Source organism: Loxodonta africana, chromosome 11 (assembly GCF_030014295.1).
Source record: "Loxodonta africana isolate mLoxAfr1 chromosome 11, mLoxAfr1.hap2, whole genome shotgun sequence".
NCBI lineage: Eukaryota > Metazoa > Chordata > Mammalia > Proboscidea > Elephantidae > Loxodonta > Loxodonta africana.
Genome location: NC_087352.1, coordinates 6,387,455 through 6,459,543, shown reverse-complemented (window position 1 = coordinate 6,459,543; position 72,089 = coordinate 6,387,455). Strand labels below are relative to the sequence as shown.

Genomic DNA, 72,089 nt, shown 5'->3' with positions numbered 1-72,089 from the left:
TGAGGGTCTTCCTCTTTTTCACTGACCCTCTACCAAGCATGATGTCCTTCTCCAGGGACTGGTCCCTCCTGATAACATGTCCAAAATATATAAGACAAAGTCTTGCCATCCTCACTTCTGAGGAGCACTCTGGCTGTAATTCTTCCAAGACAGATTTGGTTGTTCTTCTGGTAGTCCATGGTATATTCAATGTTCTTAACCAACATCAAATTCAAAAGCATCAAGTCTCCTTCAGGCTTCGTTATTCATTGTCTAGGTTTTGCATGGATATGAAGCAATTGAAAATATCATGGCTTGGGTCAGGCACACCTTAGTCCTCAAAGTGACATCTTTGCTTTTCAACACTTTAAAGAGGCCTTTTGCAGCAGATTGGCCCAGTGCAATGCTCGTTTGGTTTCTTGATTGCTGCTTCCATGGGCGTTGACAACAAAATCCTTAACAACTTCGATATTTTCTCTTTTTACCATGATCTTGCTTATTGGTCCAGTTATGAGGATTTTTGTTTTCTTTATGTTGAGGTGTAATTCATACTGAAGGCTGTGTTCTTTGATCTTCATCAGTAAATGCTTCAAGTCCTCTTCACTTTCAGCACACAAGGCTGTGTCATCTGCATAGCACAGGTTGTTAATTAGTCTTATTTTTACTGTTTTATATATTATGAAGACTTTTTTTGTGGGCCTTGAATTTTTTTTTTATGTATTGTGGTAAAACATATAACTCCATTCCGACTCACAACAACCCTATAGGACAGAGTAGAACTGTCCCATGGGGTTTCCAAGGAGCACCTGGTGGATTCAAACTGCTGACCTTTTGGTTAGCAGCCGAACTCTTAACCACCACGCCATCAGGGTTTTCATAACATACATAACATAATGTTTGCCATTTTAACCATTTCCTCCCCACCGCTCTGGCCTCCATCCTCTGTTATCCACTAATCTTTTCATTCAAGGAATTTGCCTATTCTAGATATTTCATAAAAGTGGAAGCATAAATTATTTGTTCTTTGGTGTCTGGCTTACTCCATTTAGCATAGTGTTTTCAAGCTTCATCCATGTGGTGATATGCATCAGAACTTCATTTCTCTTGATAGCTGAATAACAAACATTTCATCATATGTGTATAAACCTCATTGCTGTGGAGTCAATTCTGACTGATAACAACCCTATAGGACAGGGTACAACTGCTCCATAGGGCTTCCAAGACTGTAATCTTTATAGAAGCAGGCTGTCACATCTTTCTTCCTCAGAGAGGCTGGTGGGTTCAAATCATTGACCTTTTGCTTAGCAGTTGAGTGCTCAACCAATGCACCACCAGGGCTTCTCACTGTATGTGCATACCACATTTTATTTATCCGTTCATCTGTTGAGGGTCATTTGGGTTGCTCCCACCTTTTGATTATTGTGAATAATGCTGCAGTGAACATTGGTATACAGGTTTCTGTTTGACTTGCTGCTTTCAACTGTGCTGAGTACATACCCAAGAGTGAAATTACTGGGTTGTATGGTATATTTATGTTTGGCTTTTTTAGGAGCCACCATATTTGGTGTAGGGACGCTCACAGGTTTCTCACATGTACTGGGCTCTGTCTCTCATTCAGGCTTGGGTCCACTAATTTTTCCCTAGATTTATTTGGTTCGGAAATGGAAAACACAGGAGACTCCAGCTGTGTCTTAAGGTCTTTTAAAGCTCCTTCTCCTGGTTATATCAGACCCTTTTGGCAAGTTGGAAGGAAGAAGGATACTGTTGCTGGGAAGATTTGATGGTATCTTAGTTCTTGCTAAAGGCTAGGCACAGGGTTTCTCACCCTGGACACTACTGGCATTTCAAGCTGAATAATTCTTTCTTGTGGGAGCACTATCCTGTGTATTGTAAGATATTTAACAACATCCTTGGCTTTTACCCACTAGATATGAGTAGCAGCACCCCCCTCTAGTTGGAACAACCAAAAAATGTTTCCAGACCTAAAACCAAACCAGTTGCTATAGAGTTGATTCCAACTCATGGCAACCCTATGTGTTTCAGAGAGTAGAATGTTTTCCACAACAGCTGTACCATCTTACATTTTCACCAGCACTGCACAAGGGTTCTGATTTCTCCACATGGTTTGTGCTTCACAGATTCATACAACAAGCGAAAGGTGATGCCTACCGAATTCAGGGTATACTGATTCCAGGAGTATTTAAAAAAAAAAAAAAAAAATCCAGGATTCTGCCATTTTCCCATGGGCTCCAGTTAGTTAAAAGGAAGATCATGCAGTGAGTGATCAAACCCAAATTTGACGGTTGCCATGTTTATATTAGGATAGTTGATTCTCAAAAACAAACAAACACAAACAAGCAAAAAACAATCATCATCCCCTTTTCCTTTTTATTCCCGGGTGGATCAATAGATTGCGCACTTGCGTGTCAAACCATACGCTAATAATACATAAATCTAAATATGACTCAGTCTCTGAAATTTTATGCTTCTGGTTGAGAAAAACAAGAAATCAGTTGTGAATAATAGTGTAGGGAGGAGGACGTGCAACGTTCTATGAACACATGTGGGAAGGGCACCTCATTAAGTTTAAGGGACAGGTGAAAGTCCTACAACAGCAGGTGATGGCTACCTATTATCTTAAAGACCAGTGGCATCTAGCCAAAGAGGTTGGAGTAGACGTGTGATTTAGGGAGAGAGAATAATCTGTATATGAAGACTTGTTATTGTTAGTTGCTCTTGAGTCAGCTCTGACTCATGGCTACCTCATGCATAATGAAATGAAACTTTGCCCAGTCTTGTGCCACCCTCACAATTGTTGGCATGCTTGATTTTGAGTGCCTTCCAACATAGGGAGCTCATCTTCCAGCACTATATCTGACAGTGTTCTGTTGTTGTCCACAAAGTCTTTGTATTATTTTTTAGTTTCGCATTCAAAAATTTATACATAAGTTGTTTTGTGACATTGGTTGCAATCCCCATAATGTGTCAGCACTCTTCTCCTTTCCACCCAGGGTTCTCTATTTCCATTCGTCCAGTTTTCCTGTCCCTTCCTGCTTTCTTGTCTTTGCTTTTGGGCAGATGTTGCCCATTTGGTCTCAGATACTTGGTTGAACTAAGAAGCACGTTACTCATGTGGGTTATTGCTTGTTTTATAGGTCTGTTTAATCTTCGGCTGAAAGATGAACTTTGGGAGTGGCTTCAGTTCTGAGTTTGAAGGGTATCCAGTGGCCAGAGTCCTGGGGGTTCTTCTAGTCTCTGTAAGACCAGTAAGTCTGGTCTCTTTTGGAATTTGAATTTTGTTCTACATTTTTCTCCTGCTCTGTCTGGGGCCTTCTACTGTGATACCTGTCAGAGATGTCGGTGGTGGTAACCAGGCACCATCTTTTTATTTCTTCTGGGCTCAGGATGGTGGAGGCTGTGGCTCATGTGGTCTATTAGTCTTTTGGACTAATATTTTCCTTATGTCTTTGATTTTCTTCATTCTTTTTTGAACTCGACTGGACGGAACCAATAGATGTATCTTAGATGGCCACTCGAAAGCTTTTAAGACCTCAGACGCTACTCACCAAAGTAGAACGTTATATTTATGAACTATGTTATGCCATTTGACCTAGATGTCCCTTGAGACCATAGTCCCTAGCCATCAGCCCCAGTAACTTAGTCCCTTAATGTATTTGGATGTGTCTAGGAAGCTTCTATGACTGTGCCCACTTCATGCTGTATTATTTACATGAATATACATGTTGTACATACAAATATGTATGTGAAAAGGTCCACAGCCTAACCTATATATGTACATGGATGTACTCTTATACAGCCTCCTTCCCCTATTCAGCGTACCTATCTGCCATTATATCTGCTTATAAGTTTTTATTTGTTTTTGCTGTAGTTGTAGGATTATGCATGCTGTAATATTTACTGTGGTTGCTTCTTTTTTTATTTTTTTCTTGTGTTCCTCTAAGTGTCTTCTTTTGCCTTGGCCAAGTTGTTCTGACGTTCCCTATATTGTGTATTGTGTTTCCCTTTAACAAAGTTAGCGCTTGTCTAGCACTATCTAGCTACCGAATTCCCCTCCTCACTCCTCCCCTCCCTTGTAACCATCAAAGATTGTTTTTTCTGCGTGTAAATCTGTTCTTGAGTTTTTATAATAGTGGTCTCATACATTATTTGTCCTTTTGTGATTGACTTATTTCACTCAGCATAATGCCCTCCATATTCATCCATGTTGTGAGATGTCTCACGAATTCATCATTGTTCTTTATTGTTTCATAGTATTCCATTACATGTATGCAACATAATTTGTTTATCCATTTATCTGTTGATGGGTACTTAGGTTGTTTTCATCTTTTTGCTATTGTGAATAATGCTGCAGTGAACATGGGTGTGCATAGGTCTATTCATGGGATGGCTCTTACTTCTCTCACATATATTCCTAGGAGTGGGATTGCTGGATTGTATGCTATTTCTATTTCTAGCTTTTTAAGGAGGCACCATAACATTTTCCATAGTGGTTGTACCATTTTACATTTCCACCAGCAGCATGTAAGAGTTCCAATCTCCCCGCAGCCTCTTCAACATTTATTATTTTCTGTTTTTTTTGATTAGTGCCAGTAATGTTGGGGTGAGATGGTATCTCAGTGTAGTTTTGATCTGCATCTCTTTAATGGCTAATGATCGTGAATGTCTTTTCATGTATTTGTTGGCTGCCCAAATATCTTCTTTGGTGAAGTGTCTGTTAATGTCCTCTGCCAATTTTGTGATAGGGCTGCTTGTCTTTTTATTGTTGAGTTGTTGGAATTTTCTGTATTTTTTAGAGATTACACCTTTATTGAATATGTCGTTGCCAAAGATTGTTTTTCCCAGTCTCTAGGTTCTCTTTTCACTCTCTTAGAAAGGCTTTTGATGAGCATAATTATTTAAATTTTAGGAGGTCCCAGTTATCTAGTTTATCTTCTGGAGTTTGTGCATTTTTAGTTACGCTCGATATTCACTTTATGCCATAAATTAGGGCCTCTAGTGTTGTCCCTATATTTTCCTTCAAGAACTTCATAGTTTTAGGTTTTACATTTAGGTCTTTTATTCACTTTGAGTTAGTTTTTGTGTATGGGGTGAGATATGGATCTTGTTTAATTTTTCTGCTAATGGATATCTAGTTTTTAGCATCATTTGTTGAAGAGGTTATCTTTTCCCCATCTAATGGATTTTGACCCTTTTTCCAAAATCAAGAATCCATAGGTGGATGAGTTTATTTCTGGATTCTCAATTCTGTTCCATTGGTCTATATGTCTGTTGCTGTACCAGCACCAGGCTATTTTGACTACCATAGCTGTATAGTAGGTTCTAAGATTGGGTAGTGTGAGACCTTCTACTTTGTTCTTCTTTTCCAATAATGTTTTACTTATTCAGGGCCTCTTTCCATTTCATGTAAAGTTGGTGATTAGTTTTTCCATCTCATTTAAGAATGTTGTTTTGGAATTTGGATCGGGATTGCATCATATCTATAAATCCCTTGGAGTAGCATAGACATTTTCACAATTTTAAGTCTTCTTATCCATGAACACCTCCACATGCCTGTCAGTTTGTCACACCGTGGGGGCTTTCATGTTGCTGCAATGCTGGAAGCTATGCCACTGGTATTCGAATAGCAGCAGGGCCACCCATAGCAGCCAGGTTTTAGCTGAGCTTCCAGACTAAGACAGACTAGGAAGAAGGTAGTTTACTTCTGAAAAGAATTAGCCAGTGAAAACCTTATGAATAGCAGCAGAACATTGTCCGATATAGTGCTGGAAGATGAGCTCCCCAGGTTGGAAGGCATTCAAAATATGACTAAGGAAGAGCTGGCTCCTCAAAGTGGAGTTGACCTTAATGATGTGGATGGAGTCCAGCTTTTGGGACCTTCATTTGCTGATGTGGCACAACTCTAAATGAGAAGAAACAGCTGCAAACATCCATTGATGTGGAATGTATGAAGTATGAATCTAGGAAAACTGGAAATTGTCAAAAATGAAATGGAATGCATAGACATCATTATCCTAGGCATTAGTGAGCTGAAATGGATTGATATTGGCCATTCTGAATCCAACAATCATATGGTCTACTATTCTGGGAATGACAAATTGAAGAGGAATGGTGTTGGATTCATCATCAAAAAGAACATTTCAAAATTTATCCTGAAGTACAATGCTGTCAATGATAGGATAATATCCATATGCCTACAAGGAAAACCAGTTAATACAACTATTATTCAAATTTACACACCAGTCACTAAGGCCAAAGATGAAGAAACTGAAGATTTTCCAACTTCTGCAGTCTGAAATTGAGCAAACTTGCAGTCAGGATGCATTGATAATTACTGGTGATTGGAATGAGAAAGCTGGAAATGAAGAAGAAGAATCAGTAGTTGGAAAATATGGCCTTGGTGATAGAAATGATGCTTGAGATTGCATGATAGAATTTTCCAAGACCAAAGACTTCTTCATTGTGAATATTTTTTGCACCAACATAAATGGCAACTATACACTTGGACCTCACCAGATGGAATACACAGGAATCAAATTCTCTACATCTGTGGAAAAAGACGATAGAAAAGCTCGATATCATCAGTCAGAACAAGGCCAGGGACCGACTGTGGAATAGACCATCAACTTCTCATACGCAAATTCATGTTGACACTGAAGAAAATTAGAACAAGCTCACAAAGCTGAAGTATGACCTTGAGTATACCCCACCTGAATTTACAGACCATCTCAAGAATAGATTTAACACGTTGAACACCAATGACTGAACATTCCACAATTGGATGAGTCATGGAATGACATCAAGGACATCATACATGAAGAAAGCAAGAGTTCATTTAAAAGACAGGAAAGCAAGAAAAGGCCAAAATGGATGTCAGAAGAGATTCTGAAACTTGTTCTTGAACCTCAAATAGGTAAAGCAAAATAAAGAAATGATGAAGTAAAAGAATTGAACAGAAGATTTCAAATGGTGGTTCAAGAAGACAAAGTGAAGTATTATAATGACATGTGCAAAGACCTGGAGATGGAAAACCAAAAAGGAAGAACATGCTCTGTATTTCTCAAGCTGAAAGAACTGAAGAAAAAATTCAAACCTTGAATTGCAATGGTGAAGAATTCTATGGGGAAAATATTAAACGACACAGGAAGCATTAAGATGGAAGGAATACACAGAGTCATTATACCAATAAGAATTAGTCAACGTTAAAACATTTCAGGAGGTAGCATATCATTAGGAACCATGGTATGGAATGAAGAAGTCCAAGCTTCACTGAAGGCATTGGCAAAAAACGAGGCTCCAGGAATTGATGGAATACCAGTTGAGATGTTTCGACAAATGAATGCAGCTCTGGAAGTGCTCGCTCATCTGTGCCAAGAAATTCGGAAGACAGCTTCCTGGCTAACTGACTGGAAGAGATCCATATTTATTCCTATTCCCAAGAAAGGTGATCCAACCAAATTCAGAAATTATTGAACAATATCATTAATACACACGCAAGTAAAATTTTGCTGAAGATCATTCAAAAATGGCTGCAGCATTATACTGACAGGGAATTGACAGAAAATCAAGCTGAATTCAGAAGTGAACGTGGCACCAGGGGTATCATTGCCGATGTCAGACGGACCCTGGCTGAATGCAGAGAATACCAGAATGGTGTTTACCTGTGTTTCATTGACTATGCAAAGGCATTTGACTGCCTGGTTCATAACAAATTGTGGAAATATTGCAAAGAACAGGAGTTTCGGAACCTTAATTGTGTATCTGAAGAGCCTGTACATAGACTAAGAGGCAATTGTTCAAACAGAACAAGTGAATACTGTGTGGTTTAAAGTCAGGAAAGGTGTGAGTCAGGTTTGCATCCTTTCACCATACTTACTCAATCTGTATACTGAACAAATAATCCTAGAAGCTTGACTATATGAAAAAGAATGGGGCATCAGGACTGAAAGAAGATTCATTAACAACCTGTGTTATGTAGATGACACAACCTTGCTTGCTGAAAGTGAAGAGGACTTGAAGCACTTACTGATGAATTTAAAAGACTGCAGCCTTCAATATGGATTGCACCTCAACATAAAGGAAACAAAAATCCTTACAACTGGACCAGTAAGCAACATTATGATAAATGGAGAAAAGATTGAAGTTGTCAAGGATGTCATTTTACTTGGATCCACAATCAACACCCATGGAAGCAGCAGTCAAGAAATCAAAAGATGCATTGCGTGGGCAAATCTGCTGCAAAATATCTCTTTAAAGTGTTGAAAAGCAAAGATGTCAGCTTGAAGACTAAGGTGCGCCTGACCCAAGCCATGGTATTTTCAATCGCCTCATATGCATGTGGAAGCTGGGTGATCAATAAGAAAGCTAGGAGAAGAATGATGCCTCCAAATTGTGATATTGACAAAGTCTATTGAATATACTGTGGACTGCCAAAAGAATGAAAAAAAGTGTCTTGGAAGAAGTACAACCAGAATGCTCCTCAGAAGCAAGGATGGCAGACTATGTCTCACGTATTTTGGACATGTTATTAGCAGTGATCAGTCTCTGGAGAAGGACTCCATACTTGGTAAAGTAGAGGGCCAGTGAAAAAGAGAAAGACCCTCAATGAGATGAATTGACACAGTGGCTGCAACAATGGGCTTAAGCATAACAATGATTATGAGGATTCTGCAAACTGGGCAGTGTTTCATTCTGTTGTGTATAGGGTCGCTATGAGTCAGAACCAACTCAATAGCACATAACAACAACAAAAACATTCGTGAGCATGGTATGTTTTTCCATTTATGAGGGTCTCTTTTGGTTTCTTGCAGTAGTGTTTTGTAGTTTTCTTTGTATAGGTCTTTTATGTCTCTAGATAGGTTTATTCCTAAGTATTTTATCTTTTGGGGGGTATTGTAAATAATGTTGTTTTCCTGATTTCCTTTTTGGAGTTCCCTTTGTTAGCATAGAGGAATCCAACTAATTTTTATTTTCATCTTGTACCCTGCCACTTTGCTAAATCCTTCTTTTAGTTCCAGTAGCTTTCTTGTGGATTCTGTAGGATTTTCTATGCATAGGATCGTATTATCTGCAAATAGAGATAGTTTTACTTCTTCCTTACCAATTTGGATGCCCTTTATTTCCCTTTTTGCCTTATTGCTCTAGTTAGTACTTCCAGTACAATGTCGAATAAGAGTGGTGATAAAGGGCATCCTTGTCTGGTTTCCATTCTCAAGGGGAATGCTTTCAGTCTCTCTCCATTGAGAATAATGTTGGCTGTTGGTTTTATGTATATGCCATTAATTATGTTGAGGAATTTATCTTCTATTTCTATTTTGGTGAGAGTTTTTATCAGAAATAGGTGCTGGACTTTATCAAATGCTTTTTCTGCATTGGTTGAGATGATCATGTGATTTTTTTCCCCTTTGTTTTATTTATGTAGTAGATTATGTTGATTGATTTTCTAATATTGAACCATCCTTGCATACCTAGTATGAATCCCAGTTGGTCACAATGCATTTTTTTGATGTACTGTTGGATTCTATTGGCTAGAATTTTGTTGAGAATTTTTGCAGTGCAGTATACATTCTTCTCCAGTGCACATGGATTATTCTCTAGAATAGACCATATCCTAGGTCACAAAGCCATCCTCAACAAATTAAAAAACATCAAATAATACAAAGCATCTTCTCAGATCACAAGTCTATAAAATTAGAAATGAATAAGAGGGAGAACAAAGAAAAAAATCAAATACTTTGAAGCTGAACAACACCATGCTTAAAAGTCACTGGGTAATGGAAGAAATTAACAATGAAATAAAAGCATTCCTAGAATCAAATATTTCTAGAAAACACAACATACCAAAACCTTTGGGACCCAGCAAAAGCATTGTTCAGAGGCCAAAGTATAGTAATTTTATTAAATTATATTAATTACATTAAAAAGGAAAAAAGGACCAAAATCGATACTTTACCCCTACAACTGGAACAAATAGAAATACAGCACCGAAAGAAGCTTGCAGCTGCCAGAAGAAATAACACAGGTTAAAACAGAAATGAATGGAACAGAAAAACAATTGAAACAGTCAACAAGACTAGAAACTGGTTCTTTGAAAGGTTCAATAAAATCAACAAACTAATGGCCAAATTGACAAAAGAAAAAAAGTATAAGATGCAAATAACCCAAAGAAGAAATGAGATGGGCGACATCACAACAGAACCAACTAAAAATAAAAAGAATTATAACAGAATACTATGAAAAATTCTACTCCAACCAATTTGAAAACCTAGAGGAAATGGACAAATTCCTAGAAACACAGTACTTACCTGACTAACACAAACTGAGGTAGAAAATCTGAACAGACCTGTAATAAAAGAAGAAATTGAAGAGGTCATTAAAAAAAAACAAAACTACGAACAACAACAACAAAAAAGCCCTAGCCTGGATGGTTTCACTGGAGAAATCTACCAAACATACAGGCAAGAGTTGATACCAATACTACTCAAAGTATTCCAGAACATAAAAAAGGAAGGAATACTCCCAAATTCATTCTATGAAGCCAGCATAACCCTAATATCAAAGTTAGGCAAAGACACCACTAAAAAAGAGAGCTAAGAGCTCTTTTAACAGTAGTTAAGAGCTATGGCTGCTAACCAAATTGTTGGCAGTTCAAATCCATCAGCAGCTCCTTGGAAACCCTATGGGGTCACTATGAATTAGAATCAACTTGATGGCAATGGGTTTGGTTTTTTGACTTTGGTAAATTTCTTTTGGGGTCTCTGCTGTATTGGGTTTGTTGAGCTTCTTGGATGGAAATTTTCTTATCTTTCATAATATTGAAGAAGTTTTCTTCCAGCAAATCTTCAAAAGTTCTCTCTGTGCTTTTGTGTTTTTTTTTTTTTTTTTGGTCTCCTCTTGTTCTGGGATTCCCGTAACACGTAAATTATTCCTTTTCAGAGTGTCCCACGTAACTCCTAGGCTTTCTTCATTTTTTTTTTTTTTTGCATTCTTTTTTCTGATTTTTCCTTAAACAAGTTGGTATCAAGTGATTTGTCCTTTATTTTGCTAATTCTTTTTTCCATTATTCCACTTGTACTTCTGTGTCCTTCCATTGAGTTATCTGTTTCTGATATTTTGCTGTTAATCTTCTGGATTTCTAGTTGCTGTTTTTGTATGATTTCTAATTGTCTATGTAATCTTTCATTTTGTTCTTACATTGTTTTCCTGAATTCTTCTAGGGTTTTGTTTATGTGATGCTGGTTTGTTGGTGTTTTTCTGAATCTCTTTGAGGACCCTATGTATAAGCCTTTTGAATTCCTTATCAGGCAGTTCAGTTGCCGTCTCTTCCTCAGGCAGAATTTCTGCCCTGTTGTTTTGGTTATCCGGTTGAGCCACCTCGTCTTTTTTCTTTATATGCTTTGATGTTGCCTGCTGTCTCTGAGGTATTAAGGTGTTGTTTTATTTATTTATGATTTTTTGTTTTGTTTTGATACATCAGTGCAGGCATATCAGGCATGCTTTGGTGATCACTTGTCTGATGTCACAGGGGCATTCACTTCTTGCCTTAGGTTGGACGGGGCAACGGCAGGCAGGATGAGCCCTTGTCACTGTTCACTGTACATGTGAGACAGCTGAGGCTGTGCTGGGCAGGTACTATCTGGTGTTGTGGGAATGCTCCCAGTCACTCACTGAGTGCACAGGCAATGAGCAAGGAGTGGATGAGTGTTGGGGTGGAGGAGGCGTGGGTGCAGTTCTTCCATCAGATGGGCAAGGCAGTCAGCTGTGGGGTGCACAGGCACTCTCCCTGGCAGGGAAGGGGTCGGGTGGGCAGCTGGGGAGGCAGGGAGAGGAATTAAAAAAGGAGGAGGCCTGTCTATTACTCCATGCTCACCACCTGCCCTACTGGTCAGGCACCACCGCTCGAGAGTCATGGTGTCTCTGGATATCCTGACTCCGTCCCTGCTTTGTGTACGTCAAGTCCCTGGGAGTCTCGTCCTCCTTCCTGTACTTTCCCTCCTTAGCTCCAGTTTATGTCCTGCTTACCTTGTTTCACTCTAGGTATGTCGACACAGTTTCTTTGTCTTCTGTTGGGAGGTCCATGATGTCTTCCTGTGCTCCTTACACAGGGTAGCTGATGGCTTTGTCTTAAAATGGCCCCACTGTGCTGGTCTGTCTAGCAGGGCGCCTTCACTCTGTACCTCTCACAGTTCACTGCTGTCATTCAGTTTCTTTTTCCATTTGGTGTTTGATCTAATTCTATACCCTTTCATTTGATGCTCAGGGTTCCAGGGTTGTCATCTGTACCTGTTTCACTTTGTTTCTCTGGTCTTTGTTGTACAGGGATGACATGGTGTGTCTGCCTAGGCCACTATCTTGAATCTACTCTCCCACCACAGACTTTCCTGGCCCTAGGGCCTTGTTCTGCTGTGTGGTGTAATCTGGGATGGCCTTGGGACCTCATTCCAGCCCAGGAATTGGTGCTGTGGGAGGCATGAAGTGCTTTACTTCATTCTCACCCTTTGAGGTAGGAATCACTGTCATTCACACTTTAGAGATGGGGACAGTGAAGCACAGAGATGTTGAGAGTTTACCCAAGGTTACACAGCAAGGTAGAGCTGTGTTGTCCAATATGATAGTTGCTTGCCACCTGTGACTAGTAAGCACTTGAAATATCGTTAGTGCAACTAATTAAAATTGGAATTTTAATAAAAAAGTCGATGTTTGATTCAGATATGGGAAAATTTTTGAGTGTGTTTGGAACAACTTGGGTATGTGAATCTACTTTTTCAGTGGTAAATTTTATGAAATCTAAATACAGAGCAAATTTTCCTAAGAAAATTTAGTACCCCGGTTTAGACATGCTATAAGTGTAAATGATGATGTCCTTGATGTCATTCCACAACTCGTCTGGTCTTCGGTCACTAGTGTTCAATGCATCAAATCTGTTCTTCAGATGGTCTCTAAATTAAGGTGGGATATACTCAAGGTCATATTTTGGCTCTCGTGGACTTGCTCTGATTTTCTTCAGTTTCAGCTTGAACTTGCATATGAGCAATTGATGGTCTGTTCCACAGTCAGCTCCTGGCCTTGTTCTGACTGATGATATTGAGCTTTTCCACCGTCTCTTTCCACAGATGTAGTCAATTTGATTTCTGTGTGTTCCATCTGGCGAGGTCCATGTGTATAGTCGCCGTTTATGTTGGTGAAAGAAGGTATTTGCAATGACGAACTTTTTGGTCTTGCAAAATTCTATCATTCAATCTCTGGCATTGTTTCTATCACCAAGACCATATTTTCCAACTACTGATCCTTCTTTGTTTCCAACTTTTGCATTCCAATTGCCAGTAATTATCAATGCATCTTGATTGCGTGTTCTATCCATTTCAGACTGCAGCAGCTGATAAAAATCTTCTATTTCTTCATCTTTGGCCCTAGTGGTTGGTGTGTAAATTTGAATAATAGTCGTATTAACTGGTCTTCCTTGTAGGCTTATGGATATTATCCTATCACTGACAGCGTTGTACTTCAGGGTAGATCTTGAAGCGTTCTTTTTGACGATGAATGCAACACCATTCCTCTTCGAGTTGTCATTCCCAGCATAGTAGACTATATGAAGGTCACTGAAAAGACAAGAAAGAAAGAAAAGACCAAGATGGATGTCAGAGAAGACTCTGAAACTTGATCTTGAGCGTCGAGCAGCTAAAGCAAAAAGAAGAATTGATGAAGTAAAAGAACTGAAAAGAAGATTTCAAAGGGCCTCTCGAGAAGACAAATTAAAGTATTATAATGACATGAGCAAAGAGCTGGAGATGAAAAACCAAAAGGGAAGAACACCCTCGGCGTTTCTCAAGCTGAAAGAACTGAAGAAAAATTCAAGACTTGAGTTGAAATAGTGATGGATTCCATGGGGGAAAGTATTAAATGATGCAGAAAGCATCAAAAGAAGATGGAAGGAATACACAGAGTCATTATACCAAAAAGAATTAGTCGATATTCAACCATTTCAAGAGGTGGCATATGATCAGGAACCAATGGTACTGAAGCAAGAAATCCAAGCTGCTCTGAAGGCATTGGCAAAAAGGAAGGCTCCAGGAATTGATGGAATATCAATTGAGATGTTTCAACAAACAGATGCAGCGCTGGAGGTGCTCACTTGTCTATGCCAAGAAATATGCAAGACAGCTTCCTGGTCAACTGACTTGAAGAGATCCACATTTATGCCTATTCCCAAGAAAGGTGATCCAACTGAATGTGGAAATTATAGAACAATATCATTAATATCACAAGCAAGCAAAATTTTGCCAAAGATCATTCAAAAATGGCTGCAGCAGTATATCGACAGGGAACTACCAGAAATTCAGGCTGGTTTCAGAAGAGGATGTGGAACCAGGGATGTCATTACTGATATCAGATGGATCCTGGCTGAAAGCAGAGAATACGAGAAGGATGTTTACCTGTGTTTTATTGACTACGCAAAGGAGTTCAACTGTGTGAATCATAACAAACTATGGATAACACTGAGAAGAATGGGAGTTCCAGAACACTTAATTGTGCTCATGAGGAACCTTTACATAAATCAAGAGGCAGTTGTTCAGACAGAACAAGGGGATACTGATTGGTTTAAAGTCAGGAAAGGTGTGTGTCCGGGTTGTATCCTTCACCATACTTATTCAGTCTGTATGCTGAGCAAATAATCTGAGAAGCTGGACTATATGAAGAAGAATGGGGCATCAGGATTGGAGGAAGACTCATTAACAACCTGTGTTATGGAGACGACACAACCTTTCTTGCTGAAAGTGAAGAAGACCTGAAGCACTTACTAATGAAGATCAAAGACCACAGCCTTCAGTATGGATTACACCTCAACATAAAGAAAACTAAAATCCTCATAACTGGACCAATGAGCAATATTGTGACAAACGGAGAAAAGATTGAAGCTGTCAAGGATTTCATTTTACTTGGATCCACAATCAACAGCCATGGAAGCAGCAGTCAAGAAATCAAAAGACGCATTGCATTGGGCAAATCTGCTGCAAAGGACCTCTTTAAAGTGTTGAAGACCAAAGATGTCACCCTGACGACCAAGGTGCACCTGACCCAAGCCATGGTATTTTCAATCACATCATATGCATGTGAAAGCTGGACAATGAATAAGGAAGACCGAAGAAGAGTTGGAGGTTTTGAATTGTGGTGTTGGCGAAGAATATTGAAAATACGATGGACTGTCAAAAGAACGAACAAATCTGTCTTAGAAGAAGTGCGGCCAGAATGCTCCTTAGAGGCAAGGATGGTGAGACTGCGTCTTACATACTTTGGACATGTTGTCAGGAGGGATCAGTCCCTGGAGAAGGACATCATGCTTGGCAGAGTACAGGGTCAGCGGAAAAGAGGAAGACCCTCAACGAGGTGGACTGACACAGTGGCTGCAACAATGAGCTCGAGCATAACAACGATTGTAAGGATGGAGCAGGACCGGGCAGTGTTTCGTTCTGTTGTGCGTAGGGTTGCTATGAGTCAGAACCGCCTCGATGGCACCTAACAACAACAACAGTAAGTGTAAAAGCCTGGTGAGCTGCTTCCGTTTAGGTTACAGTCAAGAAAACCCTATGGAACAGCTCTACTCTGTAACACATGAGGTCGCCATGAGTCGAAGTTGACTTGATGACAACTAACAACAACAATATAAGTGTAAAACGAAGTCCATGGATGGTACAAATAGTTAACTCATTCAGCTACTGACCAAAAGGTTTGTGATTCCAGTCCACCCAGAGGCACTTCAGAAGAAAGGTCTGCAACCTATTTCTGAAAAACCAGCTGCTGAAAACCCTGTGGAGCAAAGTTCTAGTTTGACACACATGGAGTTGCCCTGAGTTGAAATTGACTCAATGGCAACTGGTTTTCAATTGGTGTGAGAGTAAAATACACACCAGATTTTAAAGACTTAGAATGAAAAAAAGAAATGATGAGAGGCAGAGGAGGAAATATGAAAAAAACAGGAGAGAAGAAAAACCAAGAGACAGATAAGGGGACAAAGTGTAGAGAGGGAGGCAGAGAAGGGAAGGGGCAAGAGTCATAGAGAGGGAGTGAACAGGAGAGCAAGAGGGTGAGGCAGAGACACAAACACACTAGACAGAAGGGCCTGCAGTGGCTCGAGCTGCACCCTCTCCCTTCAGTTGAGCGACCAGTAAAGGCGTAGTCCCATAGTCCTGTGATGCTGCTAAAAGGAAATGCTAGAGATGCATATGGGGCTGGCATCCATGAAACTGATGGTTTTTATATGCGAAAGTGCACTTGCATTATTCTTGTTTTTATTGTTTAAATTGTCATAAAATATACACAACAAGACATAGGCCATTTTAACCATTATTAACTGTATAATCCAGTGACATTCATCACAATTACCATGATGCACAACCATCACAACTATCCATTTTAAATATTTTTCATTCCTCTAAACAGGAACTCTGCACCTCTTATGCAATATCTGCCCATTCCTCCCTCCCCTGACATGAAACTTTTTTTGTATAATCCTCCTACCTGGGGAGGAGTCTCCACTATTCAGGTCCTTGAAACAGGAGAAAGAAACCATTGTAGCAGAGAGCAAAGAAACCTAGGAAGATAAAAAATAGCAATAAAAAAAAAAAATATATATATATATCCCCCATGTGTCTGTCGGTTTATTGTACTGTGGGGGCTTGGGTGTTGCTGTGATGCTGGAAGCTGGGCCACTGGTATTCAAATACCAGCAGAGTCACCCACAGCAGACAGATTTCAGCTGAGCTTCCGGGCTAAGATATGATGTTTCTCATGACGTTGCTTATTGGTTCAGTTGTGAGTATTTTTGTTTTCTTTATGTTGAAGTGCAATCCATACTGAGGGCTGCGGTCTTAGATCTTCATCAGTAAGTGCTTCAGGTCCTCTTCACTTTCGCAAGCAAGGTTCTGTCATCTCCATAACGCAGGTTGTTAATGAGCCTTCCTCCAATCTTGATGCCCCATTCTTCTTCATATAGTCCAGCTTCTCAGATTATTTGCTCAGCATACAGATGGAATAACTGTGGTGAAGGATACAACCCTGACGCACACATTTCCTGACTTTAAACCACGCAGGAGCCCCTCGTTCTGTTTGAATGACTGCCTCTTGATCTATGTAGAGGTTCCTTATGAGCACAATTAAGTGCTCTGAAATTCCCATTCTTTGCCATGGTGTCCATAATTCGTTATGATCCACACAGCCCAATGCCTTTGCATACTCAATAAACCATAGGTAAACATCTTTCCAGTATTCTCTGCTTTCAGCCGGAATCCATCTGACATCAGCAATAATATCCTTTGTTCGATGTCCTCTTCTGAAACCAGCTTGAATTCCTGGCAGTTCTATGTCAATGTACTGCTGCACCTGGTTTTGAATGATCTTCAGCAAAATTTTACTTGTGTAACTTGTGTGTGATATTAATGATATTGTTTGTTAATGTAATTGTGATCTTTAGTTTCTAAATATTCGAGGATTTTCCAGAGATCCATTTTTGATTTCTAATGTAACTCCATTGTAATCAGAAAATATCCTTTGTATGACTTGAATCCTTTAAAATTTATCAGAATATGCTCTAACTTTGTAAATGCTTTCTCAGTACTTGAAAAGAATGTGTGCTCTGTTGTTGTTGGGTAGATTGTGCTATAAGTGTCAATCAGGTCAAGCTGGTTGAGCGTGTTGTTCACATCTACTATATCCTTGCTGATTTTGTACCTACTCCTTCTGGTGCAGTGGTTAAAAGCTCAGCTGCTAACCAAAAGTTGGCAGTTCAAGCCCATTATCTGTTCTGTTTGAATGACTGCCACTCCCGAAAACCCTATCAGGACAGTTCTACTCTGTGCTACAGGGTCACTATGAATTGGAACCGACTTGATGGCAATGGTTTTTTTTTTTGTTGTTGTTGTTCTATCAGCTATTGAGGGAAAGATATTCAAATCTCTGTGTATAATTGAGATTTGTATATTTCTTCTTGCAGTTCCATCAGTTTTTGCTAAAATATATTTTGAAGCTTTTTCATCAGGTGCATAAACTTTTGGAATTGTTAAATTCTCTTGACGAAGTGACCCTTTTTCATTATGAAATTACCTTCTTTATCCCTGGTAATTTTCTTTTCTCTGAAGTCATATTCAGTCTAGGCTATGTATGATTAATATTAAGGTAAACAAACAAACAAAAAAACCTGTTACCATTGAGTCAATTTCGACTCATAGTGACCTTGTAGGACAGAGTAGAACTGCCCTATAGGGTTTCCAAGGAGTGCCTGGTGGATTTGAGCTGCCGAACTTTTGGCTAGCAGCCGTAGCTCTCAATCACTATGCCACCAGGGTGTATCTTTTTCCTTGCTTTTACTTTTAACTCATTTGTGTCTTTGTATTTAAAGTGTGTTTCTTGTAGGCAACGTATAGTTGGGTCTTGTTTGTTTGTTTTTAAATCCAATCTGTTTTAATTTGGATGTGTAGACAACTTACATTTAATGTGATTATTGGTGTTATTAGGTTTAAGTCTAGCAACTTTTGTCCCATCTGTTCTTCATTCCCTTTTTCCTCCTTCTTTTGGATTAATGAAATACTTTTTATAATTCCATTTTATCACCTTTGCCAGATTACAACGAATTACTCTTTGTTATTTTTGTGGTTGCCTTAGGGTTCATAGTACACATCCTTCACTTACCATAGTTTACTTTCAAGTGATATTATACCACTTTACATCTAGTATAAAAACCTTAGTATAGTATATTCCTGACCTTTGGACTATTATTGCCATATGTTTTATTTTTAAATATGCTATAAACCCACACTACATTGTTATTATTTTGTTTAAACTGTCAATAATTATTTTTTAAAAATACTTAAGTAATAGGGAAAAACCTACTTATCCATGTAGTTAGCACAATTCCTGGCACTCCTCATTCCTTTGTGTATGTCTATGTTTTCATCTGGTATCATTTTTCTTGATCACCTAAAGGATTTCCTTTAATATTTCTTATAGTCACCAGTCTGCTAGTGATGAATTCTTTAGACTTTTGCATATCTGAAAATGTCTATATTTTGTCTTTGATTTTTAAATTTTTCTTTTCTGGCATTAAATTCTAGGTTGATAAATTTGACATTTCAGTACTTCAAATATGTTAGTCCACTACCTTCTCACTTGTATTGTTTCTTATGAGAAATTGGCTATCATCTTTATTTCTCTGTACATAATGTGTCTTTTTTTCCTTCTGCTTTTAGATTTTCTTTTTAATACTGGTTTTAAGCAATTTGATTATGATGTCTTGGTGCAGATTTTTCTTGTGCTTGTGGTATCTTAAGATTCTTGGATTTATGAGTTAATAGCTTTATCTAATTTATACATTTTTTTTCAGCCATTATTTCTTCAATTTTTTTTTCTGCCCCACCTCTCTTTCCTTTTCTTAATGACTCCTGTTACACATGTGTTAGGTCACTTGATGTTGTCTCACAGCTCACTATTGCTCTGTTCATTTTTTAACTCCCTTTTTAGTGTGCTTCATTTCGAATAGTTTCTACTGCTATAACTTCAAATATTTGCTTCTGCAAGGCCTTATCTGCCATTAATTCCATCCAGTGTATATTTCATCTACATTTTGTAGTTTTTATCTCTAGAAGTTTGATTTTGGTCTTTTTTATGTATTCCGTATCTTAACTTTTTGAACATATGGAATATAGTTATAATAACAATTGTAGAGTCCTTATTTGCTAATTCTAACACCTGGGTCAGTTTTGGGTTGATTTATATTGATCGATTTTTTCCCCCACCTCATTATGGGTCATATTTTCCTACTTCTTTACATGTAATTCCAGACATTGTTATTTTCACCATGTTGGGTGTTGGATATTTGTATTTCTCTAAATATTCTTGAGTTTTGTTGTGGGACATAATTAACTGGACACCATTTTATCCTTTCAGGTCTTGTTTTTAAGCTTTGTTTAGCGGCTCCAGAGCAGTGCTCATTCTAGAGCTAATTATTCCAATTACTGAGGCAAGACCTTCCTGAGTCCCAATGCCCAGGAATTATGAATTTTCTTTAGTCTGACTGTTGCAAACTGAGACTATTTCTGGCCCTGTATGAGTGACTGTACTGTTTCTTCTAATATTTTTAAATGGTCTTTCCCCATCCCCAGGTGGTTTCCTACATGCATGCACTTGATCAGTGCTCTGCTGAATACTCAAGAGGGACCTTCTGAAGATCTCCAGTATTCCCTCTCTGTGTACTCTCTCCTAGCCTGCACTCCATCTACAAATTCTATCTGGTCCTGGTAGACTCTCAGTCCCCTCTCCTCAATTCAGGGTGACCACTGGGCTCTGTCAGGGCTCCTCTTCCTGCACTGCAGCATGGAAATCTCACAAGCCCATAACCTAGGGGAGTTATAGAGCGCTCCTCTTTTGTTTCCCATCTCTCAGGAATCACTATCCTTCATTGCCTTATGTCCCATGGCTTGAAAACTGTTTTTTCATATACATTCTCCATTTTGTGGTCGTTTCCAAGGCGGGGGGAGGTGTTGATCTGGTCCATGTTACTTCACCTTGGCCATCAGTGGAAGTTGTGTATTTGTATTTGCGGGGTGGTGTTGGTGTACGTTCCTGTGAATAAGTCTGCATGCGCTTGTATGTGCGTGTGCATATCCTCATCCTTGCCTTTGTATGATGCTCAGTGTCATCTCTCTCTAGGCCTCCTCTTTCACCTCTTCCTTTCTGTGACAGCCACGGAGACAGAGATCATGAGAGGGGAAGACAGAAAGACTGAGGGGGTGAGAAAGACAAAATTGGTGTAACCCAGAGGCAGAGGTAAAACAGGAGAAAAGCAGAGAAACTGAGACCTGGGGCACCAAGACGTAGGCAGCCTGCCTCTCTTGGACTCTTTGGCATCGAATTGAGCTGAGCTGTTCTCTCCCTGTCTTTCTCTCTATCTCTCACTGTGCGAACATCTTTCTATGACCTTCATGATCTCTGTGTTTAACTCTCTCACCCACTATCTCTTTCTTTCTGGGTGTCTCCGTTTTTTTTTCTCTGATTCTGACCTCCAGGAATGCAGGGACTGGGTTCAGTTTGCTTGATGTTCACTGGGCTCAGGTCTGTCCCATCATCGCTGTGACATGCACCCACTCAGCCCCTGGCAGGGGTCAGCCCATATTTGCCAAATATGTGAATGAGTTTATTCATGTTTACCTCTCTCTTCCTGGCTACCAGTCTCTCCCTTTCCCTCTCCTTTAAACAGGAGGCCAATGTCTTGCTTGCAAAACTAAGCAAACCACTTTCTATCACCAAAGACTCTGACCTAGGGGATAGGAGTGGCTGAGTGTTTCCATATGAGGAGGGGTAAGGCAAATGTCTGAAAGTCAAAGTTGTCAGGCCCAGCCTCACTCCGTACTCCTCTGACCCAGGAGATGCTTGACAATTCTGATATCTTTAAGGGGTGGAACCTGCACTTTCCTAACCATGGAGAGGTGCCACCATGGACTTTGCTCACACCAGGATCTGGCTCTGGCTGTGCTGTGTGATCTGGGACTGACCTTGGGTCCTTATTCCAGCCCCAGCAATTACTGATCAACACCCATGGAAGCAGCCACTGAATGCTGAAGATCATTCAAAAGTGGTTGCAGCAGTACATGGACAAGGAACTACCAGAAATTCAGGCCAGATTCAGAAGAGGACATTGAACTAGGAATATCATTTCTAATGTCAGATGGATCCTGGCTGAAAGCAGAGAATACCAGAAAGTTGTTTACCCGTGTTTTATTGACTGTGCAAAGGCACTTGACTGTGTGGATCATAACCAACAATTGGGAAGAATGGAAATTCCGGAACACTTAATTTTGCTCATGAGGAACTGTACATAGATCAAGAGGCAGTCATTCAAACAGAACGAGGGGATACTCCGTGGTTTAAAGTCAGGAAATGTGTGCGTCAGGGTTGTATCCTTTCACCATACCTATTCAATCTGTATGCTGAGCAAATAATCTGAAAAGCTGGACTGTATGAAAAAGAATGTGGCATCAAGATTGCAGGAAGTCGCATTAACACCCTGCGTTACGGAGATGAAAGAATCTTGCTTGCTGAAAGTGAAGAGAACTTGAAGCACTTACTAATGAAGATCAAAGACCACAGCCTTCAGTATGGATTACACCTCAACATAAAGAAAACAAAAATCCTCACAACTGGACCAATGAGCAACATCATGAAAAAGGAAAAAAGATTGAAGTTGTCAAGGATTTCATTTTACTAGAATCCACAATCAAACACCCATGGAAGCAGCAGTCAGGAAATCAAAAGATGCATTGCATTGGGCAAATCTGTGGCAACAGACCTCTTCAAAGTGTTTTAAAGCAAAGACGTCACATCGAAGACTAAGGTGTACCTGAACCAAACCATGGCGTTTTCCATTGCCTCATACACAGGTGAAAGCTGTACGATGAATAAGGAAGACCAAAGAATTGACGCCTTTGAATTGTGGTGTTTTTGAAGAATACTAAATATACCGTGGACTGCCAAAAGAACAAAAGAACAAATAAATATGTCTTGGAAGAAGTACAACCAGAATGCTCCTTAGAAGCAAGGATGAGGAGACTACGTCTCACATACTTTGGATACGTTATTAGGAGGGACCAGTTCCTGGAGAAGAACATCATGCTTGGTGAAGTAGAGGGTCAGTGAAAAAGAAGACCTTTGACGAGATGTATTCACACAGTGGCTGCAACAATGGACTGAAGCATAATAAAGATTGTGAGGATGGCGCAGGACTGGGCAGTGTTTTGTCTATTGTCACTATGAGTTGGAACCTACTCGAAGACACCTAACAACAACAACAAGCTAAACTCGTGATATAGTAATATATGTTCTTCCTGATAAGCACATTATATAACAAGATCTATTTATAGGTCCATTATAAAAACAAAAAAACAAAAAACAGTTGCACCGGAGTTTACTCTGACTTATGGCAACCTCATGTATGTCAGAGTAGAGCTGTGTTCTGCACGGTTTTCAGTGGCTGATTTTTCAGAAGCAGGTAACCAGGACTTTTTTTCTAGGTGCCTCTGGGTGAACTTGAGCCTCCTATCTTTCAGTTAGCAGCTGAGCATACTAACTGTTTGGAGCACCCCAGGACTCCTCAGAACTTATTAGAACTCTGAGCATTTAAGAGAAATTGGATAACATATCCTCCAACTGCTCAAAAGAAGGTGAATTGGGAAAGACATTGACCTGAATATGTCTCTGAGATGCACACCCAGTCATGTCCTTGCATTTCTAAAATGTCCTTCAGGGCCTCCCATTGCTCTCAGGACATGGTCCTGGCTCCCCGGATCCTCAAAACCTGGCCCCTGCTGACCACTGCTGACTGAGACCACCATTTCCCACTCCTCCCCCCTCCTCTACACTGTGCTCCCCTGATTCTATCTCAGGGTCCACAGACATGCCTTTCTTGCCCACTTCCACCTCACTTCTCCTGTGATTTTAGTTCCTTGTTAGTGTGATGTCCTCTGGCAGCCAGACAGCCCTACTTTAAACCCAGGCCTCTCCCTGCAGGCATTGCCTTCAGCCTGGGTGAGTGATGTAGAACTCTGAGGAGGTTTGCCCTGTCCACTCTTGGAGACCTGGGCTTGGGTAGGGGGAGCCTGGAAGATTGGGTCCAGTAGGAGGTGGGCTGCCTGAAGGAGGAGTTGGAGAAGATGTGTGTTGAGAGCCGGAGGACTGGGGAGAGTTAGACACACATGTGTGCACAGCCAATTTTGTCAGAGGGTGGCAGGGCGACATGAAGGATCAAGCTTAAATGTTAGGCTGAATAAGGGGTAACATGTACCGACTGGGAAACAGGGATTTATTTTATGCATCGGAAGAGAGTGAGATATGGAAATGGAGACAAGCTCTGATGGGATTTCTAGGTCCGTTTTGGGCTTGTAGGGGACTGATTTAGCCATTCATTCATTCACTGATTCATTGATTCATTCCTCAGCAAATATTTTGAACACTGTCTTATGTCATGCATTGCTCCAGGTGTTGAGAGTACAGGGATGAACAAGACAACAGAACTGAGGTGAGGGGAAGGTTGTCTTAGGTTCCTGTGGATCTGACAAAAAGTAGTCACACCCAAAATGACACAGATTGCCACCTGGCTCTGGCATGTCGGGCTTTGGATGTTTATTTGAATCTCAGGGGATTTAAAGGAAACATCAGAGAGGACAGGGTACCAGAATCATACAACAGAGAGGGCATGGGCTGAGGAGGCCCTTTCATGGAGGGAACAAATAGGCAGAGGCAGCTAAGAATGAGGGCATGGGGAGACTATTCACAGTTGAAGACCCTGCGAGGAAGAGTTTGGGTTCTACAGCCAGACAGGCAGCCTGTGAATCTTGCTCCTCTGATCACTAGTGATGTGCCCTCGGACAACTGACGCCATCCCCTGGCCTCTGTTTACTCATCTGTAAAATGGGCATGTTCATTGCACCCACCACATGGGACAATTGGGAGGAGGATTGGAGTGAGCTCATGTATGCAGAGCCCTTTAGCACAGTTCATGGAGCACAGGAATTGACAAATGGAGGCTGCGGCTGTCCTGTGCAAAGGGAGAAGTCACTCAGCATGAGTGGTGGTCCAGAAGGCACAACTGCAAAGAGATCCTGAGCCAACTTTCCTCCTTGAGCCTCCTGTTTCCTCATCTACACCAAGGAAGGGGTTGGACTATCTTTGAGGCTGCTTTCAATTTCTGGAGTTCTATTTCAGGGGAAAAGAAAAAATCTCCTTGAGTCTTTAGAAAAATTGAAGTGTGATGGAAGGAGGTGAGACCGCAGAAAGAACTTTCCAATGGAAATGGCAACTAAGGAGGGGGAAGGGTACTGGCTTGTAGCAGGTCTCTCAGAGGCAAGAAGACTTGGAGGGAGTCAGGGGCCATTCTCTGTAGAGGTGGGGATACTGGATGACCCTGGAATCTTTTGACCTCTTTCCGTGCCCCCTCAGCAGGGCAGGAAGCGGATCTGATACACTGGGGGCAGTTTGATCACACCACTCTCCTGGGGTGTAATGTTGATGTCCTTGGGGGCCACAGGGCTGGCCACAAAGAAGTTCTGGAGGATAGTGGTGAAGAAGAGGAACAATTCGGCCCGGGCAATGCCTTCACCAAGACAAATGCGCTTCCCTGTGGGTACAGAGGAGGGAGAGATTACCAATGTGGGCATGCGGCAGGTGCACATTCCATGGGGAACCCTTTGTCCTGTCACATCCCAAAGCCCAGACACCTGTGTCCATTGCCAGAGATTTGCATGGGGTTGGCCTTTCATCTGCGGTTCAGGGTGGACTTTTGAGGGTTCCTGAGCCCTTTGAAACAGGGGGCAAATCTTTGAGTGGGTATGACATGTGCATCTTTCCGGGAGAGAATTTGTAGCTTCTATTAGATTCCCAAAGAGGTCAGTGGTCCCAGGGAGGGCGAGAACCGAATTCTGGCACTGTGTGTGTCTGTGTGTGTGTGTGGGGGGGGGGGGTGCCTCCACATATGCAGTTATGTGTGTACTTCTGATGTAACGTTTTCAATATTCTTCATTTCTGATATGGGGATAATGTTACCTACCTCACAGGGCTGTCATGAGGAAAAGGAAGGAATTAATTTTTGTAAAATTACTTAGACTAGCACCTGGCCCATATCCAGGACCCTATAGGTGTAACTATCACTTTGTGTGTGCCTCTGGGTGTGTGGGGGCAGAGTGTATTGTTTGTTGTGGGTGTCTCTGGTATTGTGGGTGCACCTACGTCTGTCTTCTTGTATCATCCCGAGGCTCATGGACTTCAAGAATTCTGAAAAACCCCAAATTGTATATAAAATTTCAGGGTGAACAGGGATGATGCACATGAAGATGAGGTCCATGGCTTACCTCAGATTCTTAGAGGGGTAAGGAAAGTCCATTAGATTGTATAAACCATGGACTTGCAGAGAAATGAGAACAAAGGAAGCCAGAAAATGAAGGCAGGGACAGAGAGTGGCTCTCTCCCTTTATTTAAGGGATTCTTAATTTGCAAACTGATCATCTTTAAAAGGTCATATAAAGCATGAGTTTCCAGCAAGGAAAAAATATCATATACATTTAAACTGAATAAAACATTCCTTAAAAACTACTGGGTAATAGAAGAAATCAAAGATGGAATAAAAAATTCCTATTATCAAATGAGAATGAAAACACATCACACCAAAATCTTTGGGACACAGCAAAAGCAGTGCTCAGATGTCATTTTATACCAATAGACACACACGACAAATAAGAAGAAAAGAACAAAATCAAAACATTAGCTATACAGCTTGAACAAATAGAAGGAGAAGAGCAAAAGAAGCCCACAGACACCAGAAGAAAGGAAATAATAAAGATCATAGAAGAGATAAATGAAGTAGAGAATAGAGAAATAATAGAAAGAATCAACAAAACCAGAAGTTGGTTCTTTGAAAGGATCAACAAAATTGACAAACCACTGGCCAAACTGACAAAAGAAAAACAGGAGAGGATGCAAATAATCCAAATAAGAAATGAAATGGTGGCCAGTACAACAGACCCAACTGAAATAAAAAAGATCATACCTAAGTACTATGAGAAATTATACTCTAACAAACTTGAAAACCTAGGGGGAACGGACAAATTTCTAGAAATACACTACCTGTCTAAATTAACATAAACTGACGTCAAAAATCTGAACAGACCCATAACAAGAGAAGGGATTTTAAAGGTAATAAAAAAAAACTCCCAACAACAACAACAACGAAAACCCTGGCCCAGATGGCTTCACTGGAGAATTCTACCAAACACTCAGAGAAGAGCTTGCACCAGTACTATTCAAACAATTTCAGAACCTAGAAAAGAAAGGGGTACTTCTGAACTGATATGGTGGCTTCATAGAATGAGTTAAGTAGTATTCCGTCATTTTCTATGCTTTGAAATACCTTTAGTAGTAGTGGTGTTAACTCTTTTCTGAAAGTTTGATAGAACTCTGCAGTAAAGCCGTCCGGGCCAGGGCTTTTTTTTGTTGGGAGTTTTTTGATTACCGTTTCAATCTCTTTTTTTGTTATGGGTCTATTTTGTCGTTCTACTTCTGATTGTGTTAGTTTAGGTAGGTAGTGTTTTTCTAGGAATTTGTCTATTTCTTCCAGGTTTGCAAATTTGTTAGAGTACAATTTTTTGTAATAATCCGATATGATTCTTTTAATTTCCGTTCGGTCTGTTGTGATATGGCCCATCTCATTTCTTAATCGGGTTACTTGTTTCCTTTCCTGTATTTCTTTAGTCAGTCTGGCCAATGGTTTATCAATTTTGTTAATTTTTTCAAAGAACCAGCTTTTGGCTTTGTTAATTCTTTCAATTGTTTTTCTGTTCTCTAATTCATTTAGTTCAGCTCTAATTTTTATTATTTGTTTTCTTCTGGTGCCTGATGGATTCTTTTGTTGCTCACTTTCTATTTGTTCAAGTTGAAGGGACAGTTCTCTGATTTTAGCTCTTTCTTCTTTTTGTATGTGTGCATTTATTGATATAAATTGACCTCTGAGCACTGCTTTTGCTATGTCCCAGAGGTTTTGATAGGAAGTGTTTTCATTCTCGTTGCATTCTATGAATTCCTTTGTTTCCTCCTTAATGTCTTCTATAACTCAGTCTTTTTTGAGCAGGGTATTGTTCAGTTTCCAAGTATTTGATTTCTTTTCCCTGATTGATTTCTACTTTTATGGCCTTGTGGTAGGAGAAGATGCTTTGTAATATTTCAATGTTTTGGATTCTGCAAAGGTTTTTTTTTATGACCTAATATGTGACCTATTCTAGAGAATGTTCCATGTGCACTAGAAAAAAAAGTATACTTTGCAGCTGTTGGGTGGAGTGTTCTGTATAAGTCTATGAGGTCAAGTTGGTTGATTGTAGCAATTAGGTCTTCTGTGTCTTTATTGAGCTTCTTACTGGATGTCCTATCCTTCTCTGGAAGTGGTGTGTTGAAGTCTCCTACTATAATTGTGGAGGTGTCTATCTCACTTTTCAGTTCTGTTAAAGTTTGTTTTATGTATCTTGCAGCCCTGTCATTGGGTGCATAAATATTTAATATGGTTATATCTTCCTGGTAAATTTTCCCTTTAAGCATTATGTAGTGTCCTTCTTTATCCTTTGTGGTGGATTTAACTTTAAAGTCTATTTTGTCAGAAATTAATATTGCCACTCCTGCTCTTTTTTGATTGTTGTTTGCTTGATATATTTTTTTCCATCCTTTGAGTTTTAGTTTGTGTCTCTAAGTCTAAGGTGTGTTTCTTGTAGGCAGCATATAGACGGATCATGTTTCTTTATCCAGTGTGAGACTCTCTGTCTCTTTATTGGTGCATTTAGTCCATTTACATTCAGCGTAATTATAGTTAAGTATGAGTTTAGTGCTGTCATTTTGATGCCTTTTTGTATGTGTTGTTGACAATTTCATTTTTCCACTTACTTTTTTGTGCTGAGACGCTTTTCTTTGTAAATTGTGTGTTCCTCATTTTCATAGTAGTTGAATTTATGTTTGCTGAGTAGTTATGTTTTTCTTGGTTTTTATTTTGAATTATGGAATTGTTAGACCTCTTTGTGGTTACCTTAATATTTACCCCTATTTTTCTAAGTAAAAACCTAACTTGTATCGTCCTATATCACTTTGCTTTCCTCTCCATATGGAAGATCTATGCCTCCTGCATTTAGTCCCTCTTTTTGATTATTGTGATCTTTTACATAATGACTTCAATGATTCCCTGTTTTGAGCATTTTTTTCTTTTTAAAATTAATCTTAATTTGTTTTGTGATTTCCCCATCTGAGTTGATATCAGAGTGTTCTGTTCTGTGACCTTGTGTTGTGTTGGTAACCAGCCCAGTAAAATCTGATATTATTGATTTTCTGACCAAACAATTTCCTTTAGTAATTCTTGTAGCTTTGGTTTGGTTTTTGCAAATTCTCTAAGCTTGTGTTTATCTGTAAATGTTTTAATTTCACCTTCATATTTGAGAGAGAGTTTTGCTGGATATATCATCCTTGGCTGGCAGTTTTTCTCCTTCAGTGCTCTATATATGTCATCCCATTGCCTTCTTGACTGCATGGTTTCTGTGAGTAGTCTGAACTTATTCTTATTGATTCTCCTTTGTAGGAGACTTTTCTTTTATCCCTAGCTGCTTTTAAAATTTTCTCTTTATCTTTGGTTTTGGCAAGTTTGATGATAATATGCCTTGGTGATTTTCTTTTTGGATCAGTCTTATGTGGGGTTCGATGAGCATCTTGGATCGATATCCTTTCGTCTTTCATGATGCCAGGGAAGTTTTCTGCCAACAGATCTTCAACTATTGTCTCTGTATTTTCTGTTATCCCTCCTTGTTCTGGAACTCCAATCACACGCAAGTTATTCTTCTTGATAGAGTCCCACATGATTCTTAGGGTTTCCTCATTTTTTTAAATTCTTTTATCTGATTTTTCTTCAACTATATTGGTGTCAATTGCCTTATCCTCCAGCTCCCTCACTCTGCATTCCAATTGCTCGATTCTGCTCCTCTGACTTCCTATTGAGTTGTCTAATTCTGTAATTTTGCTGTTAATCTTTTGGATTTCTGAATGCTCTCTCTCTATGGATTCTTGCAGCTTATTAGTTTTTCCACTATGTTCTTGAATAATCTTTTTGATTTCTTCAGCTGCTTTATCAGTGTGTTCCTTGGCTTTTTCTGTAGCTTGCCTTATTTCATTTCTGAGGTCATCCCTGATGTCTTGAAGCATTCTGTATATTAGTTTTTTATATTCTGCATCTGGCAATTCCAGGATTGTGTCTTCATTTGGGAAAGATTTTGATTCTTTAATTTGGGGAGTTGTAGAAGCAATCATGGTCTGCTTCTTTATGTGGTTTGATATTGACTGCTGTCTCCGAGGCACCTATAACATATTGTAATGATTTATTTTATATTTGCTCACTGAGTCTTGTTTTGTTTTCTTTCAATATTCGCAGATAGGCTACTAGATTGTGCTGTCTTGATTGTTGTAGCCTTTGAATCACTTATGTCCTATTACCAGCTGGTTTGGGCTGTTACCGGATACATAAGCCTAAGAGTCCATTCACTATTCTTGAATAGAATGAGCTTAGGTGTTCTGATTTTGGGTCACCAAGTGTGTGGTGTAGACTGTCATCTATTTACTTAGAGGAGTAATGGTGATAGTTGTGTGCACCAGATTCTAGTAGCAGCAGGGAGTCACACTCTGGGGGGGGCAGGGTGCTGACAGCCTTCCCCCATGTGCCAGTGAGGTAGGTGTGTCTCTATTCCTAAAGCACTTTGGTGGGTGGGCTCTACAGCTGTACCTTAGGCACCCAATGCATGTACCTCTAAATACTGGTAGGTGTCAGTATTCTCAGACCCCTTTGGCAGGTGGCTAGGTGGTTTGGGTGGAGCTTCAGCCCTCAGTTCCCCGTTGTGGATCAGTGAGGGCTCTGTTTAATAGGTACAGATATCAGACCTGCAAAACTTGTCTTTCCAGTGCTCCGCTAAAACAATTACAGTCAGAACTGCCTTTGCATTATAATAGCCACCACCTTGTTCCCTGTAGGGATGAAAGCCAAAGACTGTGGATCTCATATGCTTGGCTGGAGCTAGTTCTGTATTGTTATTCCAGCTTCTCTCAGGCCAGGAGAATGGGCCAGGAAAAGAAAAAAGAAAACCAAAGAACAAATAACCCCAGAGCAGTTCGCTCCCTGGCCCAGGAAATTCCAATGTTAAGGAAGCCACCTGGGGCAGGGAGGAGAGGGATCAGATAGATAGAAGAGAGTGGCACCCAGCAATATAGACAAAGTTACTTATCTTGCTTGGTGATGACTGTTTTATCTGAGATTCCTGTGTGTTGCTAGCTGGGTCGAGATTGCCCCCGAGGGTCAGACCTGAGTCCTGTGCTTGTGCTGTCTCAGAAGGCGTGGTCAGCTCCTCCGCTCCCAGTTCAAAGCTCAGCAACAAGGTTCCCTGGCTAGGACGCTGCACTCCAGGCTCCAAAACCAGTTGCCACCTCCTGGTGACTTCTCCTGTCAGCCACTTCCTTGCGCTGCCTTTATACGCTGGCTGGACTTCCCCCGAGTTCACTTCAGGGGACTAGGGCTGCCTCCCATTTTTGCGCTGCCTCAGGAAGCCCTACTCAGCTCCCCTGCGCCTAGTCCAAAGCCCAGCACCAAGGTCTTCTGACTGGGAAGCTGGCTCCAGGCTCCGAAAACAGTTGCTCCTTCCCCGTGGTTGCTCATTCTTTCGTTAGCCTCATCAGTGTGCAGCCTGCTTGCGCTGGCTGAGTCTCTACCGAGGTTACCCCAGGGAGCTAGGGGTTAGGGCTGTGTCCCGGGCCTGCCCCTCCCCAGCAAGCCACAATCAGCCCCGCCACTCGGCACCCGGAAACCACGAAGGCTCAAGACTGTGGAGCTGGACGCCGGTTCCAGAAGCGGTCGCTGCTTCTGGGCACAGCTTTTCACTCCCCTGTCACTCAGGTCAACTCTTTAGATCTGTGTTTGATGGTCAGGGTTCACAGATTGTCATGTATGTGATCGATTCACTTGTTTTTCCGAGTCTTTGTTGCAAGAGGGATCTGAGGTAGCTTCGACCTAGTCAGCCATCTTGGCTCCCCAAACATCATTGTTAATGGAAAGAAGCTGTAAACTTTCCCCCTGAGAACAGGAACAAGACAAGGATGCCGTTTATCACCACTCCTATTTCACATTGTGCTGGCAGTCCTAGTTAGAGCAATAGGCAAGACAAATAAATAAAGGGCATTCAAATTGGTAATGAAGAAGTAAAACTGTCCCTATTGTGGGTGACATGATACTACACATAAAGAACCCAAAAGACTCCACAAAAAAGCTACTGGAACTGAAAGACACGTTCAACAGAATAGCAGGATACAAGATAAACATACAAAAATCAGTTGGATTCCTATACACCAATAAAGAGAATGATGAAAAGGAAATCAAGAAAGCAATACCATTTATAATAGCCCCTAAAAAAATAAAATACTTAGGAATAGATTTAACCAGGGACGTAAAAGACCTACGCAAAGAAAACTACAAAACACTACTGCAAGAAACCAAAAGATACCTATGTAAATGGAAAAACATGCCAAGCTCATGGATAGGTAGACTCAACATTTGTGAAAATGTGAATTGTACCCAATCTACAAATACAATGCAATCCGGATACAAATGCCAACAGCATTTTTTGTTGTCTTTGGTGCAGTTGTGTCGATTCTATTAGCAACCCTATGTACAACAGCACGAAACACAGCCAAGTCCTATGCCATCCTCACAATCCTTGTTATGCTTGAGCCCATTGTTGCAGCCAACTGTGTCAGTCCATCTTGTTGAGGGTCTTCTACTTTTTCGCTGACCCTCTACTTTATCAAGTATGATGTCCTTCTCCAAGGACTAATCCCTCTTGACAACATGTCCGAAGTATGTGAGACATAGTCTCACCATCCTTGCCTCTAAGAAGCATTCTGGTTGTACTTCTTCCAAGACAGATTTGTTCATTCTTTTGGCAGTCCATGGAATATTCAATACTCTTCTCCAACACCACAATTCTTCTTCGGTCTTCCTTATTCATTGTCCAGCTTTCACATTCATATGAAGCGATCGAAAACACCATGGCCTGGGACAGGTGCACCTTAGTCTTCAAGGTGACATCTTTGCCTTTCAACAGTGTAAAGATTTGCCCAATGCAATACATCATTTGATTTCTTGACTGCTGCTTCCATGGGTGTTGAGTGTGGATACTAATAAAATAAAATCCTTGACAACTTTAATCTTTTCGCTGTTTATCACAATATTGCTTATGGGTCCAGGTGTGAGGATTTTTATTTTCTTTATGTTGAGGTATAATCCATACTGAAGGCTTTAGTCTTTGATCTTCATTAGTAAGTGCTTCAAGTTCTCTTCACTTTCAGCAAGCAAGGCTCCGTCATCTCCATAACGCAGTTTATGGGTCTTCCACCAATCCTGATGCCCATTCTTCTTCATGTAGTCCAGGTTCTCTGGTTATTTTCTCAGTGTACAGATTGAATATATGGTGAAAGGATACAACCCTGACTCACACCTTTCTCTCTCCACTATGTCATTCTTTTTTCTCTCTTAATCTGTTTCTCTTACTCTTCTTTCACCTCTTTCTTCTCTTCCCTCCTCCCCTTCCTCCTTCTCTCTCTCTTCTTCCTCAGCCTCAAAGTCTATAGCCTCACATTCATTCTTTGAATTTTTCTATCTCTGTCTCTTTCTGCCACTCTCTTTCCTTGTCTCTGTCTGTCTCTCTCAAATTGTGTCTCTTTGTCCCTCTCTGTTTCTCACTCTCATTATTGCTCCATCCCCAATCAGTCTTTATCTTTATTTCTCTACATCTCTGTTTCTCTGTAAACTTTGGATAGGACTATCGGATAGGGAGATTGACCCCCATCCCACCTCCCCATATGTTCTCATTCAAGATGAAATGAGAGAGTAGGCCATTGGCACTAGGCAGGGCCAGGGTCTGGATCACTGAAGTCTCTGATGAAACTCAAGACTGGAGACTTGTTTCTGGGCTCTTCCTTTCTCCCAAAGGATGAGGACCCTGGGTGTTGGGATTTTCTCTGGATGGAGGCAAAGAGTGGAGGACGGGGTTAGAGACAAGTCAGAGCATGTCAATCTCCTTTCCAGGCTCCTCAATGCCCACAGAATAAATTCTTATTCCTCCTCCAGCCTTCAAGATGCTGCCCAGCTGAGCTCTTCACCTATATCCCATCCCATAAACTAGACACTAGACCCACTGGATTTCTTATAGTTTCTCAAACATACCATGCTGTCTCCACCTTCAGGCCCTTGCTGTTCTCTTTCCCTGGAATATTCTTTCAGTGGTTGACTAATATTCACCTATGAGGTCTTAGTTTAGATGCCAGTTCCTTAGATAAGCTTCTCCTTATGGTCCCTCAAAGCCCCCAGCTGGACTGTGAATTACCTGGGGTGAGGACTGTGTCTATGTGACTTGTCTCATGTATTATATTCAGTCCCTAATAGAGCATTGGGTTCAGAATAGTGCTCAACAGGTTTTTTTTGAAGCAAATTTATACACTGAAGTTTAAAAAAATCAGTTGCCATCAGATAGATTCCAATTCATGGTGACCTCATACGTGTCAGAGTAAAACTGTGCTGCATAGGGTTTTCAATGGAGTATTTTTTTCAGAAGTGGATCTTCAGGCCTTTCTTCTGAGGTGCTTTGGGTGGACTCAAACCTCCAACCTTTTGTTAGCAGCCAAGTGCTAACCATTTTTACCACCCAGGGAGAGGTTAAAATACTTGCTCAGTGTTCTGCTTACCAAGATGTGTCTTTAGGACACAATCTCATGTCTCAAGCCCCCTCTAAGGTTGTAGTGAAAATGGAATGGGATAACATACGTAACTGGCATCTAGTAAGTGTTCAATAAATGGCCTATCATTGTTTGTCTAGAAGAGGGGATGGAACCTGCACTCTGGTGTCTGGGGAAAGGAGCATGTGTCCAGCTTACCTATGGAGAAGGGCATAAAAGCATCATTCTTCTTCAGTGCCCCCTTGTCATCCAGAAAGTGGTCAGGGTTGAATTCATCTGGTTTTTCAAAGTAACGTGGGTCATGGAGAGCAGTGCTCAGGATGGGAACTACTTCAGTGTCCTGAGGGAAGGATAGAAGGAACCGATCAAAAGATTTCACTACCTCTCTACCTGCACCCTCCCCCCCTCAAGAAAAACAACAAGGGAACCCTAGTCATAGAAGTGGTCAAGTGTTGAGATTAAGAGAAACCAGGATGCCCACACAGGAGAGATGCAGGAGCCCAGCGGTCCTCACCTTGGGGATGATGTACCCTCGGAAGTGAGTGTCTTTGGTGACCAAGTGGGGCAAGCTAACAGGGAGAAGGTCCCCGAATCTCTGAATCTCGTGGATGACTGCATCGGTGTACGGCATTTTGGCTCGGTCCTCGAGAGCTGGAGGGCGATGTGAGCCAATTACCTCATCAATTTCCTTTTGGACTTTTTCTGCACAGAACAAGGGACTGATGAATCTCTGATTCACTTCATTGAAGCAGGCATTTCAAAGAGGCATTTCAGTGGGGACACTGCTTTCTAGGGTCAATATGCCAGGGAAAATCTACAGTAAAGGGTTGGAATATTGACACCCCTCAGAGTAATCAGCTGGAGAGGGAGTGGAGGAGGGAAGCAACAAGGATTCTAACCCTTTGAAATGTTATGGATTCTCTCCTTACATGCACAAGTATACACATATACATACACACGTGCACACACATATGCGTGTCTTCAATCTAAAGGGAAATCACTTTTGACCTTCCCTTGTGGGTAAATATTTTTGTGGATTCAATGTTATCTGTAGAAGAGCTTTTTGTCAAAATTCTCCCTCTAAGATTACTAGAAAACTAACTAATATTTATTGTCTGTGTTATATGCGAGGCACTGTGCGAAGTCCTCAAGAATATAACAGTGTGTTAGATGAATAGATTAATTCTTGCACAGCTAAATAAATAAGTGAATAAATACATCAATCCATCAATCCATGGGTGGATTTATTCATGATTGGAAAGACTGATGAGTGAACAAATCAATGAATGGATTATGTATTCACCTACTGATCAATAAATAGACCAATTAATGAGTCATAGGTTAATAAATCATCCACAGTCAAATCAATGAACCCAATGAATGAAAAATTCAGATGAATGAATGGATGGCTTGATTGATGGAGGAATAAATTAATGAATAAATTGGCGAATGAATGGAAATATAAAAAAATAAGTGAATGAGTGTATTGAATGATAGATTAATAAATTAATGATTACATGAGTAAACAAACGAGTGACTTATTAAGTGGGTAAATGAAATAACGGATGGATGGAGGATGAATTGAAAAAATGAATGATGGAAGGACTAAGGAATAAAACACAATTCATGAATGGATGGATGAGTCAATCCATGAGGGAGTGAGGATGAAGCCATTGAGAGGAGAGATGGACAGATTATCCATCCATTAACAGGGCCGATTTAGTTGGAAACTAAATCCAAAGCCTGCAGTGCCCCCGAGGTCCGAAACCATTGTTGCCTCTCTTATTCACACAGGGTCCTTAGTTCCACTTCTGCAGCCCAAAGATGGGTCGGAAGGTCCCTCTGGGATTGTCTTTCCCCGCTTCACCCACCTGCGATGTGGGGGTATTTGAGCATGAGCAGGAATCCGTAGCGGAGAGTGGTGCTGGTGGTCTCAGTGCCAGCGAAGAAGAGAGACAGTGCGGTGAGAATGAGGTTCCTGTGGTGGAACTCGGTGTCGGGGTCGGACTTCTGGGTCAGAAAGGCAGGGCTCGCGTCAGGGAAGGCTGGTGCCTTGCAGCACGCAAGTCTCTTGGCGCTTTTCTCCTGTTTCTGGGCCTCTGCCACCGTATGCACCCTTTGGCTTTGCGCTGTGTGTCCAACCATCTCTATTTCTTTTCCGTCTTGCTCTATTTCTATCTTTCCAGCCTTTTGGTGAGTTTGTCTCCCAACCGGCCATCCCGCCGCCCCCGCCACCGCCATTTTGATCTCTTGCCTGCTTTCTTCCTTTCACCTCCATTCTCTTTCCCTTCCTCATCTTTTCTCCCCTTTGCTGTTCTCCCCTCCGCAACCTCTGTTCTTGACGCCTCCTCCCCACTCTCCCTTTCTTTTCCTTTCCCCTCCCTTCTTCTCCGCTCCCAGCTTCTTCTCCTTCCCTTCCCTCCCTCCCCTGCCCTGGACCCCACTTTGTCCATGCGGAGCAGGTAGGTATCAATGAAGGCCCGGGGGGCGCTCGGGTTCAGCGTTTGCCGGTGTTTTTCCACGCTGCGGCAAATGAAGGCGCTGACTTCCTGCACGTTTTTGTAGATTTGCCAGTGTGGGCCGGGAAAATACTGCAGGAAGTCCCTGGAGAGCTCCAGCACCTGAGAAAAAGGGGGGACTGTGATGTGAGGTCCACCTGGGGCTGAGCTAGTGGGGTCACAGGGAGAGGGCGGCCCTCCTGAGTCCTAGTACCTCCGCGAGGAATCTCTCTCTAGAAATAGATGATGATACAGAGATGCAGAGATAGATCTCTGTCATCTTTATCTTTTGACTCCAGCTCTTTGCATCTGGGGTCTGTCTCTTCTGTTTATGTCCTTCTACATCTTTCTTTGTTTTCCATCTCTCTCTTTCCGGTTTTCTCTCTTCCGGGCAATGTGTGTTCTTTTATCTATTATTGGTCAATTGATAAATCCATTGACTTGAGCCCCTCACTCTGATTTTATGTCTCCATTGATCCATTATCCTTACATTTTTGTCTTTCTGCGTCCTCCTACCTCATCCACGTTTCTTTTTGTTTGCCCCACCTCCCTATCCCTCCCCTTTTCCACCTTTCTTTCTCCCTCCGTGTCTTGGTTCCAGCTTTCCGTGTGTCTCATTGTCTACCTCAGCCTGTTTAACTGCTTTTTTCAGACTTCTCCCTGCCTCTTTCCACTCTGCATCTCTCTCACTGGGTCCTGCATTGATGAACTGGTGCTTGCACAAATGAGCCGGCTGACTACTTGGAACTATTTTTTTTTTTTATTATTATTTTATGAAAAGCAAACAAACTAGCTTCTTATTAAATAGTACACATATTGTTTTGTGACATTGTCTAACAGCCCCAGGACACGCCAACACTCTCCCTTCTCCACCTTGGCTTCCGAATCACCAGTTTTCCTGCTTCCTCTTGCCTTCTAGTCCTTGCTGCTGGGCTGGTGTGTCCCTTTGTCTCATTTTGTTTTATGGGCCTGCCTATAAAACAGGCATGACTTCATTACTGAGCTAAAGGGGTGTCCGGGGGCCATACTCTCAGGGTTTCTCCAGTCTCTGTCAGGCCAGTAAGTCTGGTCTTTTTTTGTGACTTAGAATTTTGTTCTACATTTTTCTCCGGCTCTGCCTGGGACCCTCTCTTGTGATCCCTATCAGAGCAGTCAGTGGTGGTAGCCAGGCACCATCTAGTTCTACTGGACTTACTCTGATGGAGGCCTTGGTAGTTGTGGTTCACTAGTCCTTTGGACTAATCTTTCTATCGTATCTTTAGTTTTCTTCATTCTCCCTTGCTCCCGAAGGGGTGAGACCAGTGGAGTTGTCTTAGATGGCCACTCACAGGCTTTTAAGACCCCAGAAGCTACTCACTATAGTAGAACAGAGAACATTTTCTTTACAAACTACTACGTTATGCCAATTGAGCTAGATGTTCTCCAAGACCATGGTCCCCACACCCCTCAGCCCAGCAATTTGGTCTCTCAGAGAGTATGAATGTGTCTATGGAGCTTCCATGACCTTGCCTTGTACAAGTTGTGCTGGCTTCCCCAGTATTATGTACTATCTTGCCCTTCACCAAAGTTACCACTTATCTATTGCCCATTTAGTATTTTTCCATCCCCACCCACCCTCGTAACCATCAGAGATTGTTTTTGTGTGTAAACCTTTTCCTGAGTTTTTATAGTAGTGGTCTCATACAATATTTGTCCTTTTGCCGTTGACTTATTTCACTCAGAATGATGCCCTCTAGATTTATCCTGTTGTGAGATGCTTTGCATATTCATCATTGTTCTTTATCGTTGCATAGTACTCCAATGCGTATGTACCATAGTTTCTTTATCCATTCACCTGTTGATGGGCACTTGGGTTGTTTCCATCTTTTTGTTATTGTGAACAATGCTGCAATGAACATGGGTGTGCATGTGTCTATTTGTGTGACGACTCATTTCTCTAGGCTATATTCCTACGAGGGGGATTGCAGGATCATACGGTATTTCTATTTCTAGCTTTTTAAGGAAGTGCCATATCGTTTTCCAAAATGGGTGTAACATTTTGCATTCCTACTAGCAGTGCATAAGAGTTCCAATTTCCCCACAGCCTCCCCAACATTTGTTATTTTCTGTTTTTTGGATTCATGCCGGTAATGTGGTTTTGATTTGCATTTCTCTAATGGCTAGTGACGGCAAATATTGCCACATGTGTCTGTTAGTTGCTTGATTGTCTTCTTTGGTGAAGTGTCTGTTCATTTCCTTTACCCATTTTTAAATTGAATTGTCTTTTTGTTGTAGAGGTGTTGGATTTTCATGTAGATTTTAAACATTAGAACTTTGATTTGTAATAGCCAAAATTTTTTTCCAATCTGTAGATTCTCTCTTTACTGTTTTGAAGTCTTTTTTTAAAAAATAATTTTTATTGTGCTTTAAGTGAAAGTTTACAAATCAAGTCAGTCTGTCACATATAAGCTTATATACTCCTTACTACATACTCCCATTTACTCTCCCCCTAATGAGTCAGCCCGCTTCCTCCTTCCAGTCTCCCCTTTCGTGACCATTTTGCCAGTTTCTAGCCCTCTCTACCCTCCCATCTCCCCTGCAGACAGGAGATGCCAACACAGTCTCAAGTGTCCACCTGATACAAGTAGCTCACCCTTCATCAGCATCTCTCTCCAACCTATTGTCCAGTCCATTCCATGTCTGATGAGTTGTCTTCAGGAATGGTTCTTGTCCTAGGCCAACAGAAGGTTTGGGGACCATGACCGCCGGGATTCTTCTAGTCTCAGTCAGACCATTAAGTCTGGTCTTTTTATGAGAATTTGGGGTCTGCATCCCACTGATCTCCTGCTCCCTCAGGGGTTCTCTGTTGTGCTCCCTGTCAGGGCAGTCATCGGTTGTGGTCGGGCACCATCTAGTTCTTCTGGTCTCAGGATGATGTTTTGAAGTCTTTTGATAAGTATAAATGTTTAATTTTTAGAAAATTCCAGTTATCTAGCTTATTTTCTGGAGTTTGTGTGTTGTTAGTTATGGTTTGTGTCCTATTAATGCCATGTATGAGGGCCTCTAGCATTGATTCTATTTTTTTTCTATGATCTTTATAGTTTTGGGCTTTATATTTATGTCTTTGATCCATTTTGAATTAGTTTTTGTGTACGATGTGAGGTATGGGTCCTGTTTCATTTTTTTTTGCAGATCAACATCCAGTTTTGCCAGCACCATTTGTTAAAAAGACTGTCTTTTCCCCATTTGATGGATTTTGGGCCCTTGTCGAGGATCAGGTAACTGTAGGTGCATGAATTTACATCTGGGTTCTCAATTCTGTTTCATTGGTCAATATATCTGTCATTGTACCAGTACCAGGCTGTTTTGACTACCATACCTGTACAGTAGGTTCTGAGGTCAGATAGTGTGAACTTCCTATTTTATTCTTCTTCAATGGTGCTTTACTTATCTAGAGCTTCTTCCCTCTCTATATAAAGTTAATGATTAGGTTTTCCATGTCTTTAAAGAATGTTGTTGGTATTTGAATCGAGATTGCATTGTATTTGTAGATTGCTTTTGTTAGAATTGACATTTTCACAAAGTTGAGTCTACCTATTCATGAGTACAGTATGCTTTTCCATTTATGTAGATCTGTTCTGGTTTCTTGCAGCAGTGTTTTGTAGTTTTCTTTGTATAGGTCTTTTACATCCCTGGTTAGATTTATTCCTAAGTTTTTTTTTCTTTTAGGGGATATTATAAATGGTATTGTTTTCCTGATTTCCTTTTCATCTTTCTCTTTATTGGCGTATAGGAATCCAGCTCATTTTTGTATGTTTATCTTGTATCCTGCTACTCTGCTGAATCTTTCTATCAGTTCTAGTAGTTTTCCTGTGGAGTCTTTTGGGTTTTCTGTGTATAGTATCACATCATCTGCACCTGCAAATAAGGACAGTTTTACTTCTTCTTTACCAATTTGGATGCCCTTTATTTCTTTTTCTTGCCTTATTGCTCTAGCTAGGACTTCCAGCACAATGTTGAATAGGAATGGTGATAAAGGACATCCTTGTCTTGTTCCTGTTCTCAAGGCCAATGTTTTCAGCCTCTCTTCATTATGAATGATGTTGGCTATTCCTTTTGTATAGATGCCCTTTATTATGTTGAAGAATTTCCCTTCTGTACCTATTTTATTGAGACTTTTTATCAGGAATGAGCGTTGGACCTTATCCAATGTCTTTTCTGTGTTGATTGAGATGATCATGTGATTCTCTTCTTTTTATTTATGTGGTGGATTATGTTGATTGATTTTCTAATGTTGAACCATCCTTGCATACCTGGTATGTATCCTATTTGATCATGGTGTATTATTTTTTTGATATGATTCAGAATTCTGTTGGCTAGAATTTTGTTGAGAATTTTTGCATCTAAATTCACGAGAGATATTGGTCTGTAATTTTATTTTTTTGTAGTGTCTTTGCTTCATTTTGTTATCAGGTTTATGCCGGCCTCATGGAACAAATTCAGAAATATCCTTTCCTTTTCTGTGTTCTGAAATAGTTTGAGTAGTACTGGTGTAAGCACTTCTCTGAATGTTTAGTAGAATTCTCCAGTAAAGCCATCTGGGCCAGGGCTTTTTTTGTTGGGAGTTTTTTAAAATTACCTTTTCAATCTCTCCTCTTGTTATAGGTCTATTCAGATTTTCAACTTCAGTTTGTGTTAGTTTGGGTAGTTAGTGTGTTTCTAGAAATTTGTCTAGTTCCTCTAGGTTTTCAAATTTGTTGGAGTATAGTTTTTCATAATACTCAGTTATGATCCTTTTTATTTCAGTTGGGTCTGTTGTACTGTCCACCATTTCATTTCTTATTTGGGTTATTTACATCCTCTCCTGTTTTTCTTTTGTCAATTTGGCCAGTGGTTTGTCGATTTTGTTGATCCTTTCAAAGAACCAACTTTTGGTTTTGTTGATTCTTTCTATTGTTTTTCTAGTCTCTGTTTCATTTATTTCTGCTCTGATCTTTATTATTTCCTTCCTTCTGGTGTTTATAAGCTTCTTCTGCTGTTCTTTCTATTTGTTCAAGTTGTGTAGCTAATGTTTTGATTTTGCCCCTTTCTTCTTTTTTGATGTATGCATTTATTGCTATAAATTGACCTCTGAGCGCTGCCTTTGCTGTGTCCCAAAGGTTTTGGTATGATGTGTTTTCATTCTCGTTTGATTCTAGGAATTTTTTAACTCCATTTTTGGTTTCTTCTATTACCAAGTAGTTTTTAAGCAGGGTGTGTTCAGTTTTCATGTAATTGATGTTTTTCCTTGCTCTTCTTGTTACTAATTTCTACTTTTATGGCATTGTGATCAGAGAAGATACTTTGTATTATCTCAATGCTTTGGGTTTTGTTGAGGGTTGCTCTGTGGCCTAAGTTGTGGTCTCCGGACAATGTTCCATGTGTGTTGGAAAAGAATGTGTACTTTGCATCTATTGGGTAGAGTGTTCTATATATGTCTGTGAGGTCAAATTGACTGATTGTGTCCTTTAGATCTTCTGTATCTTTGTTGAGTTTCTTTCTAGATGTTCTGTCCTTTACTGAGAGTGGTGTGTTGAAGTCTCCTACTATTATTGCAGAACTGTCAGTTTCTCTTTTCAGTGCTGTTAGAGTTTGTTTTACATATTTTGGAGCTCTGTTTTGGGTGATTAGATATTTATTATGATTGTGGCTTCATGATGGATCATCCCTTTAATCATTATATAGTACCTTTCTTTGTCTTTTATGGTGGATTTTGTTTTAAAGCCTATTTTATCTGAGATGAGTATTCTCACTCCTGCTCTTTTTTGGTAGCTGTTTGCTTGATATATTTTTTCCATCCTTTGATTTTTAATAAATTTACATCTTTGTTTCTAAGGTGAGTGTCTTGTAGACAGCATATTGATGGATCATGTTTTTTATCCATTCCGTCACTCTGTCTCTTTATGGGTGCATTTTGGCCATTTATATTCAGTGTAATTATTGATAGGTGTGAGTTTAATGCTGTCGTTTTGTAGTGATTTTTTTTTGTGGTGTAGACGTTTTCTTTGTTCCTCTTACTCCTCTGTGGTGAATTGTTTTTGTTTGTGGATTTTTTTTCCATTTCTTTTGTTTTTGTAGATTTTGTTTTACTGAGACTTCATTGTTTTTCTTCTTTATTTTGATTAGTATGTTTGTTAACTTTCTTTGTGGTTACTTTGAAATTTATTCTTATCTTTGTAGGTTTGAACCAGTCTATTTATTACTTGGTATTGCCTTGCCTTTCTTTCCACTAGAAAGTGCTGTACCTACACCATTTATTTCCTCTTTTATTGTTCTGATGTTGTTATTTACAGATTAACCTCTCTGGTTCCCTATTTTAATTTTTGTTTTGTTTTGTTTTGAATAGTCCTTGAGAGTTCATTTCCTAGGGTAGTATCTGGCTAGTGTGATCTTGTGTCCTGGGTTCAGGCTGTGGTCTGATGTTGTTTGTTCTCAAACTGAAGGGCTCCCTTTAATAATTTTTGTAGATTTCCTTTGATTTTTTACATATTCCCTTAATTTCTGTTTATCTGGAAATGGCCTAATTTCATCATCATATTTGAATTATAGTTTTGCAGAATATATTATTCTTCATTGGAAATTGTTTTCTTTCAAGGTTTTATATATGTCATCCCATTGCCTTCTTGCCTGCATGGTTTCTGCCAAGTTATCAGAGCTTAGTCTTATTGTTTCCCCTTTGTATGTGACTTTTTGTTTTTCTCAAGCTGCTCTTAGGCTCCTTTCTTTGTCTTTGGTTTTAGCGAGTGTAGTTATGATATGTCTTGGTGATTTTCTTTCGGGGTCTATCTTATATGGGGTTCATCGAACTTGGATGGTCAGCTTTTCATCTTTCATGATATTAGGGAAGTTTTCTGTCAGCAATTCTTCAATGATCCTTTCTGTATTTTCTGTTTTCTCCCCCTGTTCTGGAACTCTGATCACTCGCAAATTTTTGCTTTTGATTATATCTCACGTAATTCTCAGGGTTTCTTCATTCTTTTTTTTCTGATTTTTCCTCAAACAGTTGTATTCAAGGATTTGTCTTTAATTTCACTGATCCTGTTTTCCATTATTTCAAACCTGCTCCTCAGACCTTCTATGAAACTGTTTCTGAAATCTTGTTGTTTATTTTTTGAATTTGTAATTGTTGTTTTTGTATGATTTCTAGTTGTGAATTTATTTTGATATTTTGTTCCTGTATTATTTTCCTGAATTATTCCATTTTTTGGTCTGTATTTTCCATGACTTTGCCTTTTCCATGAATTTGTCTATTTTTCCTCATTTTTGTCTGCTTTGTCCTTCAACTCTTGGATAGCTCTGAATGTTAGAGATTTGAATTCCCTATCCGGTAGTTCTAGTGCCTTTTCTCCTATTGGAAAGTCATCTGGTGTTTTATTTTGAACACCTACTGGAACCATCCTGTCCTGTTTTTTTTTTTTTTAAATATGTTTTGATATTGTCTACTGTCTTTGGGACATTCAGTAGTTATTTTCTTCGTTTATTGTTTGTAGATTTTTTTTTGTTTCATCCTGCTTTTTTTGTTTTATTTGGTTATGTCTGGGCAGGTGGGCTGTGTATTCTTTGTTGTTTGCTCATCTCTGGGAACGATACTTTTCATCTCCTTGTCCAATGGGCAGGGCCAGTCAGCTATGGTGCAGCAGGGCAGGTGCAGCTGAAGGTAAGGGGTTTGGATTCATTGTTTGTGGCATGTCCTGGGGCCGACAAGATGGACTGGGAGTCAGTGCAGGGCAGGTTCTCATAGGCCATGCCTGTGCTGCCCGGGGGTGAGATGTTCAGCACATGGTGCAGATAGGTGGGAGGGAAGGGGGAGGTTGTGATGTGTGGAGCTAAAATAGGTATGGGAAAGAAGAGAGGGGGAGAGAGAAACAGGAGCCAAAAAACAAACAAAAAAAGTGCTGAGGGAGCTTGCTGTTGGAGTGGAGAGATGAGAAAAACTGAGAAATGAAGAAAAACAAAAAGGAAAAAAGAAAAAGGTAGATTAATTAATTAATTAAAAGACCCCAGGGACCCCACCAAAGGCCAGGGAAGTGGCTCCCAGGCCTCGGGGCACAGCATATCTAGAAGAGGTGGAGATGGCACAGAGTGCCAGGTATTCAGGAGACAGGAAAAGACGGAAAGCAGAGAGAGATGAGAAACTGAGAAAACAAGAAAAACAAAAAGGAAAAGATAAAAGAAAACATAAATAAAAAAGAAAGGCCCCCAGTGATCCCAGTGGCTTGGCTGCACAGACTGGGCAAGTGACTCCCAAACCACACACTATAGTCTGGCTATAAGGGGCAGAGGTGTCACACAACACCAATTATTCAGGAGGCAGGAAAAGAAGGTAAGTAGAGAGAGATGAGGAACTGAGAAATGAAGAAAGACAAAAAGAAAAAAATAAATAGAAGATGAAATGCCCCCAGGGATCCCACTGGCATGGCTGCACAGACAGGGCCAGTAACTCCCATGCTGTGCAGTACAGCCCGTCTAGAAGGGGCTCCCAAGCTGCAAAAGAAAAAAGAAAACAAACAAAAAAAGAAAACAAAACAAAAAAACAAATAAACAAAAGGCCAAGGGGATCTCACCAGCATGGTGGCGTGGACCAAGGAAGCAGCTCCCCAGCTGAGTGGTGCTTCACAGCCTGTCAAGAAGTAAAGGTGGCACATGGAACCAGGTGTTCAAGAGAAAGGAAGCAGAGGAATGAGAGGCAGGGAAGAAACCAAAAGAAGCCAAAAAAAGTGACATCAGCAACATTGAAATGGCACTGAAGGAGCCAGCCTGTGTGGGCAAGGTGAATCCAAGTGGCAAAGAGCCAGTGCTTCCTGGGACTCAGTCCCTAGGACGGCTGGGAAGCTGTGGATACTGGACATGGGGAAGAAGGGGGGTGGGGAATGGAAAGCACATATCACTGTTTACCAGGTGCTCCGTCTCCTGCTGGGGGCTCCGTGAAGCTGCTTTCCCATACTCCCTGCCCGCCGATCAACGGGAGTCCAAGATGGTGAATCTGTTCTGCATTAGGTGATAGGTGATCTCCACTTGTATCTTTCCTTACTCTGTTCTGTCAGTTTCTTATTCCATTTGGTGCTTGGTTGAGTTTTTTTATCTCTTCATTTGACAATTAGGGTTCCAAGATTGAAGTTTGTCTCTGCTTTACATAGTTTTTTGAGTCTTTGTGGTGGAGGGACAGTGTGGTGTTTCTGTCTATAGTGCCATGTTGGCTCTGCATCCAGAACTATTTATTTATTTTGGAGCATATTTCTACTGCTTTACCTGATGACAAATGTAATTGCTAATAATTGCTCAAAAATGTGGAAATGTATACAGTAAGGTGTAAAATTCGTCCATAATATGTCCTTTTAGAGATAATCATTGTTAACCATTTGATAGGTCACCTTCCAGACTTTTCTGTCTTTCTCTTTATGTTCTCAGTGGGAGGAGCCCATTGGAATCACCTATTGTGCTTGTCTTAGGTACTCAACCTGGACCTCATCCCAGACTTGCTGGATCAGAGCCCCCAGTAGGTATGTTATTATTAGGTGCTGTTGAGTTGGTTCTGACTCATAGCAACCCTATGTACAACAGAACTAAACATTGCCCAGTCCCACACCATCCTCACAATCGTTGTTATGCTTAAGCCCATTGTTGCAGCCACTGTGTCAGTCCATCTTGTTGAGGGTTTTCCTCTTTTTTGTGGACCATCTACTTTACCAAGCATGAAATCCTTCTCCAGGGACTGATCCCCCCTGATAACATGTCTGAAGTATGTGAGACGTAGTCTCGCCATCCTTGTTTCTAAGGAGCGTTCTGGTCATCCTTCCTCCAAGACACATTTGTTCGTTCTTTTGGCAGTCCATGGTATATTCAATATTCAGTATGACAAACTGACAGATGTGTGGGGGTCCCCAGTAGGAGGTCGTGGAAGTATGTATTTGTGACAGTTCCATACATGAACCTGATATACACTCCTGGTTAAGAACTATAGCTATGCATGCTGTGCAGTTTAATTTTTTTTATTGTTGTAGAAAATAAAGATAACGCATTTGCCAATTCAACATTTGTCACTTATACAGTTCAATAAAACCAACTGCACTGATCACGTTGTGCAACCATCACCAATATCATTTCCCCTGTTTTCCATCCCTATAAACATAAACTCAGTGCTAGCTAAACACAATTTAATTTTTTTAATACACAATGGATGTATTTCCAGGTTAGTCAATAAAGAGAAATTTTGGTATATTGTTCTAAATGAGGAGCATACCACTTTATAAACTGGGGGTAGGGGAGATTTAAAAAAAAAAAGCAACAACAGAAAGAGGGAGAAAGTAATGGGAAGCAAATGAAGAAATGGGTTTCCTTATTTTCGTGTATCCTTAACTTTCTTCAGGTAAGGGAAAGGCTTTGCCAAAGACAGAGAGGCAAAGATTCAGAGTAAGAGGGAGGTCAGATGAGTAGAGACTCTGAAAATCTGATTCATTCTCTCTCTCATTCTTTTCAACTCTGTCTCTCAGAATCTCTTAATCTCTGCCCTTCTTTGTCTTGCTTTCTGTCTTCTCTCATTTTCTCTTCTCTCTCTTCCAAGCCCTCTTAGTTTTTAGTATCTCTCTCTCTACCTCTGCTTAGCTACTAACCAAAAGATTGGTGGTTCAAGTCCACCCAGAGGTACCTCAGAAGAAAAATCTGGCAATCTACTTCTGAAAAATCCGCCACTGAACACTAAGTGGAGCACAATTATGTGCTGACACACAAGAGGTCACCATGAGTTAGAACTGACTCAAACTGCAACTGTTTTAGGAGTCCTTGGGTGGTGGTTGTTGTTATTAGGTGCCTTCTAGTCAGTTCAGACTCAGCGACCCTATCTATGTACAACAGAACGAAACACTCCTGGTCCTGCAACACCCTCATAACTCTTAAGCTTGAACCCATTGTTTCAGCTACTGTGTCAATTCATCTTATTGAAGGTCTTCCTCTTTTTTGCTGACCCTCTACTCTACTGTACTTGTACACATGTTAACCATGACTGCTATCCAAAAAGTTGGAAGTATAAGTCCACCCAGAGGTGCCTCAAAAAAAAGTCCTAGTGATCTACTTCTGAAAAATCGTACACCGAAATGGTGCACATTTTTACTGTGACACATAGGGGGTCGACGCGAGTTGGTGTTGACTCCACTGCAATTGTTTTTTTCTCTCTGATTCTACCTCTCTCTGTTTCTACCTCCTCCGTATCTCCCCTTTCTTCCTCTTAACCTCTCATTCCCTGCCCTATAGTCTCTCCCTCTCTCTAGGCCACGATGTCTCTCTGTCTGTGTTATCTCAGCCCATCTCCCAGCCCTACACTACATTTCTGGGCCCTAAAAGGAGATCACTCCTCTCCCTGCCCTGGATGATCTCCCCATCCCCACCCTCCCTCAACAGATCCCTGACCTGGCTGTAGGTGGAGCTGATAAGCCCAAAGGTATGGTAGAACAAATCCAGCAGCCGCAGAAACTCGGGATCTTTGTAGGCAAAGCGTTCTCCAAAGACAATGGAGCGGATGATGTTGGCGGTGATGGCATGGAAGAAGAAGGTGGGGTCCATGAGGGTTCCTAGGAGGAGGAGAGGGCAAGTCAGGGGACAGGAATTCAGGGATGAGGGGCGGGCATTTTGTTGCTGCCCTATCTCTGTGTAACTGTCCTCCACCACTCAGGAATGATAACAATAACATCTAACACTAGGTCTTATCTTGTGCCCGGCCCTATTCTAACTGCTTAATTCTCACTACAACCTGTGGCAAAGACTCAGTTCTACAAATATCTCCATTTTATAAATGGGCAGACAGAGAGGGTAAGACATTTGACCAAGGTTGCTCAGTTACTAATTGCTGGGGCCAGCATTCAGACCTACACAACCTGGTGACAGAATCTTTGCTGTTGGTCCTTACCCTTCACCTCCTTGGAGATCTCAGCTCTGTGAACCTCTTCCCAGCTCTGTGAATAGTGGAGTCTCAGGGCCAGAGGGTGACACAAAGTAGGTGTTCAGTTGATTGCTTGTACAAATTAAAAAGACCTGACCGCTCTATCCCTGTCTGTCACTCTACCTTCATCTTCTTTTTCCCACCTCTAGGGTGCTCCAGTCTTCACTTGTCTGTTGATGCCTCTATTGGCCAGGTTCTGCCCTGTTCCTGGTTGAAGTGTATGGTTGTGGGCTGGGAACCCAAGAACATCCAGTTGGTGCAGCCTCTCTCTGTCTGGGTATCACCTTATCTGTCTTCCCTTATTTCTCTCTGTAGACCTTTTCTTGAGCTTTTTCTGTCAAGTATTTTTTTTTTTTTTTTAATTTTGGTAACAAAACAGTTGCCATTTTAACATTCTTCACATGTACAGTTGAGTGACATTAATTTGTGCTCATCATGTTGTTCAACTATCACCCACATCTCTTCTCAAATTTTTCCATCACACTAAACAAACCTCAGTGTCCTCTAAGCATTGAGTTCTCCTTTCCCCTCCCTCTGCCTGCCCCTGGTGACCACTAATAAACTTTGTTTATATACACTTGTTTATTCTAGATATTTCATGTAAGTGGGATTATACAATAGTTCTCCTACCACTTTTACCCCTTTACACTCTATTCCTTTCTCTCTGTCTCTCTATCTGATAGTCTCTTGGTCTCCATCTTTCTTTATCTCTACCTCTTTTTATCTGCCCAGGCAAACATCTCTTTCTATTGCTATGCACTTCACAACTCTCTCTGTTTCTCTGTCTTTCTTCCCTACCCGTCTCTTTCTCCAGGGCTCACCCTGGGATTTCTGTAGCTCCTCCACGAGACACTGAGCCTCCTCCTGGATCCGCTCCTCCACACTCCGCTTTCCCATCCCGAAATCCCTCATGGTGGCCAGGGAGAATCGTCGTAGGGTCTTCCAGCGATTCCCATTGGCAAAGATGACACCTGGGGATGTGGGAGAGGCTTGGGTTGCAGAGGGATTTGGAAGAAGCTGAGCCCCTCTTCATCCCTTGTCTTCCCTTCCCAGATTCATCTTTCCCGATTCTCATTCCCCCCTCCTCCCCTCAGTGCCCTTGAGGCCCTCACCATATCCCTGGAAGGATTGCTCAAGGGATGCAATTTTCGCCCGGCCAGAGAAGGCATCAGCCTGGTCCACCAGGGCCTCGCGAATGGCCTCTGTCCCACACAGAATGACCACAGTCCTCTGCCCCAGGTACACCGTGAACACATCTCCGTATTTCTCTTGGAGCTGCCAAGCATATCCACACCAGATTTGCTGATTAGTCAGTATGCACCTCTATAGCCATAAACAAAACAAAACAAAACAAAAACAGTTGCTATAGAGTCAGTTCTGACTCACAGTGACCCAATGTGTGTCAGAGTAGAACTGTGCTCCACAGGGTTTTCAATGGCTGATTTTTTGGAATTACATCAACAGGCCTTTCTTCTAAGGTGCCTCTGGGTGGATTTGAACCTCCAACGTTTCAGTTAGCAGCCAAGAGTGTGAACCATTTGCACCACCCAGGGACCCCTAAACCATGAAAACACTTATATAAGTTGATAATGAGTCACTGCCCCACGACGCTCCTCCCTTGGAGGCTCTTCCCCCTTCTCAGGACCCACGAGACCTCCTTAGGACCCAGCAACTAAAGGGTTAACCTTTGAGCAGCCAGGGTCTGCTGTGATTGGTTGATGCCTGAAGTAATACAGTCGGTTAAGTATTTCTAAGATCACTCCTGCCCATATCCTTGAGGCTGACTGTATCTCCCTAGCATCACAACTAAAAAACCATCTTTCTTGTGACCCAACCTGCTATCTGCCTGCTGACAAATCCTGCAGAAAACGGCCCTGAACCACCCACTTTGTAGAAAAGGAGGGAACGTACAGTCTTCTGGGGGTGATCATGAAATATGAAAAATCCTATCAGTACATCTGATTGGGAAAGTGCTTGATGGTATTTACCAAAGCTAAATAGATATATGCATACTCAACGATCCAGCAATTTCATTCCTAGATGCATGCCCAATGGAAACATGTACATATGGTCGCCAAAAAAAGGAGCAAGGATAGTTATAGAAGCCTTATTATTAAAATGCCCATCAGCATAGATGTGGAATCAATGCATAAAGTGATATACTCACCCAAGGGAATACTATACAGCATAGAAAAAGAATAAACTGCTATATACAACAACACGGATGAACCTCATGGACATAATGTTGAGTGAAGGCAGTGAGACACAAAAGAGTCCATACTTTCTAATTCTATTTCTATGAAGTTCAAAAACAGGCAAAACTATAGTGTCAGGATAGTGACTAGAAGGGGTTGTGAGTGCACCGTGTTCTCTTTATTGCTGTATGTGTCAATCACATGGCTGTGTTCAGTTTGTGACTATTCATTGAGTTGTGCACATATGAGTTGTATAATTTTTAGGAGATGTTAAACTTCTATAAAAATATACTTATAAAAATTTTTACATTTACTTAAAAATATCTCGCATTGATTTCTGCATAGCTTTCTCATTGGTCTCCCTGCTTCCATTCTTGTTTACAATCATTTCATTCCCTGAAGCCAGAGTAATCTTATTAAGATGTCATTGTTGTTAGGTGCTATCAAGTTGTCTCCAACTCATAGCGACCCCATGCACAACAGAATGAAACACTGCCCAGTCCTTCACCATCCTAACTTAAAATATAAGTTAGTCAATATCCCTAACCTGCTCCACATGCTCCATTGCTGCCATGCACTAAAATAAAATCTGAGGTCTCTACCCTGGGCCACATGGCCCTGTGTGACCTGGCCCCATTACCTCTCTGAGTTCCTTTCCTGCTCATTTCCTCAGTCTCAAATCCAGCCCCCGTTGTTGCTCCAAAATGCTGAGCTTGCTTTGGTTTCAGAGTTTTTGCAAGGACACCTGTCTCTATCTAGTGCCCTTCATCTGTACCATTCAAGGTCTCAGAAATAGACTTCATCTGCACCATTCAAGGTCTCAGCAAGACTGAGTTGTTCCTTGATAACTCAATCTAAAGTAGCTCCCACTACTTTCTAAAAGATAATCTGCTTTATTTTAATCATAACTCTTACCTGCTTAGTATTCCCTTACTTCTTTTTTTGTTTATCTGTCTCTCTCAGTAGAATGCTCATGATTGTAACAACTGTGATGATTAAGGTGGTGTGTCAACTTGGCTGGGCCATGATTCTCAGTGGTTTGGCAGTCATATGATGATGTGATCACTTCCATGATGAGATTTGATATAATGTGATCACTTCCATGATGGGATTTGCTGTGAGTAACCAATCAGTTAAAAGGGAGTTTCCTAGGGGGTGCAGTCTGCTTTGAATGTAAGTGGCCGTTCTGGCAAGACTCGTGGGCTTTTGCTCACTTTGAATCCTGCAGCTTGCTCCTGTTCTTTGGCCTGTGGTTCTTGGGCCTTGAGCTAGGAGCTTACTTGCTGTATTGCCTGCCTATCTTGGGATTTGTCGTTCTTCCCAGCCTGTGTGAAAGAGCCCTGCTGTCTGACCTGCTGATATTGGTTTCGCCAAGCATCAGGAGAAGCCTCCAGCCTGACCCATGGAGGTGTGATGTTCCAGCCTCTACAACCGCGTGAGGCATTTCCTTGATATAAATCTCTGTATAAATACTTATATGCTGTACTGGTTTTGCTTCTCTGGAGCAACCAGCCTAAGACATTTGATAGAAAGTATGGCTCTAGAGAAACACAATTGTAAGCATGAGTTTTCTAAATTGGTTCTCAAACCTGGTTAGTCTTAAAGATACTGATGATTCTGCTCACAGTAGTAAAGAAGCCACTGCTAATCTAAGGCATGAGGTAACAATACAAATATGCAAAATATCACCACCAATAACCAATAGAACAGGTATTGATGAGAGGTGAGGCTCTGGGTGCTTGCATGTTTGATACCTTTCTACAAATTTGTCATGACAAGAAGTATCAGGAAGCTCGTTGGTTGGTCCTGCTTTCGCTAGGCAAACTGGTGAAAGAGAGATGAGCTCAGGGCTTCAGAGTCAAAGCTCAAGTGCCACATAAACAACCTCAAAGTTTCTACTTGTGCCTTGAAAAAAAAGCCTTATTTCTTGTGGTAACGGAGCTGATATTGCCAAAAATCAAATGCAGAGTCTTATCATAAGAGTGGCTGAATTACAACGCTAACTCAATTTCCAACCTCAAGTGGTGTCTGGAGTTAAATTGAGGGCATTGATTGGGAAGAAATGGGATCCCAAAGCTTGTTATGGGGACATATGGGTAAATAATCAGGAAGTTGGGGACACTGAGCTCCTAAATTCTGTCGAATCACTCCTGCCAACAGAACCAGTCCTCTCACTCCCATCTGAAGAGATTACTCCATCTTTGTTTCCAAAGCCACCTTCCCCAGTAAAACCATTAGTAAAACCATTAGCCCTCCACCCCCATCTGTGTCTGAGGAGGCTTTCTCTTAGTCATTACCTGGGGCACTGGCTGAGGCAGATGCCTTACAAGACAAAAATGAATGTTCTAAAAACACATCTTCATCACCAATTTTGTCTTCTAGACCTAGAAGTAGACTTAAGTCCCATTGAGCCCCAAAAGGTGAAGTACAAAGTGTGATACAGGAAGAGATACGTTGTACTCCAAATGAATGAGTTTTCAAATATGTACAAATATTTATATGTATGTACAAACAAAAACCTAGGGAATAAGTGTGGGAATGGCTCTTAAGGGTGTGGGATAATGGTGCAAGGAACATAAAGATGGATCAGTCTTAGTTTATTAATACGGACCCACTAAGCACAGATTCTTCACTCAGTGTTTCAGCTTGAGAGGTTAGGAAAGAATCTAATAGTGTCTTTGTTTGGGTCACTGAAGCATGGATTACATGGTGGCCTGCACTAAATCAAGTTGAAGTACTAGACTTACTTTGGTATTCTGCAGAAGAAGGCATCCAAAGATTTAGGGAAATTGGCATGTTAGAGTGGATTTGTCAGGTTAGACCCACAGACCCACACATGGAGTGCCCAGAAGACACGCCTTTTACCACAACTGTGAGGAAAAAATTTGTGAAGGGAGCCCCAGCATCCTTGAAGACTGCTGTGATTACTATTTTAAGTAAGTCAGATTTGACAGTGGGAACTGCCCTAAGACACCTAACTACAATGGGTTTGTTTGGACCCCATGGTAGTAGGGGCTAAGTGGCAGTACTCAAATGACAAAGACACAGTGAGCTTGGTTACCACAGTGGACAGCAAAGACAAAGCAGTAATCAGAATATTTTGACTTGTACGGACTTATGCCGTTGGCTACTTAGTCATGGTGTACCAAGGAGTTAATAGATAGGAAAATCTGCTAAATATTTACTTGATCTGTACAAGTGGGTGGATTCTAGGTCAAGTGAACAGCAGTCTGACTCAAATACCAGAGTAAAGAGTCATGGCCCCTCAACCAGTTCCTAGACTTGAGCAATTTGTAGACCCAGGACCCCTTGGATGAAGGGGAGGCTGGGTCCCCTTTAAGAAGGACTCCAATACTCTGCCAAAAATTTATACTATTAATCTTTCTCCCAGACTTCCCCAAAGGGATTTATGGCCTTTTACTAGAGTGACTGTTCATTGGGGAAAAGGAAATAATCACACTTTTCAGGGATTACTGGTTACTGGCTCTGAACTGACACTAATTCCAGGAGACCCAAAACATCACTGGGGCCCACCAGTCAGAGTAGGGGCATATGGGGGTCAGGTTATTAACAGAATCTTAGCTCACGTCTGTCTCACAGTTGGTCCAGTGTTTCCCTGAACCCATCCTGTAGTGATTTCCCCAGTTCCAGAATGCATAATTGGAATATACTCAGCAACTGGCAGAATGCCCATATTGGATTCCTGAGAAGTGGAGTGAGGGCTATTATGGTAAGAAAAGCCAGTGGAAGCCATTAGAACTGCCCCTACCTAGGAAAATAGTAAACCAAAAGCAATGGTGCATTCCTGGAGGGATTGCAGAGATTACTGCCACCATCAAGGACTTGAAGGATGCAGGGGTGGTGATTCCCACCATAACCTCAATTCGACTTACTTATTTGGCCTGTGCAAAAAGCAGGTGGATTTTGGAGAATGACAGTGAATTATCGAAAACATAACCAGGTGGTAACCCCAATTGTAGCTGCTGTTCCAAATGTGGTTTCATTGCTTCAGCAAATTAAAACATCTCCTGATACCTGTTATGCAGCTATTGATCTGCATAAGGCCTTTTTCTCCATATCTGTTTTGAAGGATGACCAGAAGCTGTTTGCCTTCGTTGGTAAAGCCAGAAATACATTTTCACTTGCTTACCTCAGGGCTACATCAACTTTTCAGTCCAATGTCATAATTTGGTCCACAGGGACTTTGTCACCTTTCCCTTACACAAGAAGATCCATTACACTGGTCCATTGCATTGATGATGTTATGCTGATTGGACCTGGTAAGGAAGAAGTGTAATTAACTCTGAACTTATTGGTAAAACATTTTTGTGCTTCTTGTTGTTGGGTGCCATCGTGTTGGTTCCAACCCACAGTGACCCTGTATACAACAGAACAAAACTCTGCCTGGTCCTGGGCCACCCTCACAATCATTGTTATGCTTGAGCCCACCATTTCAGTTATTGTGTCAATCCATCTCGTTGAGGGTCTTCCTCTTATTCATTGACCCTCTACTTTGCCAAATATGATGTCCTTCTCCAGGGGCTGGTCCCTCCTGATAATAGGTCCAAGGCATGTGAGACGAAGACTCCCATCCTTGCGTCTAAGGAGAGTTCTGGCTATACTTCTTCCAAGACAGATTTGTTCGTTCTTCTGGCAGTCCGTGGTGTATTCAGTATTCTTCGCCAATACCATAACTCAAAGGCATCAATTCTTCTTGGGTCTTCCTTATTCATTGTCCAGCTTTCACATGCATATGAGGTGATTGAAAACACGACGGCTTGGATCAGGTGCACTTTATTCCTTAAAGTGACATCTTTGTTTTTCAACACTTTAAAGAGGTCTTTTGGGGCAGATTTGCCCAATGCAATGCGTCATTTGATTTCTTGACTGCTGTTTCCATGGGTGTTGATTGTGGATCCAAGTAAAATGAAATTCTTGACAACTTCAATCTTTTCTATCTTTATTATGATTCTGCTTATTGGTCCAGTTGTGAGGAGTTTTGTTTTCTTTATGTTGAGGTGTAATTCATACTGAAGGCTGTGGTCCTTTATCTTCATCATTAAGTGCTTCACTTTCAGCAAGGAGGGTAGTATCATCTGCATGTCATAGGTTGTTAACGAGTCTTTCTTCAGTACTGATGCTGTGTTCTTCTTCATATAGTCCAGTTTCTTGGATTATTTGCTCAGTGTACAGATTGAATAAGTATGGTGAAAGGATACCACCCTGACACACACCTTTCTTGACTTTAAACCATGCAGTATCCTCTTGTTCTGTTCAAATGACTGTGTCTTGGTTTAAGTAGAGGTTCCTCATGAGCACAATTAAGCATTCTGGAATTCACATTCTTCGCAATTTATCCATAATTTTTTATGATCCATACAGTCGGAAGCTGTTACATAGAAAATAAAACACAAATAAATGCCTTGCTTTCAGCCAAGATTCATCTGACATCAGCAGTGATATCCCTTTTAACTCATCCTCTTCTGAACCGACTTGAATTTCTGGCTGTTCCCTGTTGATGTATGGCTTCAACGGCTTTTGAATGATCTTCAGCAAAATTTTACTTGCATGTGATATTACTGATATTGCTCCATAATTTCTGCATTCTGTTGAATCACTTTTCTCTGTGATGGGTACAAATATGGATCTCTTCCAGTCCATTGGCCAGGAAACTGTCTTCCAAATTACTTGGCATAGATGCGTGAGTGCTTTCAGTGCTGCATCCATTTGCGGAAGCATCTCAATTGGTATTCTATAGTTCCTGAAGCCTTGTTTTTCAGCAATGCTTTCAGTGCAGCTTGGACCTCTTCCTTCAGTACCACTGGTTCTTAATCATGTAATACCTCCTGACGTGGTTGGACATTGACAAATTCTTTTTGGTATACTGACTCCGTGCCTTTCTTCCATCTTCTTTTGATGCTTCCTTCGTCATTTAATATTTTCCCTGTAGAATTCCTCAGTATTGCAACTCAAGGCTTGAATGTTCTCTTCAGTTCTTTCAGCTTGAGAAATGCTGAGTGTGTTCTTCCCTTTTGGTTTTTTATCTCTACGTCTTTGCACATTTCATTGTAATACTTTACTTTGTTTTCTCTAGCTGCTCTTTGAAATCGTCTATTCCTTTACTTCGTCCTTTCTTCCTTTTGCTTTTGATACTCTATGTTCAAGAACAAGTTTCAGAGTCTCTTCTGACATTCATTTTGGTCTTTTCTTTCTTTCCTGTCTTTTTTAATGGTCCCTTGCTTTCTTCGTGTCCTTAATGTCCTTGATGTCATTCCACAACTCGTCTGGTCTTTGATCAAATCTATTCTTGGGATGTCTCTAAATTCAGGTGGAACATAGTCAAGGTTGTGCTTTGGCTTTCGTGGACTTGTTCTAATTTTGTTCACCTTCGACTTGAACTTGCATATGAGCAATTGATGGTCTGTTCTGCAGTCAGCCCCTGATCTTTTTCTGACTGACGATATTGAGCTTTTCCATTGTCTCTTTTCACAGTTGTAGCGGATTTGATTCCTATGTATTCCATCTGGTGAGGTCCACAAGTGTAGTCGCCATTTATGTAGTTGAGAAAAGGTATTTGCAATGAAGAAGTCTTTGGTCTTGCAAAATTCTGTCATGAAATCTCCAGCATCATTTCTATCACCAATGCCAGGTTTTCCAACTATCAACCCTTCTTGTTTGTTTTCAACTTTCGTGTTACAATCACCAGTAATTATCAGTGCATCCTGATTGTATGTTCAATCAATTTCAGACTGCTGCAGTTGGTAAAAAATCTTCAATTTCTTCATCTTTGGACTTAGTGGTTGGTGTGTAAACTTGAATAATATTTGTATTAATTGGTCTTCCTTGTAAAAAAATATGTATATTATCCTATCAGTGACAGATCTTGAAACGTTCTTTTTGACGCTGAATGCAATACCATTCCTCTTCAGTTTGTGATTCCCAGCATAGTAGACCATATGAATGTCAGATTAAAAATGACCAATACCAGTCATTTTCAGCTCACTAAGGCCTAGGATATTGATCTTTATGCATCCCGTTTCATTTTTGACAACTTCTAATTTTGCTAGATTCATACTTCATACATTCTGTATTTCAATTACTAATGGATGTTTGCAGCTGTTTCTTCTCATTTTGAGTTGCCTCATCAGCAAATGAAGGCCCAGAAAGCTTGACTCCATCCATATCATTACATCCACATCTACTTTAACCAGTTGTGTTTTGAGCCCTTTCCAACCTGAGGGGGGATCATCTTCTGGCACTATATCAGACAATGTGCTGCTGGTATCTGTAAGGTTCTCACCAGCCAGTTTTTTCAGAAGTAGACTGTCAGGTCCTTCTTCCTAGTCTGTCTTATCTGGATGCTCAGCTGAAACCTATCCACCGAGGGTGACCCTACTGGTATTTGAAATATCGGTAACAAATCTTCCAGTACCACAGCAACACACAAGACACCACAGTATGACAAACTGACAGGTATGTGGTGGATCTGAGTGCTGGAGGCTTGGAAATTAACCTAATAATAATTACAGTGTTTTCTACCTCATTGAAAATTCTAGGGGTCCAGTGGTGTCAGGCATGTGAGATATTCCTTCTAAAGTGAAAGGTAAGTTATTGCATCTGGTCCCTCACACAACTGAAAAGAAGACAATGACTAGTTGGTCTCTTTGGATTTTGGAGGCAACGAATTCCTCATTTGGGTATGTTACTCCAGCCTATTTATGAAGGGACTCAAAAAGCTTCTAGTTTTGAGTGGGGCCCAGAACAAGAGAATTCTCTGCAACAGGTTCAGGTTGCTGTGCAAGCAACTCTGCCATTTGGGCCATATGATCTGGCTGATCCAATGGTGCGTGAAGTGTCAGTGGCGGATAGAGATGCTGTTTGGAGTCTTTGATAGGCCCTTATTGGTGAGTCACAGCAGAGACGCTTAAGATTTTGAATCAAATCGTTACTATCCCCTGCAGATAACTCTTCTCCTTTTGAGAAACAGCATATTGCTTGTTACTGGGCCTTAGTAAAGACTGAATGCTTAACCATGGGCCACCAGGTCACCATGTGGCCTGAGTTGCCCATCATGAACTGACTGTTGTCTGACCCACAAAACCGTAAAGTTGGACGTGCACAGCAAGTGCTCCATCATTAAATGGAAGTGGTATATATGAGATTGAGCCCAATCAGGACCTGAAGGCAAAAGTAAATTGCATGAGCACCTGGCCCAAATTCGCATGGTCTCCACTTCTGTCACATTACCTTGCATCTCCCTGTCTGCACCTGTGGTCTCATGGGGAGTTCCTTGTGATCAGCTGGCTGAGGAAGAGATGTGCTTGGTTTACAGATGGTTCTGTGTGATACGCAGGCACCACTGGAAAGTGAACAGCAGCAGCACTACAGTCTATTTCTGGGATCTCCCTGAAGGACAGTGGTGAAGGGAAATTCTCCCAAGGGGCAGACTTCAAACAGTGCACCTGGTTGTTCACTTTGCTTGGAAAGAGAAATGGCTACATGTGTGATTTTATACTGATTCATTGGCTGCGGCCAGTGGTTTGGCTATACAGTCAGCAACTTGGAAGGAACATGATTGGAAAATTGGAGACAAGGAGGTATAGGGAAGAGGTATGTTGATAGGCTTCTCTGAATGGGCCAAAGAACTGAAGATATTTGTGTCTCATGTGAATGTTCACTGAAGGGTGACCTCAGCAGAGGAGAATTTTAACAATCAAGTGGACAGGATGACATGTTCTGTAGAAACCAGTCATCCTCTTTCCCTAGCCACTCTAGTCATTGCTCAATGGGCTCATGAACAAAGTGGTCATAGTGGCAGGGAAGGAAGTTATGCATGGGCTCAGCAACACGGATTTCCACTCATCAAGGCTGACTTGGCTACAACTACTGCTGAGTGCCCAATTGGCCAGCAGCTGAGATCAACAATGAGTCCCCAATATGGCACCATCTCTTGAAGTGATCAGCCAGCACTCTGGAGGCAAGTTGATTACATTGGACTGCTTCCATCATGAAAGGGCAGCATTATGTTCTTATTGGAATAGACACTTGCTCTGGGTATGAATTAACCTTGCCTGCATGCAATGCTTCTGACAAACTACCATCTGATGACTTACAGAATGCCTCATCCACTGTCATGGTATCCCACACAGCATTGCCTTGGAACAAGAGACTCACTTCACAGCAAATGAAGTATGGCAACAGACACATGCACATGGAATTTACTGGTCTTACCATATTCCCCATCATCCTGAAACAGGTGGTTTGATAGAATGATGGAATGGCCTTCTAAAGACACAATTATGGCACCAGTGATATAGCAATAACTTCCAGCGTTGGGTTATGTTTTCTAGGCAGCTGTATATGCTCTAAACCAGCATGCAGTATGAGGAGCTCTTTCTCCCATAGCCAGGATTCATGGGTCCAGGAATCAAGGGGTGGAAATGGGAGTGGCACCACCCACATTACCCCTAGTGACCCACTTGCAAATTTCTTTCTTCCTGTCCCCTTGACCCTATGTTCTGCATGTCTAGAGGTCTTAGTTCCAAAGGGAGGAATGATCTCACCTGGAGACACATCACTAATTCTATTGAACTGAAACTTAAGAATGCCACTTGGCCACTTGGGCTCCTTATGCCTCTGGATCAACAGGCAGAGAAAAGAGTTACCATATTGGCTTGTGTGATTGATCCTGATTACCAAGAGGAAATCAGACTGATATTAAATAACGGAGGCAAAGAGCAGTATGTCTGGAATGCAGGAGATCCCTTAAGGTGCCTCTTAGTACTTTAATGCCCTGTGATTAAAGTCGATGGAAAACCACAGCAACCCAATTCCAACATGAGGATGGCATGTACTCAATGCCAACAATATATCCTGGCACATAGAAGGTGCTCAGTTAATTAGTACTGAATGAGTGAATAAGTATATCAAAGTAGGTTCCATTTAATGAGCACTACCATACACCATGCTCAATGCAATAGCCTATCTAACGCTCACAGCAACCTTGTGAGGCACTCGCTTGTAATATCATCATCCCAGGTTACAAAAGAGAAAACTGAGACTCAGTGGGTAAGAGTTGAATCTGAGACTGGAATCCATACCTGTCTGGCTCTAAAAGGATTTGGGAACTTACCAGGGAATGGTGGAGAGGCAGTTCCACTTCCCCATCTTATTCCATCATTTATCTCTCTTTCCCTCTTCTTAAAGATGCAAAGATAATGGAGGACTGTTGGGGGGAACCTAGAGGGTCCTTGGAAGAGCTTCAGGGGGCCTGTGAACCCTCAAAATTATATACACAAATGTGAGTGCATATTTGGGGAGGAGTCATAGATTTAGCCAAATTCTCAAAGGATTTATTGATCCCAAAATTATTAAACAGCTTTAGTTTATGAGAACACTGGAGATAAGCATATCTTCCCACCGGATCCCAGCTGCTTCACCTCCTACCAACTGGGCAACTGTGGACAGGTGTCTTCCTTTCACAGTCCTTATCTCTAACATGGGGTTAGCTCCTCACCTAGGCCACAGGGTTGTTGTAAAGGAGGTCTGATGACGAACTCCTGCCCAAATACAGATGAATCCTAGCCACATAATTCTGAGTGAAAAACTAAGTCCATGAGATCATATAACAGCAGAACACTCTTGTGATACATTGAAAACAACTAAATCTAAATAGTATGCACATGAGACATCCACAAATGTGGTAAAAATTTCTCTCTAAAAAGCAAAGGAAGGAAGAAAATAATAAAGGGTAGAGTAGAATAAATGAAATAAAAAATAGAAAAAAAAAATAGAACCATCGAAACCAAACTTTAGTCTCTGAAAAGATCAATAAAATGGACAAACCTTCAGCTAGACTAACAAAGAAAAAAAAAGAGAAGACAAATAACTAAAATCAGAAATGTGGGGATATCACTACTGATCAAAGAGAAATAAAAAGGGTTTATAGGAGAATACTGTGAACAAGTGTATACCATCCAACTAGGTAATCAAGATGAAATGGACAAACTCCTAGAAACACAAATTACCTAAATTGACTCAAGAAGAAACAGAAACTCTTAATAGGCCTATATCAAGTGAAGAGATTGAACCAGTAATCAAAAACTTCCCACAAAGAAAAACCAGGACAAGATCACTTCACTGGGGAATTCTACCAAACATTTACAGGAAAAAAAAAAAAAAAAACTAAAGGGATGATAAACCCAAGATTCAGTAATGTGGTAGCCAAAGTGGAAGGGGACAGAGGAATACAGGGTAGCTGAAGTTACTGTCAGTATTGTAGTTCTCTTGTGGAGTGACGGGTTCATGGATGTTAATTGCATTATCAATCAATAAATATGTAATTAAAAATGAAATCATGTGTAGAAAGTAGTGATTGGGAACCTACTAAATCCTGCACAAGTGCCAGCTGCTATTATAGTGCATTATGTTCTTTCTTGATAAGCACTCTATACCCAGCCTCTCAGTAGTCCTTCCCTTCCCATTCTGCTCTCCACCCCTCTTCCCCATTGCCCTAGCACTGACATGAGCCAGCCTTTGGTGCCTTCTCCTCTTTTTCTCTCTCTACAAGTGGCAGGCAGTCACCCAGGAACTCTACAGAGGGAGGAGGGGAGGAGTGATATGCTACACCTGTGGCTCTCACCCAGACACCTTCATAACCATTTACCTACTCCAAGGGCAATGCCTATGCACTTTCAATTGAGCAGAAAGGCCTTCTGACAAAATGATCACCATCCACCATGCTTCAGCTTCATGTACCTTACGTATCAACCTTCACACACTCCACCCCTTAGCCTGGGAGGATATCCCACTCTTACTTAAGGATCCTAAAGTGATCCCCAAGTACTGAGGCCCACCCTCTGACCCCATCCATCTGGATCTCACCTTCAGGAAGGATTTGAGTAGATTTTTTCTGTCCATCTGCAGAAGATTCCCCAAGAAAGGCAGAGGATCGGGCCTGGTGGGAGGTGGCCTTGGGCCCTTGGTTGACCCCTGGCCAGGAGAAGTAAGAGGCCTGTGAAAAGAGCCAGGAGGAGGAGGATGCTGAGCTCCATGGCCCTAGTCTGAGTGTCTTCCACCCTCACTGCAGTCTTGAGCTGGGACTTTTATCTGAACCTGCTTCCACACACAGTTATGTAATGCTGTTCGTTCCAGTCTCCCCTTGCATCATTGTCCAGGAGTGCCAACTGAGAAGAGGTGCTAGGTGATCCACACTTCCTGCTTGGGCAGACTGGTGATTTGCCCACTCCCTCCTCCTTTACCCCTTCTCTAGGTGGCAGGAGCCCTGTGGCAGAGAGACCAAGGTCCACATGAAAACATGGGTGTGTTTATTTTGGGGGAGGGTTGGGTGAGCATGCACTAGTCAACTTGGTTGTGCCTGTGTTTGCATAGTTATGCCTGCATGCACTTTTCCATTCTTATTTGCCTCTCTGTGTGTGCTTTCACAATTTTTGTGAAATTGTGTGAATTGTGTCAGTATTTACACACAAGTAAAAGTGTGTTTTTCTGTGTATGAGTCTGGATGTGCTTGTGTGTATGATTTTGCATGTCTATGGACTCATATACATTTATATGATTTTAGATGGAAAGGTGTACTTGCATTTGGGTGGTAGTGGCAGTGTGGCTTCCTGAGGGTGAGTCCAGGGGCACTTGCGTGTGTTTGTGTTGTGTGTGTCTGCTTGCATCTGTGTGCATGTTTGTATGTGCCTGCATGGTTTCATACGGGAAGGTATGTATTTGCGTGGTGGTGGTGGTGTATGTCCCTGTGTGTGAGTCTATGTGTGCTTCTTGTGTGTGTGCGTGTGTGTGTGTGCATCTCAGGCCCCTGTCTTCGTACAGCCTGCAGATGCTTAGGGTCTGTCTCTCCAGTCTCCCCTCTGACAGCCACAGCCAAAGTGATGGAAGAAACTGTGGGAGGGGTGAGAGACACCGAAGTGGTGAAACAAAGAAATGGAGGGCCCAGGTGGAGAGAGACAGAGACCTGGCAGGTCGAGTGATCAGGTACTTCTGTCTTTGATCGCTGGGGCCAGGATTTGACAGTTTCCTCGCTGCCTCTAGTTCTGTCTTCACAGTGCTGGACCATTTTTCTGACCCTCGTTCACCATCTGTGTGTGTGTGTCTCTCCTGCTATCTCTAGCTGTCTCAGTGTCTGAGCAGCAGGAGTGCAGAGACTGGGTCCACTTTGCTTGATTGTCCACTGGGCTTGTGTCTGTTTCCATCATCACTGTGACCTTTTGCCCACCCAGACCCTGGCAGGGGTCAGTCCACTCCATACTTGCCCAATATGTCTTGGTCTGGGCCTGGCTTTCCGTATTTGCACCCATTCCAAAGAAAGGTGATCCAACAGGATGCAGAAATTATCAAATAATATCATTAATATCACACACAAGTCAAATTTTGCTGAACATCATTCAAAAGTGGCTGCAGCAGGACATCAACATGGAACTGCCAGAAATTCAAGCCAGATTCAGAAGTGGACATGGAATGAAGAATATCATTGCTGGTGTCAGATGGATCTTGGCTGAATTGAAAGCAGAGAATACCAGAAAGATGTTTACCAGTGTTTTATTGACTATGTAAAGGCATTCGACTGCGTTGATCATAACAAACTATGCATAACATTGTGAAGAATGGGAATTCCAGAACACTTAGTTGTGCTTATGAAGAACCTGTGCACAGATCAAGAGGCAGTTATTCAAACAGAACAGGGGATACTACATGGTTTAAAGTCAGAAAAGGTGTGCATCAGGGTTATATCCTTTCACCATACTTATTCAATTTCTGTGCTGAGCAAATAATCTGAGAAACTGGACTATAAGAAAAAGAATGGGGCATCAGGGCTGGAGGGCGACTCTTTAACAACATGCGGTATACAGATGACACAACCTTGCCTTGCTGAAAGTGAAGAGGACTTAAGCACTTACTGATGAAGATCAAAGACTACAACCTTCAGTATGATTACACCTCAATGTAAAGAAAACAAAAATCCTCATAACTGGACCAATAAGCAATATCATCATAAACAGAAAAAATTGAAATTGTGAAGGATTTCATTTTACTTGCATCCACAATCAACGCCCATGGAAGCATCCGTCAAGAAATCAAATAATGCATTACAATGGGCAAGTCTGCTGCAAAAGACCTCTTTAAAGTGTTAAAAAGCAAAGACGTCACCTTAAGAACTAAGGTGCCCCTGACACAAGCCATGGTGTTTTAAATCACCTCATATACATGCAAAAGCTGGACAATGAATAAAGAAGACTGAAGAAGAATTGACACCTTTGAGTTGTGGTGTTGGCGATGAATATTGAATATACCGTGGACTGTCAAAAGAACAACAAATCTGTCTTGGAAGAGGTGCAGCCAGAATGCTTCTTAGAAGGAGGATGGCAAGACTTTGTCTCATATAATTTGGACATGTTATCAGGAGGGACCAGTCCCTGGAAAAGGATATCATGTTAGGTAAAGTGGAGGATCAGTGAAAAAGAGGAAGTCCCTCAGCGAGATGAATTGACAGAGTTGCTGCAACAATGGGCTCATGCATGGCAAGGATCACGAGGATGGCTCAGGACAGGGCAGTATTTTGTTCTGTTGTACATAGGGTCGTTAAGAGTCGGGATCAACTTGACGGCAGTGGGTTTGTTTTTTGGTTTAACAACAACAAATCACATAATTAGTGTACTCAGGGCTCTAATGGGAAAAGTGGACAACATGCAAGAAAAGAGGAGTAGCATAAACAGAGAGATGAAAACTCTAAGAAATCAAAAGCTACTGCTAGAAATTGAAAGCATTGAAACAGAAACGAAGAATGCTTTTGATGGGCTCATCAGTAGACTGAAAACGGATGAGGAAAGGATCTCTGAGCTTGAAGATATATCGATAAAAACAACCCAAAACTGAAAAGCTAAGAGGAAAAAGAAAGGGGAAAAAATGAAATGGAGTATCCAAAAACTGTGGGACACTTACTAAAGGCATATCATGTGCGTAATTGAAATATCAGAAGGGGAAGAAACAGAGATAGGAACAGAGGAAATATCTGAAGTAATAATGACTGAGAGTTTTCCAAAATTAATGACGGATACCAAACCACAGATCCGGGAAGCCCACAGAACATGAAGCATTAAAAAAAAAAAAAAAAAAAAAACCTGGGCATATCCTATTCAAACTTCAGGAAGCCAAAGACAAGAAGAAATCTTAAAAGGAGACAGAGGAATAAAACGCCTTATGTATAGAGGAAAAAGGATAAGAATTTATAAAACTTTTCTTTAGAGGAGTAGAGTAAAATATTTAAATGCTGAAAGAAAAAAACTCCACCAATCTAGATTTCTGTATTCATTGAAAATATCCATGAAAAGTGAATGAGCCCAAAAGGAAAGATGAGAAGGTAGGAAGTGGTAGAAAATGAGGACAAAAGGAAATGGGGGACCGGGGAAGAAATGGGAGAGTGCTGACACATGGTGGGAAATGAAGCCAAGCCATAAAATACTTTATGTACAAACTATCCAGTGGGAATCTAATTGCTCTGTGAACTTTTGCCTAATGCACAACAAAAAATAAAAAAAATGCTTTTGAGCAGCCATCTAAGATACAACTATTGGTCTTTATTCATCTGGAACAAAAAGGAAAGAAGGAAACCTAAGAAAGAAGTGAACTACAGGACTAATTTTCTACATGAACCACTGTCTCCTCCACGTTGAGACCAGAAGGTCTAGATAGTGTGTGGCTACCACTACTGAATGTTTGATCAGGAGCATGACAGAGGAATCCTGATTAAAAGGGAGAAAATGTGGAAGAAAACTTCAAATTCATAAAGAATCCTGACTACTGGACCTATTGAGTCTGGAGGAGTCCTGAGACTATGGCCCTGAGTTGCTTCTCAAACTTCAAATTGAAACTGTCCTGTAAAGTCACCTTTAAATTAAGTAAGAGTTTAGTCAAAAAAGTAAAATTGTTCCCCTTGAGTATTGTGTTACTTAATAACAACAACAATATTATATAAGTCCCAAGGGTCAAGAGCTATTTTAAAGCATAGATAAGAAGGTTGAGGGGCAGGGAGATTAAGTAAATGGAATGAAACAACTAAAACAGAAATAATGAGAATGTTCACAATGCTGAGAAATTAATGTCATTGATCATTATGTCTGGAAATTATGGAATGGGAGTGGGTTTTCCTGGGTATTTTTTCATTAAAAAAAAAAAAAAACTATAGATAAGAACAATGAAAAAAAAAGTGAATGAGACTCTTCATTCCATTTCGTTGGATTATATGTCTGTTTTTATGCCAGTGCAACACTGTTTTGATTACCGTAGCTTTGTAGCAACTTTTAAGATCAGAAAGATTTCAAATATCCCAACTTTGTTCTTTTTCAAAATTATTTTGAATCCCTTGAATTACCATATAATTTTTTGAATGAGTTTTTCTATTTCCTCAAAAAATGCATTACATCGAATCTGTCACTTTAAGTAGTGTTACCATCCCGACCCCCGTGTCTGTCAGTTTGTTGTATTGTGGTGGCTTGAGTGTTGCTGTGATGCTGGAAGCTATGCCACCAGTATTTCAAATACCAGTAGGGTCACCCTTGGTGGACATGTTTCAGCTGAGCTTCCAGACTAAGACAAAGTAGGAAGAAGGACCTTGTGGTCTATTTTGGAAAAATTTAGCTGGGGAAAACCTTTTGAATAGCAGTGGAACATTGTCTGATATAGTGATGGAAGGTGAACCCCTCAGATTGGAAGGCCCTCAAAATATGACTGAAGAAGAGCTGCCTTCTCAAAGTAAAATTGACCTTAATGACATGGATGGCGTCAAGCTTTCGGGACCTTCATTTGCTGATGTGGCATGACTCAATGAGAAGAAACAGCTGCAAACAACCATTAATAATTGAAATATGGAATGCACAAAGTATGAATCTAGGAAAATTGGAAATCATCAAAAATCAAATGGAACACATAAAGATAGATATCCTAGGCATCAGTGAGCCGAAATGGACTGGTATTGGTCATTTTGAATCAGACAATCATACGGTCTATGCCAGGAACTACAACTGGAAGAGGAATGGCATTGCATTCTTGTCAAAAAGAACATTTCAAGATCTATCCTGAAGTACAGCACTGTTAGTGGTAGGATGATATCCCTACACCTACAAAGAAGACCAGTTAATACAACTGTTGTGCAAATTTACGAACCAACCACTAAGGCCAAGGATGAAGAAACTGAAGATTTTTACCAACTTCTGCAGTCTGGAATTGATCAAACATGCAACCAGGATGCAATGATAATTACTGGTGATTGGAATTAGAAAGTTGGAAACAAAGAAGAAGGATGAGTAGTTGGAAAATATGGCTTTGGTGATAGAAATGATGCTGGAGATCACATGATCCAATTTTGCAAGACCAATGACTTCTTCATTGCAAATACCTTTTTTCACCAACATAAACGGCGACTGTACACATGGACCTTGCCAGATGGAATACGCAGGAATCAAAACGACAACATCTCTGGAAAGAGACAATAGAAAAGCTCAATGTCATCAGTCAGAACAAGGCCGGGGGCAGACTGTGGATCAGACCATCAATTACTCATATGCGAGTTCAAGTTGAAACTGAAGAAAATTAGAACAAGTTCATGAGAGTCAAAGTATGCCCTTGAGTATATCACACCTGAATTTAGAGATCATCTCAAGAATAGATTTCATGCATTGAACACTAATGATCGAAGACCAGAGAGGTTGTGGAATGACATCATATATGAAGAAAGCAAGGGGTCATTAAAAAGACAGGAGAGAAAGAAAAGATCTAAATGGATGTCAAAAGAGACTCTGAAACTTGATCTTAAACATCGAGTAGCTAAAGCAAAAGGAAAAAATGATGAAGTCAAAGAGCTGAACGGAAAATGTCAAAGGACAGCTCCAGAAGACAAGGTAAAGTATTATGATATATGTGCAAAGAGGTGGAGATAGAAAACCAAAAAGGAGGACATGCTCAGCATTTCTCAAGCTGAAAGAACTGAAGAAAAAATTCAAGCCTTGAGTTGCAATAGTGAAGGATTCTACAGGGAAAATATTAAACAATGCAGGAAGCACCAAAAGAAGATGCACAGAACACACAGTCACTATTCCAAGAAGAATCGGCCGATGTTCAACCATTTCAGGAGGTAACATGATCAGGAACCAATGGTACTGAAGGAAGAAGTCCAAGATGCACTGAAGGCATTGGCAAAAAACAAGGCTCCTGGAATCAACTGAATACCAGTTGCGATGATTCAACAAACAGTTGCAGTGCTGGAAGTGTTCGCTTGCCTATGCCAAGAAATTTGGAAGATAGCTACCTGGTCGACCAACTGGAAAAGATCCATACTTTTGCCTATTCCCAAGGAAGGTGATCCAACCGAATGCAGAAATTATCGAACAATATCGTTAATGTCACATGCAAGTAAATTTTGCTGAAGAACATTCAAATGTGGCTGCAACGGTATATCAACAGGGAACTGCCAGAAATTCAAGCTGGATTTAGAAGAGGACATGGAACCAAGGATATCATTGCTGATGTCAGATGGATCCTGGCTGAAAGCAGAGAATACCAGAAAGATCTTTACATATGTTTTATTTACTATGCAAAGGTATTTGACTATGTGAATCACAACAAATTATGGATAATGTTGCAAAAAATCAGAATTCCAGAACACTTAATTGTGCTCATGAGGAATCTGTACATGGATCAAGAGGCAGTCGTTCAAACAGAATGAGGGAATACTGCATGGTTTCGAGTCAAGAAAGGTGTGTGTCTGTGTTGTATCCTTTCACCATATCTATTCAATCTGCATGTTGGGCAAATAATCGGAGAAGCTGGACTATATGAAGAAGAATGGGGCATCAGGAATGGAGGAAGACTCATTAACAACCTGCGTTATGCAGATGACACAACCTCGCTTGCTGAAAGTGATGAGGACTTGAAGCACTTACTAAATGAAGATTAAAGACCACAACTGTCAGTATGGATTGCACTTCAATACAAAGAAAACAAAAATCCTCACAACTGGACCAATAAGCAGGATCATGAAAATCAGAGAAAAGATTGAGGTTGTCAAGGATTTCATTTTACTTGGATCCACAATCAACACTCATGGAATCAGCAGTCAAGAAATCAAAAGACAGGTTGCATTGGGCAAATTGGCTGCAAAAGACCTCTTTAAAATGTTGAAAAGCAAAGACGTCACCTTGAGGATGAAGGCACGCCTGACCCAAGCCATGGTGTTTTCAATCACCTCATATGCATGGGAAAGCTGGACAATGAATAAGGAAGACCCACAAAGAATTGACGCCTTTGAATTGTGTGTGGTGTTGGCAAAGAATGTTGAATATACCATGGATTGCCAAAAGATCTTGAAAGAAGTACAACCAGAATGCTCCTTAAAAGCAAGGATGGCAAGACTATGTCTCATGTACTTTGGACATGTTATCAGGAGGGATCAGTCCCTGGAGAAGGACATCATGCTTGGTAGAGGATAAGTGAAAAAGAGGAAGACCCTTAAGGAGATGGATTGAACACAGTGGCTGCAACAATGGGCTCAAGAATAGTAAACTGTGAAGATGGCGTAGGACCCGGCAGTATTTTGTTCTGTTGTGCATAGAGTGGCTATGAGTTGGAACCAACTCAAGGGCACCTAACAATAACAACAACAACAACATTACCTTGACAATATTAAGTATTACACTTCATAAACAGAGGATGTCTTTCCATTTATATAGGTCTTTGATTTCTTTCAGCAATGTTTTGTAATTTTCAGTGTGCCGGTCTTTTGCCTCTTTCATTAAAGTTGTTGTTGCTACCAGCTGTGTCAAGTCAGCCCCCGACTCATGGCAACCCGGTGCACAGAGGAACACAGTGCTGCACCATCCCGATAATCAGTTGCAGATTGGATAGTTGTGATCCACAGGGTTTTCACTGACTGATTTTCAAAAGTAGTTTGACAGGCCTTTCTTCCTTGTCCATCTTAGTCTGGAAGCTCCGCTGAAACCTGTTCAGCATCATAGCAACAGGTAAGCCACCACTGACAGACGGTGATAGCCGTGCATGAGGCAAATTGGCTGGGAATTATACATGGGTCTCTTGCATGGACAGTGTGAATCCTACCACTGAGCCATCAGTGCCTCGTTGGTTAAATTTATTCCTAAGTATTTTATTCTTTTTGATGTTATTGTCAATGGAATTGTTTTCTCAACTTTCTTTTCCAATTGTTCATTGCTAGTGTGTAGAAATGTAACTGAGTTTTGCATGTTGATTTTATATCCTGCAATTTTGATAAATTTATTAGCACTAATTTTTTTTTAATAGGATTTTTTTTATGTGTGTGTGTGGCTTATAGTTTTTTACATATTAGATCATGTCTTCTGCAAACAGAGATAATTTTACTTCTTCCTTTCCAATTTGGAAGCTTCTTATTCCTTCCCTCCCCCTCCAATTTCTCTGACTAGAACTTCTATTACTAGTTGAAGAGGAATGATGAAAGTAGGGCTCCCTGTCTTGTTTCTGAACTTGGGGGAAAAGCATTCAGTCTGTCACCGTTGAGGATAATGATAGCTGTGGTGTGATGGACCACTTTCTTGTGGACTTTCTCACAATGGTCTTGTAACTCCCACCCAGGTGATTGGGTGGGACTATGCAGATAAGGTGATTGTGTCCCATCAAGAGGATTGATCCGTTTTGCCATGCAGTTGGGCTTGAAATAAGCTACCCCAGAGGCGAGAAAGAGAGGATCCTACCACTATGAAGGAAGAGCAGCCAGGAGCAGACAGCACATCCTGTATATCCTGGATCCCTGGGCTGAGAATCTCCTGGAACCAGGAGACTGAGAGAGGGAACGAGCTGTAATCCTGAAGACGTGGAGAAGTGATGGCAAGAGAGACAGACAGCAGACCATGCAGTGGACTTCATAGCCCATGGAGCAAGAAAGCTGAGTGCCTGGGGGTGCTTCTGGGGACTTACTGGCATGGGCTAAAAGAGCTTTGCTTGAAAAGCTAGAGTGGTGAGACTACTTCTCACATACTTTGGAAATGTTATCAGGAGGGATCAGTCCCTGGAGAAGGACATCATGCTTTGTAAAGCAGAGGGCCAGTGAAAAAGAGG

General features: G+C 41.1%; 1 protein-coding gene across 1 annotated transcript; it reads right to left on the bottom strand.

Moving 5' to 3' along the window:
* Positions 1-34,576: 34,576 nt before the first annotated feature.
* LOC100677786 (cytochrome P450 2B11-like) lies at positions 34,577-63,019 on the bottom strand. Its single transcript, XM_064293686.1, is given in 8 exon segments — positions 34,577-35,025; positions 36,195-36,333; positions 36,768-36,944; positions 48,243-48,403; positions 49,593-49,742; positions 49,884-50,046; positions 62,850-62,917; positions 62,920-63,019. Coding segments are annotated over 8 exon segments (1,215 nt in total). The 3' UTR covers positions 34,577-34,768.
* Between the last annotated feature and the right edge of the window lie 9,070 nt (positions 63,020-72,089).